This window comes from Rhinopithecus bieti, unplaced genomic scaffold (assembly GCF_001698545.2).
Source record: "Rhinopithecus bieti isolate Rb0 unplaced genomic scaffold, ASM169854v2 scaffold_11515, whole genome shotgun sequence".
Classification (NCBI taxonomy): Eukaryota; Metazoa; Chordata; class Mammalia; order Primates; family Cercopithecidae; genus Rhinopithecus; species Rhinopithecus bieti.
Window position 1 is genome coordinate 251,337 of NW_016806755.1, and position 61,200 is coordinate 312,536.

Sequence of the window (61,200 nt, forward strand, 5' to 3'; positions counted from 1 at the left end):
GTGGCAGTGCCAGCATTGCCCATTGGCGACGTCTCAATCATACTGCTGTGATCCTTGTGGCTCTTCCCGTCCCCACCCAGCCTGGGAACACTCTGGAAGAAAGGATGCCAAGCTGGCAGAAAGGCCTCGAAACTTCTAGGCAAGTCTGCCCTGTACAGGTGAAGAGATGGAGGAGCAATTGCCCTTCCATTGCCCAATGCGGGCTCGAGACATGAAGCACGTACTCTGGTCATGGCTTCCTGTCTTAGCTATTTCCTCATTAGCAGGTCTCCATTTGTTTGATGCATGCTATGCGGATGTGCTTTGGTATTTGGACAATGCCAGACCAGTGCCCAGGGGCCCACACAGAAGGAGAGCGGACTGACCCTGTATCATTCCCTTGGGGAGCCAATGGCCTTCCCAGTCCCCAGGGCCCCAGGTTCCTGGAAATTCATTGCCCATTCATTCCTTCAGCAGAGGTTGACCCTCTGGCCAGTTCAAGTCATTCTGAGGACCTCCAGGATGCACTAGCTTAGGGAGAAGAGGCAGCAGCCCACTGTGGTTAAGAACAAAACCTCTGGACCCAGACAGCCTGGGTTCAACCCCTTGCTGCGGAATCGCTCATGGTGTGACTTTGGAAAGTTGCCCAACCTCTATGCTTCTGTTTCCCCATCATAAAGTGAGCACAATAAGTGTGGTCACCTCATAGGGCTGTGGTAAAGACAAAGGGAGTTAAGTGATATTAGGCATTCGTAACCAGCTGAGTGACCGACACTCTGGCTGTCATTTGATAATTTCTTGGAACATCTCTCCAGTCATCTTGGGTTCTTGTAGCCCCTTACTGATTTCACTTATTCGTGGTAAATATTTACCCTGTATATGCAAAGCTCTGGGCACTGTCTAGGTGCTGGGGATGATGGTGACCCCCTGAGAGTCTCATGGAGGGGAAAAGAGATACATATCCGAACATAAATGACCCTTGTGGTATGTGCCACCAAGAAGAGAACTGCGAGCCATGGGAACACATGACAGGGCCCTGACTGAGTGTGGGGATTTCAGGAGGAAGGTGTCCCCGAGTCAGGGACTTCCCTGGAACTGTAGATCCACATGCTTGGTTCTCTAAAGTGCTAGCATGAGACTCCTGTGTTTTTCCTTATGGGAAAAAGAGACTTACGGGTTGATGCCAGACCTCAGTGCCTCAGTACCCCCCAGAGCCATGACCTTTTGTAGCAGGGAAGAGGGGGGTGGGAATCACTTTAGCTTCTGGATAGGAATGCTTCCTTTAAGGATTTTTCTATCTCAAATCTAAGGCTCCAACCCCAGAAGCCAAAACCAATTCTTGCCGTGATAAACTTTGCCAAGATGTAACCAACCCCCAGGAAGATATAATTACACTGTACTTAAGTAATTGCTGTTATTACCATCTCAGTTTGAAGCAGCTGCAATTGAATTACTTCCTTTGTTCATTTTTATTTTCTAATTTTTTTTTTTTTCTTTTACAACTATAGTGGATATCCTGCCAGGTCAATCATAGTAGTTTTACCTTCTTTTTCTTTTTTAAAGAGCTATAGTGGCTCCAGATTGATGATCCTTCATAATTTAGTTATTCTCCGTATAGGTGAAACTTTGGATTGTTTCCAGGTTTGCTTGTTTGTTTGCTAACATAAACAACTGTACAAGGAGCATACTCGTATACATCTATTTTTAAGTATGGTACAGTCTTATTGGTTACTGTGGTCAGTGTCTGTTCTGATCAAGGCATGCTTGTGATGTAAGAGTAACTTAATGTTTTGATTATGACCCCTGGACTTTCCCAGAAGTGGCATCTAAGGGCATCCAGATTAAAATGTCAGCAGTAACTGCCAGGTTATTTCTCAAAATCATTGTAGCAATTTATAGTGTCACCAACATTAGACTATTGGTACCAACATTTTAAACGTTTGCCAAACTGATGAATTTTAATTTACATTATCCCAATACTGTTGTCTTGTAGCATGCTATTGTTCATTTGCATAATCTCTTCTGTTAATTGTCCTTTGTGTCCTTTATCTGTTTTACAGTTGTCTTTTTATTATTAATTTCATAAACTCTTTTCATATCAGGGATATAAACCTTTTGTCTATTTTATATGTTGCAATTATTTTCTTCGAGTCTATTAAAAAACTTTTAATGGCTTAAAAAATCAGGCGTTTAAAAGTTTATGTAATCAAATTTATCAAGTTAGTTTTTCTCTTTATGGGTTCTAGAGTTCCTGTTTTTTGTTCTTTTGTTTTTGTTTGTTTGTCTTTTGAGACAAGGTCTGGCTCTAGTGCCCAGGCTGGAGTGCAGTGGCGGGATCTTGGCTCACTGCAAACTTCACCTCCTGGGCTCAAGCCATCTCCCACCTCAGCCTCCCGAATAGCTGATACTACAGGTGCACACCACCATGTCTGGCTAAATTTTTTTTTTTTTGAGATGGAGTTTTGCCACATTGCCTAGACTGGTCTCAAACTTGTGAGCTTAAGCGATGCTGGGATAACAGGCATGAGCCACTACACCTGGCCTAGGTTTCCTGTTTTATTTAAATAGAAATCCTCATTGTAAGGTTACACAACATTTTCTTATAATACTATATATATGTGTGTGTGTTTATTTACATTTAGATATTTAATCTATCTGGAAATTTTGTACATGGTATGTGATAGGAATTTAACTTTATTTTCTTTAAAAATGGATAACCAGATGTCTCAATGTGTTTTTTAGGGAACTCATCCTTTCCTCACTGACTTATAATATGACTTTACCATATAATAGATGTATACATATGCTTGAATATGTTCCTGTGCTTTAATTGTCTGGTCCTTGGCTAAGTGAATGACTCAGTCTCATACTGACCAGAGATAGAGATAGGAAGGAGAGCCTTGGAGGGCCCTTCCTCCTGCTGGGGGCTTGATCTCTGCCTCCTGGAAGACCACTACCCCACCCCGCCGGCATGTGCCTGCTCTACCCAAGTCAATCTTAAGATCCATGTCATATGTCATTGGGAAGCCATTGTTTCTTTTGTTGGTGGGATTCAGGGAGATTGTCCAAACTGGCTGCCATTCTTAATTAGGGGATTCTCTCTCCTCAAGCACCAGAACCCCTTCCCTGAGCTTACGCTATAGAATCCGCAGGGTATGAGATCACAGTTAGGCAGAGATTCAGGGTTAAGCCATCCTCTCTCTCCAAATGGTAAGCTCCTGATGCTTGTCTATGAAGAAGATGATCTGCTCTGAGTATTGAGGACTACTGACTCACTAAAATTTACCCCCAGGCCCTGGTCTTCCTTAGCAGTGACCTTGGCACCCCATTCTCTAGTCTGAAGTTACTGAAAGAGAGAGAGAGAGAGAGAGAGGGAGAGAGAGAGAGCGCAAAGGACACCCAGAGCACTGAGAAGAAAGGCAAATGGCTTCCAACGGCAATGCAGGGTCTCAGTTTGTGACTGGATAAGAGGAAGAGTCTGGGTTCAGCTCCATCTCTGTCACCTACCAGCTGCATGATCGTGGGTAAGGTATTTCACCTTTTGGAGTCTCATTCCCTCAATAAGTTGACTAGAATTAAATACAGCATCCCATGCAAGGTACCCAGTCCAGCATCTGGTGCCAAGAAGATCCTCAATAGGAGTCAGCTCCCGCCTTCCTTCCAGAGTTTGAAGTTAGAGGTCTGGCCATAGCTTTTCCAGATGGAAATTAGTGTCCCTTCCACTGCTTGCCCCATAGGGTCTCCAAGGAACAGTTTCTGTTGAATAATGTCAGTTGCCAAATGTGCTCCTTCCCTCCCTCTCCTTATCTTCTCTCTTGGGAGAGCAGAGGTGAATTCTACAATTCCTGTTCCTGGTGTGGTCCTGTGAAGGCAGATGCACTTCCACAAGGATTCCTCCACCTTCCAATGATGGGAACAGCAAATCCGATCTTCGGACCTCAGGCCCTGAGAGGGATGCTTGAGTAAACCAGATACCTTCATTCCACGCTATGACCTGATGGAGATTCAGAGCGATCACAAGCATGTTCTGCTGGTGCCCTTCTTGAGAAGTGCTATGGCTTGAACATTGCCTCCAAAACTCACGTTGTAATTTTTTTTTTTTTTTTTTTTGAGACGGAGTCTCGCTCTGTCACCCAGGCTGGAGTGCAGTGGCCGGATCTCAGCTCACGGCAAGCTCCGCCTCCCGGGTTCACGCCATTCTCCTGCCTCAGCCTCCCGAGTAGCTGGGACTACAGGCGCCTGCCACCTCGCCCGGCTAGTTTTTTGTATTGTTTAGTAGAGACGAGGTTTCACCATGTTTGCCAGGATGGTCTCTATCTCCTGACCTCGTGATCCACCCGTCTCGGCCTCCCAAAGTGCTGGGATTACAGGCTTGAGCCACCGCGCCCGGCCTCACGTTGTAATTTAATGCCATTGTGATGGTATTAAGAGGAGGGTGCTTTGAGGGGTGACTAGGTCATGAGGGCTTCGCCTGCATGAATGGATTAATGCTGTTATTGTAGGAGTGGGTTTCTGATAAAAGGATCAGATTTGGCCCCCTCCCTTCTCTGTTTCGTGTGCTTGCTTGCCCTTCCACCTTCTATTATGGGATGATGCAACATGAAAGCAGAGATGCTGGTGCCATGCTCTTGGACTTCACAGCCTCCATAATTGTGAGCCAAATAAATTTCTTTTCTTTATAAATTACCCAGGGTATGGCATTCTGTTATAGCAACACAAAACAGACTAAGACAGGAGGACTCAAGAAAAAGGAGAACAATTCCCAGGTAGAGTTAGCATCCACAGGAGCACTGTGGACTAAAGCCCTGATAGAATGACTATCTGAAAAGTACTGGCAGTATCAAGTAGGCTCTGCTGATGACCTGTGATATCCTGAGCAAGCAACTCAAACTTTCTGACCTTCAGTGTCAGACAGCATACTTTACAGAGTACACTCTGTATGAGGATTAAATAGGTGCATAGTCCATAGGATACAATCAATGAGAATTGAAACAATAATAAACATATTTGCTGTGAATACTATAGTTTGGTAAATGGCAACAGGGTGGTACAAGAGAAAAGCCAAAGTTTAGAGTGTGTTTAGGTTGCAAATATTCCTGACAAAAGGAACATATTAATTCAAATTTACCCACTCTAAGCTATAAAAGTTGATTTTCTTAAAACAAAGATTTAAAAAAATTTCAAAACATTATAAACCTTTTAGAAAATTTAGGAATATATGAATGAAGATAAATAACACACAGTCTTATTACTTGATCACAACCAGTCAACATTTTGCTTTATTCCTTTTCATTCAATTTCATATTATTTAAAAAAAAAAACCTTTAAATGTCTTTGAGATTTATACTGTATGTGAAATTCTGTAGGATCCATATTAAAATAAATTTACCACATGTATTTTACACTACAAAGTAAACATTTAGAATTTCGAACAGGCCAGTCACAGTGGCTCATGCCTGTAATTTCAGCATTTTGGGAGGCCAAGGCAGGCAGGTCTCTTGAGCTCAGGAGTTCAAGACCAGCCTGAGCAACATGCTGAAACCCCATCTCTGCAAATAAATAGAAAAAAAAAAAATAGACAGGATTGGTGGTGTATGCCTGTAGTCCCAGCTACTCAGAAGACTGAGGCAGGAGGATTGCCTGAGCCTGCAGAAGTCAAGACTGCAGTGAGCCATGATCATGCCACTGCACTGTAGCCTGGGCAACAGAGTCAGACCCTGTCTCAAAACAAAACAAAACAAATTCTGAATAAACACCATGTTAGAGTCTACCCAATGTTGTATTACATTGCTATATTCATTTCATACTACAAAATGAATGTTTAATATTCTGGTTAAACACTGTTTTAGAGCTGGTCTAATGTTGTATCACTTTGCTATATTTACTTAACCAGTTCCATATACTGTAAATTGAAATTGTTTTCAATTTTCCACTTTTGTAGCTAGCAAGGCGATATCATTTTCTTGCATTGAGCTTTGTGACTTTTGTATTTTAGATTTCTCTAGGATACATTGCTGAGACTGAATACCTGGGTCTGAGGGATGAACATTTTTAATGTTTTGATATAAATGGCCAAATTGCATTACCAAAAAAAGCATTTTCAATTTATATTCCTACTATCAACACTATGAAAGTACCCATCTCCTTGCATCTTATGTGCATTACATATTACTATATTTATACATGTATAGGGTTTTCATGATTTATTTTGCTAATTTGATTTAAGATGTACAGAGAGCAAGTTATAATGGAGAGAGGGTAGTAAGAAGGGACACAGGCTGAAGGCGAGATGGATACAGGAGAGAGCCTTGCTCTTCAGGTTTTCTTTTGCTTTTCTTGCCTGGGAGAGGGGTAGAAAAGGTTGACAAAACTCTGTTCCTTCCTCTTCTTTGGGTAGCGTGGGGGCGGTGAAAGCAGGAGGGAGGAACAAAGGGTTCACCTCCATGGGAGAAGGGCTAAGCTTTGTTGTATGCATAGGCTTCTGCATAGGCAAGCAAATCATGACTAGTGGCAGGTCCAACTAGGAAGAGTAGTGCCTGACCTGTCAGCATATGGTCAACAGAATATTATACTGCCTGAGCTGGGGAGCCCCAGCAGATTTTGTGAGCTGTGGGCCAGCAAGGGCTAGGCCATGGGATGGAACAGAAAGGTTTGGGCTACCCCTGTGGTCCAGCTAGTATCTGCTCTAAGAATCCTTAGATGGAGTTATGGATGATGGTTTTGCTTCCAGGCACAGGCCAGAGCAAAAGGCAGCTTCCCATGGACCCAGTGTCCTGGCATCCCCAGTTTTGTGGGGCCCCTCACCCTTCTGTGGTCACAATGTTGTCTTTTCCTATGCAGGTGGCAAGTGGGGTTCTTGGGTGGCACAGCTGAGCTGTGGCCATTCCCCAGTTTCCTGATACCAGGTGTGGCAGCCCTATTCCTCTGGGAGCAGCAGGTTGCTGGAAACTTCTCTGCTCCCTGTCTTGCTCTCCACAAATGCCCCACCTGTACCATGTCTTCCTCTTACGCCCAGTGAATAGCTCCTGCCCTTCCAGCTGTCCTACCAGGAAGTGACACCTTCCTCTGATTGGAGTCCCCTGGCTTGATAGATGGTAATTCTCTGAATTGTTGTCCTTTGGGGTGAAATGGGGGTTCTCTGTGCATAGGTGCTTGTGAGAAGGGCAGCTGGCCCTGATGCAGCTGCAGCACACGGGGTAAGGGTAGTAACAGTGTTCACCCAGTCCCGACCATGCAACTCTGAGTGGGGAATGTTGTACACTTCAGCCACTGGAATTCTCACAGCACCTTGCACAAGTATCTTCATTTCATGGAAAACGGACTGAGGCAGAGCTGGGATTTAAATCCAGGTGTACCCAATGCCAAGTCCACATCCTGTCTGTGAAGCCGTCCTTGTGGCCTTTGCATTGCCCCCATCTTTGCTATTCCAAGTGGTCTCCTCCAGTCAGTCCGAGGTGGTCCCTCAGAAGGGAGGCTAGCCGCTGAGTGGGAGAAGAGAGATCTCCTCTCTCATGTGTCCTGGCTCTAGTGCCAGGGTGCCACATCAGCCCCTTTAAAGCTGAAGTTTTATCATTGTTAAATAGGCTTTGTGCTCTTTAGAGATTGCTTCCTAAACTGCAAAGCACAAAGGATGAGGACTCCCAGTCTTGTGGTGGGGAGGAAAGATGGGCCCACAACTAACGCCCTTGGCTACAGGGCCCTGCCTGGTTTGTGGATTCCCCTCCCTACACCGTGCCCTGGCCCCACCCTGCAGCACCCTTTTGATTCCATTGGCACAGGGAGCTCCCGGCTCCTGACCCGGCCTCCTCCTTTGCTTGGCCTCCTCCTTTGCTTGGCTCGCCTACCTCACGCTGGAAGGCATAACTTCAAGGCCTACTCTGAGTAACGAGGGAGGCCTCCTGGCAGCATCTGCCATGACTACCAGGGTCCAGCAGATTTGCCTGATTCACCCTGATTCACCCGCATGGGCTCAGAGCCTCTCCCTCTCTTGGTGCCTGCTTTGAGGTGAGGAGAGTGGCTGATTGGAGAGCGCATCCAATGACTGTTCAGAGTTGCTCCTGCGGTCCCGCTTCCCAGCGCTCTGTCCTGGCTGGCACAACTCCTTTGAAATGGTTCCCAGGCGATTCTTGGAAATGGGGGTGCTCACTTTTTTGAAGTCAAAGGCCATATTGAACATATGTAACACCTAGTCATGGTGGGGCTCCGCTCAGCAGACTCCCCAGGGCAGGAAACACAGCCACCAGCTAAGGTGTCCTCACCTGTCCTGAAGAGAAAGGCTCAGGATACTTCAGGTTGAAGGATCTCTCCACTCAAACACACACACAACACACACACCACACACAGACGCCACGCACCACACACACACCACCCATTTCACCACACACATCACACACCACAGAATACACCACACACACCATACACACGCCAAACACTGCACCACACACTGGACCACACACACACTACACAGGCCACATACACCATATACACCCCACACACACCATAGAATACACCCCCTACACACACCACACATGCACATCACACAATGCACCACACACACACCAGACACATGCCACACACTGCACCACACACACACCACACACACCACAGAATATACATCACATACAGACACACATGCTAACACCCCATACAGTACACCCTATACACATACCACACAATACAGCACAAACACACCACATATACACACCACACATCACAGCACACCACACACACCACATACACATAACACACAGCATATACACACCCCACACAGTATACCACACTCGCAACACACGCCACTCACATACCCTACACAATACACCACACACACAATACACACACAGCATACACACATCACACACATCACATAACACAGCACGCACTACACATCTCACATACCACACATACCACACACACTACACATCACACATAACACAATAACACACATACATATCCACACCATATACCACATACACACAGCACATATACCATAGTCACATATGCCACACACATACCCCACATGATATGTCACATAAACACACACACACTTAATTTGGCATAGTCAGCAGGGTAAGTGAGTACCGTATCCGCACGTGGAATTGGCATTTGGAAGCCCTGCGATGCTCCTGGGGATGGAGGACTGCGGGAAGGAGACAATGAGACCAGGGAGCACCGGCCACTGGGGAGGAGATGGTGCAACAGGGGAGAACCAGGAGTGCTTGGAGGAACGCCCCAAGAAACGGGTTTCCATGCCCTGTATGACGGCAAAGGTGCTCCTTAGACCCATCCTATGCTCAATCTAGGACTGGAGTGCCAAAAACCAGACCTAAAAGCACTGGAAGGGAAATACAGAGACCCCAGCACAAGGAGTGAACAGTGAGGGGAAGAAGGAGCCTCCCAATAGGCCTGGAGACTGGAATTGCCAGCGTTACACATCTCTAAACTGTTTTTCTGATGCTCTCTCCAAGAGGGAGGCGCTATTGCTCCTGGATAGAGGCACAGTGTTACAATGTCCTTCTGATGGGACACTTGCCTGCCTTAGCTTTAACCTCACAGAAGGCGTGCTTCTGGCAATTGCTATGCCTTGACCAGCAGTCATAGTGAAGCTGATAACAAGGAGCTGTTTTCTTTGCCTCTGTCTGATTCCGTCTCAAAATTGCACCAAATATTTGCCACGGCTTCTGGGTAGAAGTAGGAATGTTGTTCTGAACAATATGATGGGGTGGCGGTGAGATGGACTTGAGAGGCATCCTGGACTCATGGCTCGTCTCTTTCCCTGCATCCCCAGAATCCTGTCACATTACCCTTAATGGTCCAGAAAATACAAGGACTCTTTGAAGGATGAAAGATGGGATTTGGTGAGCGGAGGAAACTCTAGCCCACACCGTGTGCAGTGGAGGACCGGTGAGAAAGTGGTGGGGGCTCATGGAGTGCTTCCAGCAGAGAGGAGGCAAGTAGAAAGAGCAGAGGGCGCTGGAGCCACAGCAGGCAAACCTCTTGGGAATGTGAGACAAAATACTACACATACGAAGCCACGTTTGCTCATTCTCCTTGCCAGCAGAATTTCACGAAGCCCCTGACTCAGTGGCTGAGTGCAGCCCTCCGGAAGAATGCCCTGAAGATGATGAGTAGAATAGAGCACAGGCTGCCATGCCTCTTGCCTAAATCACTACATTTTAAGAAAAATGTAAGTTCAATGATCCTAGCCTTTGCCTCTTGTTGTACATAAGACAATGTTCAAGAGAGAGATTATGCCCTATAATCTATAACCAGGTGTACCCAAACTTTGAGGAGATTCTACTCCAGGGTAGCTTATATAATTGGAGATTACATAATTACATAATGGAGAGATTATGCCTCTATAACCTATAACCAGGTGCACCCAAACATTGAGGAGATTCTGCTCTAATATAACTTCTGAGCATATGCAAAAACTCCACCGCCAGTATAGAAGCTGTGGGCTGCCACATTGCTTTGGAGCAGTCTAACAGAAATTCTGTGAAAGGCTCCCCTGGGTTACAATACTCAATGAGACTTCTGAATAAAACTAACTTTAATTATCAAAAAGCTTGATTTTTTTCTTTCTTTGACAGGAACCAGAGTTGAGATTGTTGACTCTGTCCTGCTTCACCCAGCAGCAGGCAACTTTGGGAGCGGGCACTTGAATAGGAGTGTGAGGGTAGCCCCAGAAGCATTGGGGACCTCCCATGGATAGAACACTAACTACTGGCACACACAGCACAGTAGTATTCTCTCCATCCCCCCAGCCCTGGAGACAGCCTTCACTGCTTACAGGTAACAAAGATAATGCTCACTGAAGGAGCTTAGAGAACCTTAAGTCAAAGATAGGTATTCAAACAAGACACAAACAATTGTGAAAAAAGTCACAATTGAATACTGGCACCAAGGAAATAGAGTTAATTGAATGAAGCGATTTTATTTATTTATTTATTTATTTTTACTTTTTGAGATGAAGTCTCGCTCTGGTGCCCAGGCTGGTGTGCAGTGGCGTGATCTCGGCTCACTGCAACCTCTGTCTCCCGGGTTCAAGTGATTCTGCTGCTCAGCCTCCTGAGTAGCTGGGATTATAGGCGCAGCACCACCATGCCCGGCTGATTTTTGTATTTGCAATAGAGACGGGGTTTCACCATATTGGCCAGGCTGGTCTCAAACTCCTGGTCTCAAGTGATCCACCCGACTCGGCCTCCCAAAGTGCTGGGATTATAGGTGTGAGCCACTGCTCCCAGCCTGAAGAAGAGATTTTAGAAGAAGGAAATATCTCAAGAGGAATGAAAGTATATCAAGAACAAGTGATTATAGAAATGAAATAATTAGATCACGGCAATGAAAGATATGATTGTCAAAATACACTAAACTTCATGATTAGGATTAGTATCATGATAACATACATAGAGAATTAGTGATGTAGAAGAACAAGGCAGGGGATACTCCAGAATTCAGTGCAAAAAGATAGAAAGGCTGCTAGTGGTCCACCAGATTCCAGTTTCCTCTTCTTTCAGAGCACAAGGCTGGACTACATGCAGGCTGACATGGCCACATGACTAAATTCTGTCCAGTGAATGTGAGTAGGGGGTCTGTGTGCTGCTGATGAACTAAGGGCATGCCTCCTCCCTGCTGTCCCGCTTCACAATGCCTATAGCCAGCTCTGCAAGCAGGTGAGGATGGCACACTAGACGTGTCAGAGAAATGGAATGGAGGGAACTTTCAGCTTGTCAATGTCAAATAAAAGATGAAATAAAAGATTAGAGATGAACCTCTGAATTTAAAACATTTTATTTGGAAGCAAGAATTGCAAATTGGGGCATACACACAGAGTGGGTAGTCTTAGGTCTGTCCAAAGAACAAAGAAAAGATGGGAGGTTTTACAGAAAGGATAAATGTTATGTATCATTTTGAAAGAAAGTTATTTTGCACTAGTAAAGTTTTGGAGAGTTGGTGGCTCTGATTAGTGAGGGATGGTGGTGGGTAGAATCACAGCAGATTGTTTCAGTAGCTGTTAGATAAAACTGGTTTCAGCAGTTGGGCTTGTGAAAAATGTAATTCTTGGAGCAGGTGTTATGTGCCCCAAGTAATTTTTTTCCCCCTGTGCCCTTCAATTTGGATTTAGTCGGGTATAACAGGAATGGCCCAATTTGCATAATCTTCTTTCTTGTGTCTTCCTTTTGATCAAGATCTTTCTTCAAAACCATTGCTGATCAACCATATTGAAGTTAGGCTTAATTGTCCAGTGGTGCTGGGATGGACCAGTTGCCATTGTCTCTGTCCTACATCAGGGGAAAGGTCAGGACCTGGACCACATTTGAGCAACAAAGAAGCCAGAAGTAAAAATTTTCTTATGGTAGGCTTTTCTGGACTCCAACATCAAGCTCCATCTTACTAGTTCCATAGTTACTATAAATCATCCTAAAGGGTTGTGCTAACATGATCCTGTTTGTAAAGCTAGCTTTACAAACGTTAGACAGGTAAAAAGGACAAAACTTAAAATTATAACACAAAAGTTATCAAGAACATAATAAATTTAGTTTGTACAATGGTTTTGAACTAAAAGCCCAAGCCTAAGGGCAACAAACTAGACAAATCAAATCAAATCAAATCAATGCAAAATCAAAAGACTATGGGGGAAGGTGGGTGAGACCTGTTGTAGCCATCAAGTAGCAATTTATGGCTAGACTGAATTAAAATGGAGAATGCCAACTCTACAAAAGGGACCACCAGTACAATTTGAACAAAAAGTTGTGTGAGGAATATTGTCAAAACTGCCCATTAGGTGGACTAAAAGAATTTCTTATGTCACATTTTGTTAAGTTACCTCAAATTGCTACCGATTGCAAAATTTTAATTGCAGCACTATTTTTTTCAAAGGAGAAAAGGTAACATTAAGGTAGTCTCATTTTGATATGAGATCTTGTTCTGATATCTTGAGAAAAGCTGTCTATCGCATGAATAACATCAATTTCTCATTCTGGTGTGCAGTTTGAATGCCTCTGGTTATGGCATCAGGCCGTTTGGTCAGCTATCTGTGTGGCACATATATCAGGCATGAGACATGTTCCTTAAAATTTGTCTACTTTCACCTTTAGGAATAGAACCGTTCGTGTTTTGGTAGTTTTATGAGGGAAAGCTGAATTAGAGAAGCCCAGAAGAATTTAGGTCTATACTAGTCTATAGGTAAACAACAAGAACTCAAACACAATGTACAAAGTTATCATTTATCAAGAGGCATATTATAACTTTACTTTAGAAACATAAGTTTTAAAAATTTTAACATTGATCACATAAGAACCTCAGATTTAAAACTTTGAGACTGGGAAGCCAAACTAAGGCAGACTTTAGATTTTGCTTACAGTTTTAAGGTTCCTGTGCCAGGAAATAACAATTTTAATGTACTCATTGTAAGGCTGGTAACTCTTGAAGTCAGGCATTTTATGCATTCTTCAAATATGACATTTTAGTTAAAGCCTTGGTAATATAATCAATTATATTCCGCTATAGAAAGAGAATGAATTTTTTTTTTTTTTTTTTTTTTTATAGATGTGGTCTCGCTCTGTCTCCCAGGCTAGAGTACAGTGGTGTGATCTTGGCTCGCTGCAATCTCTGCCTCTCAGGTTCAATCAATTCTTCTGCCTCAGCCTCCTGAATAGCTGGGATTACAAGTATGAGTCACCATGATCAGCTAATTTTTGTATTTTTTTTAGTAGAGATGGGGTTTTGCCATGTTGGCCAGGCAGGTCTTGAGCTCCTGACCTCAAGTGATCCTCCCGTCTTGGCCTCCCAAAGTGCTGGGATTATAGGCATGAGCCATTGTTCCCCGCTGAAGAGAATGGATTTTCATTGCACTTAGGCAAATAATCATACTGCCATAAGAATTCTCACAAATAGTTTTTGAATTCTGGAAGAATCAAGTAAGGAGAAAAAAACAAATGGTTTTATCTTTGTTTAAAAAGGTATACTTTATCAAATTGCTGTAAATTATAGATAAAGAGAAAAAATTTTCTTAAGTCTGGAGAACAAAACATTTAAGACAAGAATCAACAAAGTTTTAAATAAAAGTTATACAAATATTATTATTTTTTGGGGATGGAGTCTTGTTTGGTCACCCAGGCTGAAGTACGGTAGCATGATCTCAGCTCACTATAACTTCCACCTCCTGGGTTCAAACTATTCTCGTGCCTCAGCCTCCTGAGTAACTGGAATTACAGGTGCTCACCACCACACCTGGGTAATTTTATATACTTTTAGTAGAGATGCGGTTTCACCATGTTGGCTAGGCTGATCTTGAACTCCTGACCTCAAGTGATCTACCTGCCCCAGCCTTCCAAAGTGCTGGGATTACAAGTGTGAGCCACCTGGCCATTAAAGGCATCTTTTTTTTTTTTTTTTTTTTTTTGAGATGGAGTCTTGCTCTGTTGCCTAGGCTGGAGTACAGTGGCGCAATCTCAGCTCACTGCAAGCTCCGCCTCCTGGGTTCATGCCATTCTCCTGCCTCAGCCTCCTGAGTAGCTGGGACTACAGATGCCTGTCACCATGCCCAGCTATTTTTTTGTATTTTCAGTAGAGACAGGGTTTCACCATGTTAGCCAGGATGGTCTTGATCTTCTGACCTCATGACCTACTGGTCTTGGGATTACAGGCATAAGCCACCGTCCCTGGCCAAAAACATCTTTATCAATTACTTAATTCATGTAATTAATTTTGACCTGATTGATCTTGATTACTAGTTTCATGAACCCATCAATTTATTTATTAGAGATCTGGACATTTTTATTTAGTCCATTGATCTTAAAGTTAACAGAAACCTGTATTTAAGAGTATTTGTTAGAATCTTTTCCGTTAATTTGATTGTACATGTTTTTAGAGAAGAATTCAAAACTGTGGATGACAAAACTTAGAATAGCCATAGTTAAAATCTGATTAAAGTTTATAATCAACAAGGAAATTTAGTTATTTCTATTATATATAGCATTTAAGATAACCAGAATTATGACTAAGATATATTTCTATAAATTTGTTTATATTTTTTCTTTTTTTCTCATCTTTTATTTTAATAAATTTACAGAATTTTCAAAACTTTAATATCAACAACATACCAATAAATGCAGCTAAAAGAAGATCTAGTATCACTTACCATTTGACAATGTTTCTTGTATGATTTACCGAATAACAGTAATCATTTAATATCCCCATTTACAAGATGAGAGGTATATCTCTTGAGACTTTCCAGGGGCCCAGCTAGAAAATCCCAAGGTTAATTCTAGGTCATTAAGACTTAGGTTAGGATTTGATTTTGGGGAAGTTTGTCAACGATGTTAAAAAGCTTAAAATATTTTATTGGAATAGAATCACAGATCACTGAAAAATAATAGTCATTCACTTAACTAAAGTGATAGTCAAGGCTTCAGAAGCAATACAGAAAGTTACATGGATGTAAACACCTTAAACTTTTTCAGTATCAGTTTTCTAAGTAATCAAAACCTAATAAAGACAACACTATAAATTATCTTGATAATTTTTTTTTTTTTTTTTGGCTCAGTAACCAAAAAGTTGAAAATCTTCTGCAGAATGATTGTTTCTCCTTACCGGAATCTCACTAATATAACCTGGAAGCTGAACCTAATTAAAAATATACTTGATTTTAATCATACACAGAAAGAATATGTCCAAGATTGTGAGTGTACACTATATTATAGAAGAATGTAAACAAGAAAACTAGTACCTCGGCCAGGCGCGGTGGCTCACGCCTGTAATCCCAGCACTTTGGGAGGCCGAGGCGGGCGGATCACAAGGTCAGGAGATCGAGACCATCCTGGCTAACACGGTGAAACCCCGTCTCTACTAAAAAATACAAAAAAAAAACTAGCCGGGCGAGGTGGCGGGCGCCTGTAGTCCCAGCTACTCGGGAGGCTGAGGCAGGAGAATGGCGTGAACCCAGGAGGCGGAGCTTGCAGTGAGCTGAGATCTGGCCAGTGCACTCCAGCTTGGGTGACAGAGCGAGACTCTGTCTCAAAAAAAAAAAAAAAAAAAAAAAAAAAAAATAGTACCTCGAGAAGGAAAACACATGGCTCTTAGTAACAGCATGGAAGAGTTTCCTGGTTACACAGTACAGTTCAGAAATATTGAGAAAAGCCAACAGTATAGAATCAAATTATACTGGAGGAAAACATTGCTTTTCTAGGTTTTTAAGAGAAACACTTCAGCATCTGACCATAACAGCAGTTAGAACTGGCAGGAAAAAGAAAGATGTAAGGCGGGAAAAGGAAAGATGTAAGAGTTGACAAAAAAAAGGTTGAAGGAGAGAATTATCACCCCAGCCAAGCAAAAACATATACCTTTTCAAGGGGAGAAAGTTCAAAAGGCAAGGATCTTTTGCTGCAAGTCATGTGCTGCAAGGTACAGCAGAAGATGAACTTCTGAGACATAAATTTGAGAAATTTCAAAAGGAAAACTTTACCTCAAGGAATGAATTACCATTATAAATAAAGAGGACCATATTTTTAAGCCAAAACTAGGGAAATTAATTAGATCTCAGGAAATGTGGCAGATATAGACACTGGCTGCAGTTTAGAAGATTGTTGTTAAAAAAAAACAACAACAGATTTTAGAATTAAAAATAAAAACTTCTTGCAATTTTATTAAGAGCAGACCAATACTTCCAAAAAACCTTGTTGTTCTAAATAGAGGGCCACACTTTTTTTGGTTTAGTATTAGCGTATTTTTAGTATCAAATTTCAATCTTTAGAAACATTTATAAATAATTCCCTTCTAATTATAAACAACGTGATCATACACAAAATTTATTTCATAACTTCCCCTTTATGAACCTTTTATGACTTACTTGGACCATAGTTGACGTACTTGTACTTTTTGCTTTTTTCTATACTTTCTGTTTCTTAAATAACTAGTCATTTTGCTTGAGGACAACAATTTACCACATAAGATTCTTTCTCAAATAAAATTTTTTCATATTATTTATATTTTGATTAATAGACCTAAATATATTTAGTATTATTACAAAATTGAAGAAGGCAAGAATAAACTTATATTTATTTAGCAATTTGTTTGTTTTTTCTTATTTGGATATGAACCAGACATTTAATGAGTACCTATTATTTAATTTACCATAACTTTAAGATTTTAGATTACATGAAAAGTTTATTTGTAAACATTTATTCTATTTATAATCACCTAATGTTTAAAAATAATTATATCTAGAGTTTATATGTATAATCACCTTTTTTTTTTTAACAATTATATCTAGAGTTTACTATGAAAATTGAGGTATTAGAGCTAGTCATTAAGTTCTTTTATTAACCAACTTGGTAGCCTGTAATATCAAGTGTTTACCTAAGTAAGAGCCTTAATGTTAAATAAATGGGTATTTGGTTGATAACTCACAAGCTATAGCTGTTTTTATTGAATCAACAATATTAAAATAATCTTACTTATCAAAGAATTGCACAAAAATCATTCTGTTTTAGGCTGGGTTCACAGCTTTATGACCTTAAAGGATCTAACAGAGGCAAATAAAAAACTGTCTAATCAGTAAACCCAGGCAAAAAATATATGTTGACAATTTTGAAGACATTTCTAATTTTATGTTATCAACAATTTTGAAGCCAATTAATATATCCAATATTTACTTAAGTCATGTGAACGAAAACAATTTTCATTAATTACTGTATATTTTATAGGAGTGCTCATTTATCTAAATAGAATTCTTTAAGGAATTTTTGGCCAGCTATGCCCGATTTTGCCATGTAGACACAACAGAAAACATAATACATGTACATATGTGTAAACACATCTAAACACATATACACACACCAAGATCTTACAGCATCAGCAGTAAGCAAATAACTGTGGAAATGACTTTACACAGGCATAGTTTAAAACAGGATTGACAAGAAAATTTGGTTATTTCTGTGGTTTACAATAACTTAACATAACCATAATTATGACTGATAGCATATACTCAGACATATTAGAATTTCAGAAATCCCATACAATTTTGGAACATATATTAGTATCATTCACTAAAATACAGCCTGAAGAAGGTTAAACATTAGTTTTTATTTTGACAATGCTTCTCATGTAACTTAACATGTCAAATAATCCTGTTAACCTCTCTTTTGGATGCTTCAGGGGCTCTCTGTAGCACCTCAAAGTTAGAGGTCAGAAAAGACAATTTTGAAGCTGAAATTTGATTTTGGGAAGCTTATCAAATATGTTAAGGTTGAAAACACTTGATATTATGAAATAGAATCTCAAGGTCATCTTAAGTCATTCATTTAGCCAAAATGATGACTCAAAAATATAGAAGGCATAAACCTTTACTCATTGATGGAGGGAAGACTTAGATTTCCAGATAATCTGTCTCCTGTCTTTCCCTTCATTTTTTGGTAGTTTATTCAAAAGGCAAACAAAATGTTTCATTTTAAAATATAGCATAGAAATCTTGTTCAAGAGAGAAAGCTAATTTTACCATTGCATTAGTGCATTATTGAGTCAAACTTCATTCTTAATAAAACCTTATAGACACATATGTTCAATTTTAATGTCTGACCATAAGATAAGATTCTCATGCCTTTTTTATAACCCTTTACAATTTTTGTTAAACAGCAGATCAGTGCTCTAAGGAAACTGTTGTGCTTTTATTCCAATGTTCAGCTTACAGAAAAACAGAATAATACCCCTTTAAATTTAGCCAATATGCTCATACACAGAATCTGTTACAATTAATTTTTCACAAATGTTTCACAACTTGTTCAAACCTTTAGCTTTATCCTATCTAATTTAAAACAATACTTTAGCTCTCTAAACTAGGCAAAAATTTACATGCCTTGTGATAATCTTTTGGTAAAAGCACATTTTACTTTCCTTACACAGTTTGCATGTAAAACTTTTTTTAAGTAGTCTTAATTACATGTTACAATGTTAATTCTTAGCAATTTTAATTTTTGGTGAAAACTCTGTTAAGTAAGTGATTTTAATTATGTACTAGGTTTGGAGCCTAGGACACCAGACAGAAATACAGATAAGGTCTGACTCTTGTCAGTATAGCTAGCGGTGTCATTAATTCCACATGTCCCTGGGTCTGACCTAGCTGTGAAGCAGGCAAGTTGAACAATTTTCAAATGCCAAAGAAGCAGTTTATGACCTTAAAGCATTTAATAAACCTAACATCTGGCCTACCTAATTTATTCACTTATTTTATTATTATTATTATTATTATTTGAGATGGAGTCTTGCTCTGTCACCCAGGCTGGAGTGCAGCGGTGCCATCTCGGCTCACTGCAACCTCCACCTCCCAGGCTCAAGCAATTCTCCTGCCTCAGCCTCCTGAGTAGCTGGGATTACAGCCACATGCCACCATGCCTGGCTAATTTTTGTATTTTTAGTAGAGATGGGGCTTTACCATGTTGGCCAGGCTGGTCTTGAACTCCTGACTCAAGGGATCCACCTGCCTTGGCCTCCCAAAGTGCTGGGATTACAAGCATGAGCCACTGCACCCAGCCTGACCTTCCTAATTTAGACCAAATGTCTTCATTTTACCAATAATCTTTAAAATGTTTTTATTTCTCAAAGATTACTTAAAGTCACATGAACTACAAGGCATTACAGTTTTTTCTTTCAAAATATTTTATTTAAACCTTATTTTTCTTTAAGCCAATTACTTAGAGTCCATTTATATAAACATCACACACATAACACATATATAACTACACAGACAGAAAAAGATCCAGTAGTTGTAAGATTTTTCATTTGCCAGTTTTTAAGTTTCTTAATTGGATTACTGGCTTCAGGGTGGAGTCCTTCAAGGAGCAGGGCCAGGAAAAGATGCAGTTTCTAGGACCTAATAAGGAGGCACAACTGGATGACAAAAACAGACCTCCAAAATCATGGGTCCCATTTTTATATCACATCCCGGATCCCCAAAAAGAGGAAAATGCTATGAGAAGACAGTGCAATGCTTTACCATGCATTTAATTGCGTGGCAACCCAAAACCAATCAGCTCATTTTGCAATCAGCCTGTCCCCCATGGGAGTCAATTAATTTGACTCCTAGTAGTGGGTGGGGATTTTTCTGTACCTTCTAGGTGGCCAAGAGCATGCTTCTCTGATTCAAGCATGAGAAGTATCCCCCAATAGCTGCTATTAACCATCTCTAAAAGTATATTTCCTACCTAGTTATTACACACAAAAGTTCTCTCACAATGCAAGTAATTTTGATACCCCAAAACTGAAAACCATCAGATAACACAATGCAAAATCTATTTACTTTCAATTCCTGGGGTTTCATGAGGAAAACCGAGGTTTTTTCCCAAAACCGGGTCTATGGCACTTCCTCTGTTTTTCCTAAGAAGTCCCAGACTATTGGAAGTTACTTAGGTCTTCTCATGCGTGCATTAAGAGTGGCAAGAAGACAAAATGGAGAAAAACAGTTCAGTTGGCTAAGAAGAAAAAACAAACAAACCTTTTTTCTTCAGAAAAATAAGATCCAAGAAGAGAATAAAACCCATAAAGGCCATTTAAATATACATATAGCTTGGATATACGTATCCAAGTCAGCTTTAATTAAACTGACTGTCTAACAAAAATGTCCTTTTAATTTCTCATTACTCTTCTTTAGCCAGGCCAAACAGCCAATATACTTGACTTTTAAACTTTACCAAAAGTAACCCTACAAGTGAAACCAACAAACCTCAACTAAGGTTATGACTTAACCATGGGTGTAGGAGGTATTTTCAATTTTTACAAAATTAAGAATCTTCAAAGGTAGCTCAGAGAAAGGAAAATTTAAGAAGGGAAGCCAGAAGTTGTTAATGGAGGGGAAGAGAATCAACAAATGGTACAGGTCACAGAGATGTCCACCGGAATGTACTCATTCTCTAAGCTGGGATTGAACCCAGGCTGCCATTATAAAATGGCAAAGTCTTAGCTGCTGAGCTAAAACATTGGGCAGTTTCCATTCCTCTTCCCACAAAGAGTCTAGAGCAGTCAATTTTGAGCTTGCAATGGCTTTTAACTACTCTAAATAATTTTTAGAGCTAACTGTGATATGAACCCCCATATTCCTCTTCCCTAGAATGGCAGAAACCAAGAGAAAGTACTGCCATATGGTTAGAAGGTCAAGCTCCCAAGGACATAAAACAAGATGGAGACCTCATCCAGTTTTTTGTTTCAGGAACCTGCAGCAAAGTTTGTAACCATAGGCAAAATCCTCTCAATTTTGCAAGTTGCCACCCAAGTAGCTGCATGGAGGACCCAAATTAACGTTTTCCATTCTGGCCAGAGCAAAATACATGTGACAAAACATAGACATTAACCACTCTGCTTAGCACTCACTATCGAAGTTTAAGTGAGGCTCAAACTTGCCCCCAGTTGGTACCTGTCATCTTTAATACATTTAAAGTGGATTAAAGGAGTTTCAACATGTGATATTTGGGCAAGATGGCCACCCTGAGTAACAGAAAAGAAACAGAAAGAAGAGAAAGGGAGAAAAGCGTTGCCTGTGGCAGAGTGGGGAAGATGAGGAGCTCAGGGAGGCCAGAGAAAGACCCACCCATTGCAGGGATACTGAATCAAAAGTTCAGGCGGCTGATTGTTGGTCATGAAGGGATCTTTTCCAGCAGTCCCATCAGCTCTCAAATTTTCCCCTTTGGGGAGAAAAAGTTCCCCACGTTCTATGGCCTGGTACACGCCTAATCCTATCACCCACTGGTGTTAGCAAGGAGTGCAAGGCAGATCACTCCAAAGAGAATAGTGGTTACCCCTCTAGTGCCAAATCCATGTTTAACCAAGAGGGACTTTACTGATGGGGAAGGCCTCTAACCCAATCCCATCCTTTACCAGGTAAAATGAACCTACTACTCACCCAAAGTCAGCCGACTGGTGCTGCGGTCTATTTCCTTTGGATCGGGATCATAACTAAGCTAAAAGGTTAGCAGATTTAATTTTTTAAGTCAATGAGTTGCATAAGCTTTCTATTTGCCTTTTGTAAAGTCTTCAAATAAAAATACTGAAATCTTTTTAGAAGCTTCTGAATATCAATAGACATCCTTAGATGAGACTAATTTGGGAGCCCTCATTTTCAAATGCACTTCAGTGCAGTTTTATTCATTTGGAACATTCCACTCTAAGTTATCTTTAGTAAGATTTCACCATTTCTGTAAGACTTTGCTGCTTCCGGGGCTTAACACTTATGCATGTATTAGCCAGAAGGAACTTAGTACTTCAGAAATTAAGGATCCAATTTTTATCTCAGATTTTGGCTTTGCTCTCAAGTTCCTTTGATCAACTTAGCCAGTGATTTTTCTCCTACCAAAATGTGTAAGAAAAATTAAACAAGGCTGGGTGTAGTGGCTCATGCTTGTAATCCCAGCACTTTGGGAGGCCGAGGTGGGTGGATCACCCAAGGTCAGGAGTTCAAGACCCGCCTGGCCAACATGGCGAAACCCCATCTCTACTAAAAATACAAAAAATTAGCAGGGAGTGGTGGCAGACGCCTGTAATCCTAGCTACTTAGGAGGTTGAGGCAGGAGAATCATTTGAACCTGGGCAGAAGTTGCAGTGAACTGAGATTGAGCCACTGCACTCCAACCTGGGCAACAAGGTGAGACTCTGTCTCAAAAAAAAAAAAAAAAACAAAAAAAAAGGGGAAAAAAAAAAACAGAAATAAAGGGGTAAAACACAAAACACAAAATCCCTGCGAATTTTCAATAGCCAAATTTTACACCCCCTGCAGTATTACCATTTACTACCAGTTTCTTTCTGACCCAGTCAGATGTAAGAGGCCTCTTACTGAATCCAAGCCAGTTAATTACTGGATCAAATCCATTCCTCGAACCAGCCCAGTTTCTGTCATGACTTCCAAACCGAGTTTGGAACAGAAATTTGCTCAAAGAAACTCAGAGAGCTCAAAACACAAATCTGTGGAGCTCTGACATTGGAGAGAAAACTCACTATGACCTCCAACTGCTCTGAGAGATCAATAGATACAAATGGGTCCTGCAGGTACCTGGCTTCGGTCACTCAGCACTCCTGGGGGGCATTAGAAACTCTACTTCAGATCCCGCTCTGACACCATCTGATGAAAGAAAAACTTCAGCTGAATTAAATTTAAAGGAGCTTAAGTGAGCAAGCAATGAATGATTCGCAAAGACTCCAGCACAGCCACATGGTGGAGGAAGATTTATGGACAGAGAAAGGAAAGTGAGGTACAGAAAACGGAAGTGAGGTACAGAAATAGCTGATTGGTTACAGCTCGGTGTTCGCCTTATTTGAACAGGGTTTGAACAGTTGGCTACATTTGACTGGCCAAAACTCAGTGATTAGCACAAGTGTAGACTACAATCTGTTTACACCTCCACTTGTTATAGTTCATGATGTACAGAAAAATCTTTAGGCTGAAGTTAAAGTACGTAAGGAGGCAGCTTTAGGCTAAACTTGATTTATTTTTTTTTATATTTTTGAGATGGAGTCTCGCTTGGTTGCCCAGGCTGGAGTGCAGTGGTGTGATCTCGGCTCACTGCAACCTCCATCTCCTGGGTTTAAGCGATACTCCTGCCTTAGTCTCCCAAGTAGCTGGGACTACAGGTGTGTGCCACCATTCCTGGCTATTTTTTGTATTTTTAGTAGAGATGGGGTTTCACCATATTGTCCAGGCTGGTCTCGAGCTCCTGGCCTCAGGTAATCCACCCACCTTGGCCTCCCAAAGTGCTGGGATTACTGCACCAGGCCGGCTAAACTTGATTTAACAGTACCTTTCGGGAGAAAGATTTTTTGTGTAATGGAATAGTTACTCTAATTATAAGATGCTATGATAACCTCATTTGGATCTGGGAATTTGCTCATGTGATGTATGTACACACGCACACACACTCTCAAACACATACACACGGATACACACACACGACTAATATTGCAATATTCTTTTTTGTCTATATTTGTGTGTCCTTGCAGAACTTTATATAGCCTAGTCTGGAAGTGTAGAGAAACTGTATCTGTTTCAGAGTGAAACTACTCTAGGGGATGGGAAATTCTGAGTTTATTATTTCCATGAGAAAATGGAATGGGGCTTCTTTTGGGGGAAGATTTAAAATTATCTGTGGAAAAAATGAGTTGGACTTGATAATGTAAGATGGGAAAATTTTCGTTATTATATTCAATGAGATAGATACAAATACTGGTTTCCTTAATATTTCTGAAATTGTATTATTGTATTATTGACTGTGATAGATGAGATTACTGTTCAAACATATTCACTCTTCCACCTCTCCATTTCATTGGAAGAGTGTAGTTACTGGTTCTATTAATGTTGGGCATGGCTCTGACTTGCTTTGGCCTCAGGGTAGATAGGGGACAGTTCTTTGCGTCTCGGCTGTGCTCAGCCATGAAGCTTGCTTTGGTCAATGGATGTTAGCAGATGTGACTCATGGAGGAATGAAAATGACTTTGCATAGCTGGGCTTGTCCTCTTGAACTGCTGTCATCTCCAAGCATAACACTTCCTTTGAACTTCTCCTTCAGCCTGAGCCCCAGATGGAACACCAGTGGAGAAGCTTAAATCTCAGGGAGGAGCCAAGTCCAATTGGACTCATAGCTTGAAACAGAGCTGCCCCACTGAGCTCAGCCTAGGTCAGCTAGCCCCAGCTGACCTGCAGTCATGTCAATTGTATGTCACTGAGATTTTGTGGCTCTTTCTTACTCAGCTTTAGCTAACTGATATACCACCATATCAGGGAAATTTGGTAGGACAACATAGCTAAGCACAATCTGAGATGGGGAATAGAATAGAATCCTCTGTTCAAAGCATATGGTAATCTGGTGCATATTTTACTTAATATCCCATTGTGCCCTTTTTTTATAACGTGTCTTTGGAAGTGAAACTGTACATCCAGTGTCTATGTAACACTGAGTCTATTGTCCATGTAACAGTCAGTCTACTGAACTGTTTTAAAATATTAGTTGAAAGACAGTAGACTGAACGAACCTCTGTAGTTCCAGAAGGCAGGGAGAAGGATTGGGAGAGTCAATACAAAGTGTGCAGGCAGGGCTGCGTTGGTATTTTTCCTCTGATGTGCTCCACAGAAGGGCAGCTGACCCACTGTGGGTTGATAATTTCACTGGTTCACAGAAGACAGGGAATATAGGCCTTTAGGGAAATAATGTGCCTTTGTCTTTAGGGAAATAATGTACCTTTAGGGAAATAATGTGAAATTCTCTATCAAGAGGGAAAATGCTGTTCTGAGCTGGTCAGATTCAAGGTCATGGATTGGACCATGGGATAAAGCTTTAGTGGCAGATGGCAACTTCCTTGAAATAGAGTGGAGAACAAGGGTGGCAACATTGGTGAGAAGGGGCAGGGAGGAGGCAGTAGGAAAGTCCAGCTTTACCCTGGAGAGATGAAGAGGTGGGGGTGGGCAGGGCAGGGTCAGCTGTTTGGGGTGGGAGGCAGGGAAGGTGTTGGCTGCCCAGCTGACATCTCTTATCTCTTTCCTGGGTTCAGAGTAGGTTATTTTACAGCCCAGCCTCTTTATGGCCTCAGCAGAGAAGCAAAGGCAAACAAAGAACAGGTGATCCCTCAGGCCCAAGGAGACACCTTCTACAGCAGGTGTGCCCACTTCAGCAGCCCTGCTGGTCAGAATCTCTACTTAGAAGGCTTCTTGGAAGACCAGGCCCTTATCGGCTTCCGACTCTGAAGTCCTAGGAACCCTCCCTCACACCTCCCTTCTACGTGGCTTTGAAAAGACTTTGATATTCTATCCCTATCCCTTAATTATTTGAATCCTCACCAGTTTGCAATGAGCCTGAACCCATCTTTGCTCCATTTTACAGATAACGAAACTGAGGCTGGAATGGTTGTTGCCAAGCTTCTTTGCCCTTTGTACTATGGGATTTAATTACATACATTTTATGGATTCTTTCCTTTATAAAGTTGTAATCACTCACTCTTTTTTAATAGAGAGAGATTTAGAAAAGGAAACAAAGCAAAAAATGACCTAAAATCCTATGGGTAAGATAACTCCTGTTAATATTCTTTCCTTCTTTCCCCAGTTCTATTTCCAGAGGTTACCACTTTCAATTTTATTTCTGTTTCATTCTATAAAGAGGAAGAAAATTTTGACACCTTTAAAATATAATTTAAATCATCTTAAATGTATAGAAAAGTTAAAGTGAGAATAAAGAACATTAATTTTTCTGCCCCATTTGAGAGCATGATCCCGGCAATATGCATGAACACCTTGCTACTGCCTTATCTGCAGGCTCCTCTGAAGTTTCATCAGCTGTCCCAAGATACACAGGTTTCATTATCCTGTCTGTGGTCTCCTTCAATCTGGAATGGTTCTCTCTTCTTTCCTTGACTTCCATGGCCTTATGTGTCCCGATGACAGGCCAGTTATTCTGTAGCACGTCCCTCACCTGGGGCGAGTCTGATGCTTCTTCAGGGTTGGATTCACTTGCACGCACCTTCAGCAGGAAGATCACAGAAGCTGTGCTGCATTCTCCTTGCATCCTGTCATGTGGTAAGTAATTTCACTCTACGATTAGTGATGGTGTTTACTATGATCATTTGATTACAGAGGTGACTGCCAGCTTCTCCACTGTAAGGTGACTCCTCTCTTTGTAATAAACAAGTATTTTGTGACAAGGCACACTGAAACCATGAAAATATTCCATTTCTCATCAAACTTTCACTTTACTCCATCATTTAGTTATATTGAAATGGATTCAGATTTTTATTTTATTCAGTGGGTTATTATCCATCATCATTATTCTTTACTTAGATGCTCACATGGTCCAAGATTTGGCCATCAAGGTCCCCTTCAAGCCAGATTCTGGGCTTTTCTGGCCTGCACCCATCATTCTTAGAGTACTTCATTACTTTCTAGCTCCCAAGATCTTTCGGGTTTATCTTGGGCTTTCCCAGCCCCCACCCTAGAATCAGTCATTTTCCGAAGGAGCCTTGGATTCTTTTAATGGAGAATGGCATTTAGAAGTCAATATATGGGTGCTAGGTGTGTTCATTGCCATTGGGGTATCACTGCTCCCAGACTCTCTAAGTGGACAGAGCAAGGATATATATGCACACACACTATTACATCAATATTCATCTCTCTATATAGAAAACCATGAGCTCACATCAATACTTTCAATTCTAATCAAAACCACAGGGCTCATTCTGGGTTTCTCTCCTTCCATATTCATGACTGCCTTCTCCATGAGTGAGAAAACTGGCTGCCAGCTTTGCTCAGTTGGTCCCCCTGCATGTACCCAATCTTCCACAGCAGAACTCCACCCCTCCACTCATTCTGCATGGCTCTGGCATCCACACTTGGTTGTCCCCTTCTGCCGTGTGGGCTTTCACTTGACAGTACTTGGACTCTAACACCCTATGCTAGGCCACCGTGCCCCTGCCTCCCTGCATGGCCACTCTTTATCCTATTCTGACTCTGACGTGCCATGCCAGGCTCCCCCACTCCAGATGAGTGCCATCTGGTACACATCCAGTGTGCTCAGCTTAGACTGCCCGGGCTATGATGGCTACTGTCCCACCCATGCCCATGTGCTGCATGCATCTTTTGAAGGTGTCTGGTTTATTTTACCTGCTCATCAGTTCAGTCAACATGTGCTACCAGTGTAGTGCACTAGCATATCACCTGTGGATCTGTGGGATGTTCAGAAGATTAAGGTCTCTGTAGACCACACTATAACAGAAAGCTGGAGAATGAATATGATCTGGGAGGAGACACTGACTTTGTACTTCTATCCTTGCCAGGTGAAAGCAAACTGCTGATTCTTACTGATATAGATAAGGAGAAAGCACAGGCTGCGTCAATAGCTACATACTACGTGCTAGGAGTGGTTAAGTTGTTCTATGTTGCATTTAGAAAAGCAACTAAAATTGGAGTTACTGCCTGATTAAGTTTATGGTGACATACAGTCATTCCCCCAAATTCAGCAACTTCCTACACAGGCTAAAGACCTAAAGAGGTGAGCCAAGTGGGCAGAAATGTGACAGGCATCCCTGTCCCTGCATCTTTCAAGTCTTTAATCACGGCGCTGATCCCTGTAATTCCCCTAGAAGTACAGTAATGCCGGTTTACTATTTGGGTAGGAAAAGAAAATCCCATGCTCCTGGGTCAGTTCAACCATTTCTTTGACCTCATCTCTCCTTGCTTGATTTGAGTACCAGTTGTGCTGGAGTACCTTCTAATATGGTTTGGCTCTGTATCCCCACCCAAATCTCAGCTCTAATTGTCATCTCCACATGCTGAGGGGGGGACCTGGTGGGAGGTAATTGGATTATGGGGGCAGTTTACCCCATGCTGTTCTTGTGATGGTAAGTTTCCATGAGATCTGATGGTTTAAAAGTGTTTGGCAGTCCCCAGCCTCTCTCCTGCCGCCATGTAAGCTGTACCTTGCTTCCCCTTCTGCCATGGTTGTAAGTTTTCTGAGGCCTCCCTAGCCATGTGGAACTGCGAGTCAATTTAACCTGTTTTGTTTATAAATTACCCAGTCTTAGGTAGCTCTTTACAGCAGTGTGAAAATGGACTAATATACTTTCTTAATGAATTTCCTCAGAAAGGATTCAGGAAATGTAAGCTTGCAAGTTTAGAAATATCCTTATTCTACCCTTAGACTTATTTATTTATTTATTATTTTTTTTGAGACGGAGTCTCGCTCTGTCGCCCAGGCTGGAGTGCGGTGGCCGGATCTCAGCTCACTGCAAGCTCCGCCTCCCAGGTTCCCGCCATTCTCCTGCCTCAGCCTCCTGAGTAGCTGGGACTACAGGCGCCCGCCACCTCGCCCGGCTAGTTTTTTATATTTTAGTAGAGACGGGGTTTCACTGTGTTAGCCAGGATGGTCTCGATCTCCTGACCTCGTGATCCACCCGTCTCGGCCTCCCAAAGTGCTGGGATTACAGGCTTGAGCCACCGCGCCCGGCCTCTACCCTTACACTTGATATTATGGCTGAGATGAGAGTTTTAGGTTCAAAATATATTTCCAGGAGTCCTAAAAATATAGTTCCATCTTTTCGTAGTCTTCCACCATCCTATGTTGTTGACAAGATTGAGAATGGTCTCTGTCTGTCCTTTGTAGGCAACCTTTCTCTTCCTGCTCCCACCTGTGGAACATGTTAGAATATATATATATATATATAATTTGGTGTTTTGAAATTTTGCAGTACCTGTCGAGGTGTGGAGCAGTTCCCCAGGCTTCCTTTTAATCTGTAGCTCTGGAATACTCTTGCTATTGGTGATTCTATATGTTGACTATTTTGCTCACACCCCACCCAGATGCATTCTCTACTGTGGTTCTCTGCTCTTCCCTGTGCCTGGGGAGGCTGATGGCTCCTTTGCTGGCAGGGCTCCAGCTGGGTTTGATCAATGGGAGGGACCGACAGGAGACTGGAAGTGGAAGGAGAGAGAGGTTGGTATAATTCTTTTCTGCTTCCCCTTGCTTCGATGCTGTCTAGAGGCGGTGGCATGCCGCCGTACTACAGAAGCTCCCACTGGGGGCCCTTCCTCCACAGTCCTCTGGCTCTGGTAACGTGGTTTTCTCCTTTTGTTCTTTTAGTTGTAGGGTGGTAACTGCTTCTCTCTCCTGCCAGTCTCTGGGCGCCTCACCATTTCTTGTTTTTTTCCTTTAACCCTTCCCACACCTCTGTAAGTTACCTTTTTACTAAAGTCCCTTTGTTTGACAATCTAGGGGTGAATTATGTGTCCTGTGCAGACTGTGACTGATATGCTGCCTTTCATTGTCTTGATTTTTCCTTCCTGGAAATTTTAGTAATTGGATGATGGATCATTAGTGTTAATCATCCATGTCTCTTATTTTAGCTCTGAAGTTTTCCATCTTTTTGTGTTTTTGCTCTACATTATGGGATATTTCCTTAGCTTGTTCTCCCATCCCTTCTAATGATGTGTTTTCAAATTTCAGTAGTCGTGGTTAGTTTTCAATGGTTCTTTCTTGCTTTCTTGGTCTCTCTTATTTCATGGCAATCTGCTCTTGTTATATGGATTCAGTAATTTCTCTAATTTAGGCATTAAAGGAAGGTTTTTTAATCTCTTAAAGTTATTTTCTATTCTCTAAGTTATTTCAGCTTCTTTTGGAGTCAATTATTTTGTTTATTCATCTTGACCTATCTCCTTTGTGCTGTTGATTTTCTAAATGTGTGAGGATATTTGGTTCTCGGTTATAAGAACCAGAAAATAAACTGATTTCCACGGATAGCTGATGTGCCTTCCCTCTGCTATAGCCTTCCATGAAAAAAGTAGGACAGCTTCTGGGAGCTATAGGTGTGTGGGCCATGCTTTGCAGCTGCCCTTCAGAATGCACAGGTTGGGGGCAGGGATGGTCAAGGACATTTCTCAGGGAGCTGTGTGTATGGGATGGGTCTCTGAGAATGGAGAGCTTGATGAGTTCAGGCCATGGAAGCAACATCTACACAAGCCTGGATCTGAGAAACTCAACTATACTCCCTGAAAATGAAGAGTTTACATGCAGAGTGAGTCTGGGGGAGGCAGCACTAGAAGGGCTGAAAGAGGAATAGAGTCAGACTGATTTCAGAGGGACCCATTCTAGAGGGACCACTGCCATGACTCCAAGGGGACATTTCCAAGGGGAGTCACAGGAGGTTTCACTGGAGAGTTGTATATGTCTGTCCAGTGTCTAGGAAGTGCTCACCATGGCTGAGCTTGCAGGGCCTCTTAGGACTGTCCAGGTGAGATGTATGGGTCGTGATGTGGGTTTGGAGAGGTTTCCAGCTAGAACTGGTCAGGATGGCCCATTAGCTCTGGGGCAGAGGCTCAGGGAGATGGGCAGGCATGCAGGACACAGGAATACTAATAGCAGCCACAGCTCTGCAGGGCGTTTCCCACCCGCCCGTCACTGTATGGAGATCCATTCTCATCTCAACTCATTTCTTGCCACAACAGCTCCCAAGGCAAACCTCGTTATTAGCTCTGCTTTGCAGGTGAGAATCTGGGGCAATGTGAGATGGCTTCTGTGCCCAGCTTGTGACTAGTTGCCACACTGACTCTCAACGTGGTGAAAGCAACTGTGAATGGGCCCGATTCCAAATCCCAGCAAATTTACACTAAGGAGGGTGGCTGGGGTCTATCCATCCCCTGACTAGCTGATCTTCAGCTTCCTTATAGGACCAGGGGGAATACTGAGCATGCAGTGGACTGAGGGTCAGAGAGGTCATGTGGAGCGCTGCACACACCTGAGGGACTTGTGTGCCTGTGTGACTTCCGGGTGATTCATGAGGAACATTCCTAATGGGGTGGGAAGGAAACCTATCACTAAGCTATTTAGGAAGACCAGTCTCCAGTAGGTCACACCAGCCAGCCACTTTTATGGCAGAAGGAAAATCCTACCCAGCTCCTTCCCCAGAGATGGCGGAATGTAGCCTGGCTGACTGGCAGAGCCTCTCAGGCTATGATTCGGACCCTGGACTCCAGCAAGGGGGAAGGACAGCAGCTCCCAGTTCTTTCTTATAGACTGCTTTCTTGAGGAGCTTCAAGTGCTCTGGCTATGATTGGTGCAGGGCTCTGCTGCCTCCAGGGGGTGCTATCTCCTTTCCCTAGCAGAGGCAAAGGGTCTGGCAGCCAGCTCTGGGAGTATTGGTTTAACCTGAAATGTCTGCTAGGAAGAGCTACCTATCCCTCTCCTGGGCATTATGGTCCTGAAGGTAGAGCTTGGACTTTGGATTGAAAGTCCAGCCCTGCCATCTACAAGTTGGTTGGCTGAGACAAGACACTCTACTTCTTCGAGGCTCAGTTTTCTCGCCTGTGAAATGGGATGATCACACCACACCAGTTAGGCATGAGGATGGAGTAAGGGCCGTTTCACGTGCTTCTACCTGGTATGGGAGCTGTTTGCTGCTTTTACTACCATTTCAGGTCTTCTGTTGTTCTCTGACCCACAAGAGCTAGGGCTCAGGCCACATGCCTTGGGCAGTAGTTCTCAAATGTGTCTATGTGGAAGCTTGCCTCCAAGGACTCACCAGCAAATCCAGACCCCACACAGCTTCCCTGCAAGAAGGAGGTGACAGTGGCTGAGTTCTTGCCTACACAGAGGACAGGTGTCCATAGAGTTCCCAGCTGGAGTTGAGCAGTTTCTGGTCAAGCAGTGTTCTCTGATTTTACACGTCTGGAAGCTACCATTACAATCAGGTCTCCTTAAATGTCTTCCTTCCTTTTCCTTCCCTCCCCTCCTCTCCCTCCTCTCCCCTCCCCTCCCCTCCCCTTCCCTTCCCTTCCCTTCCCTTCCTTCCTTTGTCAGATGCTGCATGTGGACCTGTGCTGGGATCTGGAGGCAGAGACAAGAACTATGACCTAGAAATAGGGGAGTGGGGAGACAAGGGTACTCAGGCAGACAACCAACTAGACTTCTACATCGGCCTCTGCAGCAGAGCATGGGAGGGTGGCAGGAATTTGTCATGGCAGCAGGGACATAGGAGCTGGGGTGCAATGGAGGAGCAGCAGCTTTCCAGGTAGTCAAGGCAGGAAGGAGCACGGTCCAGAAAGAAGAGATGACAGGGGCCAGTCTACAGCGACAGTGAGCAGAGGCCTGGGTGCTTGGCAGATGGGTGTGCATCCTGGATCTGGCTGTTTCTTAGCTGAGTGACTTTGGGCAAGTTGCTCAAGTACTGAGTGTCACTTTGCTTCATCAGCACAACAGGAATAAAAATGCCCACCTCTCAGAGCTGTTGTGATGATTAACTAAGGTAATGTCTGTAGAGTCTATGAGCTACAAACGGCAGCTGCCATTCTAGAGGGACCACTGCCGTGACTTCATGGGGACATTTCCATGGGAGCCACAGGAGGTTCACTGGACAGGTGTGTATGTCCAGTGTTTAGGAGGTGCTCTTGAAGCAAACTGTTACTCTCAGAAGGTCCTCTAAGCACACATGTGACTTTGCCATGTGGGGGTGAGGGGCAGGGAATTATAAGCTAGTGTATTCAAAACAGGAGTAGCCCTTGTAAGCAAAGCTGTTCCATTACAGCCAAATCATGTGCATCTCAGCTCCAAAGGAGAAAGTGACCATTCTCATTGAATTCTCATCACCACAACCTTGGGACTGGCTGAGATAAGATACTCCACTTCCAGGGCCCACCCTGAGTTTTCACTCAGACCCTGGATGCCCACCTCCTTCCCTCACCCTGGCTGACATTCTCAGCAACACTGCCCTCCCTTGGTCTCCAGGGGCTGAATGCTCTCAGCCTCAGGGCTTTTGCCGTGGCTGTGCCATCTCTCTGGCCTGTTGAACTCATTTACTCACAGCATCTCACTCTCTGTAATAATTTATTTCCCTCTTTCCTTGTACCCTGTCTGTCTTCTCCCCCAGGGCTGAGAGCTCCAGAAGGAACCAAGGACAGGAAGCCTGTCTTGTCCACCTCTGGTGCCCAGCAGGAGAGCCAGGTTCGTAGGAGGTCTGCAAGTAATGTTTCTGAACGAACTTATGAAAGGCAGTTCTTTTTATACCCATTTCATGGATGAGGAAACTGAGGGGGGGGAGAGAGAGAGGGAGAGAGAGAGGCAGGCAGATGCACACACCCCTAGAGAGAGAGAGAGAGACACTCCTAAAGAAAGAGAAAGGGAGGGAGAGAGGGAGGGGGGGTGGGGGGAGAGAGAGAGAGAGACAGGGAGAGAGAGAGAGAGAGAGAGAGAGAGAGACAGCGCAGCTCCAGTCTGCCTGTATGCAGGGTTGAGGTGGGCATGAGAGACACACGCAGGCAGGGCTGCAGCTCCAGGCAGGCCTTGGAGGCTCAAGATGCGGCTCCTCAGGGCGAGTGCTGGGGTCCCAGGGACAGCGGGCGGCTGGAGCGCTCTCGTGGGCGGGCACAAGGGGCAGGCTGGGCGGGCGCAGGCGGGAGCCTGGCAGGCGCTCCGCTCCTCAGGCAGGCAGCATCGGCACAGCAGGAGCAGGTGAAGCAGGCGCGGCTCTGCACCGCGCCCAATGCCTCCTGGGCGCAGGAGTGCAGCCGGGGGCGGGGCCGAGTAAGCCCCCATATGAACTCTCCGGGAAGCCGGGCGCCCTGCCTGCCCTTGGCCCAGGGCGCAGAGCGTCACACTGGATCTGGGGAGCATCCTGCCCCCACTGTGGACCTCAGTCTCCTCACCTAAGACATGGGCTGTCCCATCCTCACCCTGTAAGCTGCGAGCCGAGGAGGTAAGGGGTGCATCTGAAGTGTCTGGGCGCTATCGGTGTTAGGATATAGTAGCTTTTGCTGAGATTTCAGGAGACAAAGCAAAGGGCCTTCCCTACTCTAACCCGACTGGGAAATTAGCATTGTGTGTATGATTCATTAGTTTTCCTCTGACTGACTGGGAAGGCAGGCTGCAGGGGGTCCCTGCTGGGGCTTGCAGCTGGTTCTAGTTTTTGATCTGGAGAGCTGCCTGGGGACAAAATGCAGAGACACCATTTTACTGACCTTGTGTAATAATTCACCCTGTCCCTCCTACACTCGCCACCCCCTTGGGTGTGCCTGAGGGATTTGAGTCCCCTGGTCCTCACTGGTCAGTGTACCCTAAGCCCAGCAGCATCAGGCAGATGCCCAACACCACCTTTTCAATGCTTCTCCTCCTCCTGTCTTGGCCTTCTCCTCCAATCCATTTTCTATATCCAAGTGATCTTACTGGAATGGACCTGGCCTTGCTGGTCTGGCCCACCACTCCAGCTTCATCATCTGCCACCCTGAAGCCTGTTATTCTGGTTACTTTTCCCAGCAGGCTCTGCTCCTTCCTGCCTCTGTGCCTTTGCACATGCCATTCCTTGCACCTCGAGTTCCCTCCTCTCCCTGTCCCTTTGGCTGGTGGACTCCTCTTCAGCCATCGAGCCCTGTACCATTGCCACCTCTTCTCCCATCTCCCTGCTCCTTCTCTGATCTCTCAACTCACAGGCCTCTCTTTCATATTGGTGTTGGCAATGGCAGTGAGTTCTATCTGCATTTGTGCTGGTCAGCCCCTCTGTTCTGGGAGGGCCATGGCTGTATAAGTCATATTTGTAGCCTTTGTTTCTAGCCCAGGGCTTGACACACACTTATTGAGTGGGTGAATGAAGCAGTGAGCATTTTCTGGAGCCCTCCCAGCCCAGTCCTTCCACTCTGATCCTGCTGTAGGTGGTCAGTTCAGGATGAATGGTGTTTCTCCACACTCCAGGCCGAGCCCTGCTGATGGTCACCCAGAGCCTTGGGTTCTGGCCCATTTGCTGCTTCTGAGTGCAGTGCCTCTGCCACAGGTTCATGCAGCTGGGGCTGCTCTTTATCTTATATTGGGCCTTGTGTTTGCCTCTAGAATAGTTTATTTTGTCATGTTCAGCCCCAAATGGCCCTTTTTACCGGAAGACCATAGTGCCGGAGAAATCTTCCTGCCTTCGAGATCTGGTTCCTAAATAACCAGACTGTAAACTATCAGGTGAATTCACAGCTTGATCTTTTAAATGACTAAATGAGACTCATCTTTTTTTTTTTTTTTTTTTTTTTTTGAGACAGTCTTACTCTGTTGCCCAGGTTGGAGTACAGTGGTGCACTCTCTGCTGACTGCAACCTCCGCCTCCCAGGTTCGAGTGATTCTCCTGCTTCAGCCTCCCATGTAGCTAGGACTACAGGCATGTGCCACCACACTTGGCTAATTTTAGTATTTTCAGTGGAGACGGGGTTTCACCATGTTGGCAAGGCAGGTGTTGAACTCCAGACCTCAGAGACTCATCATTATAATTAGATCAAATGCACAGTGAGTGACATTGATGACAGCCGACAAACAGAATTTACTGAACTCTGGTTGATTTTGGCCTTGTACTCTGCAAAAACTGCCTTAACGTACCAATTGATCATGAAGAAAATATGTATGTTCAAAAATACATATGGCCATTATATGAGACTTAAAGAATATCTCAAATAGGGTTTTCTGCTATAAATAGTGTTTTACAAGATGGGGTCGAAGGGCCATGTGTGTCAGAATCACATAGTCTACTTGTTAAATACAGATTCCTGGCCCCCATCCTGGACTCACTTAACTACATCTCCTGGTGGAATGGCCCTGGGATCTGCACTTTCAACATGCTTCTAAAATGATTCTGATGTTTACTGAAGGTTGAGAACTGTGGGATTAATAATGACTAGAGAATCTGAGAGGTGAGTCACAATGATGTATGTAGTGGTATGGTGCTTCCCATGCAAAACATCCATCATTGGCACTACCATGGGGGAGCTCTGGAGTCTAAATTCCAACCCAGTCTTGGCAGGGGGTCCGTTGTGCTGAGGAGGTCTCGGGGAAGGGACAGCCTGTACCAGGGCATAGAGATGTGGAACAGTCTGGTGTGCTTGTGAGCTGCACACTGCATCAGGTGACTTGAACACAGTCATGGAGTGGGTTCTGGGGAGGACACTGGGCACCTGTGACTTTGGCCAGGTATGTGTGTGCACATAGTGGGTGGTAGGAGGAAGCTGGTGTGCTGATGAGCCAGGCTTTTCATACTGGGCAGTCTTCAACTTTGCCAGGTATTGCTTAAAAAACAAGGCTGGCAGGGCAGGGAGGGGCTGAGACCAGGAGGGTGCACTGAGTGTGGATCCCCGAGGCTTTAGCTCTATCTTGAAGGGAATGGGGTGCCGTGGAAGGACACAAGCAATCCTGTGCAGAGTGGCATTTATTGCTGTCTCCGTTTAGATAAAATGTGACAAGGGGCATTCTACCCATCCTCCCTGAACAATTCTGTCACTAAACTCTGCATACAGCACTCCAACTTCTTCATCATCAGAACAGCCTCAAATCCTGAAGCCAGAGGGAATTGGTAGAACAAGTTCTGGCATTAGACGACCTGAGTTTGTAACGGGGCCCTGTTACTGATTAACTGTGTGACTATGGGCAAGTTGCTTTCCATCTCGGGGTCTTAGATTCCTCATCTATGAAATGGATTGATAAACTAGGAATAAACTAGCTAATAGACGAAAGTGCTGAGCACAGTAGCCAGCATTCAACAAGTGCTTCTAACAGGGTAGCAATCATTGGATGCCAGTGTCTTACCATGAGCCTAAGGTAATAGCCCCTCCAGGTACCAGCCTTGGGATGGAAGCAGCTGAGAGCCTTTGTACCCAGCCCTGCTCCTCCCTGGATTCTACCCTGGGCTTGATCCCTGAGTATTGTTTGTCTGTTTGCCTTGCAGGCATCATCCCTGAAGTGTATCACTTAGTTCGAGTGTCCTGGAATCTTTTCACATCCACCATGAACACCTCTCACCTCCTGGCCTTGCAGCTGCCAAAATCCCCACAGGGTGAAAACAGAAGCAAGCCCCTGGGCATCCCATACAACTTCTCTGACCATTGCCAGGATTCTGTGGACATGATGGTCTTCATCGTCACTTCCTACAGCATTGAGACTGTTGTGGGGGTCCTGGGTAACCTCTGCCTGATGTGTGTGACTGTGAGGCAGAAGGAGAAAACCAACGTGACCAACCTGCTTATCACCAACCTGGCCTTCTCTGACTTCCTCATGTGCCTCCTCTGCCAGCCGCTGACCGCCATCTATACCATCATGGATTACTGGATCTTCGGAGAGACCCTCTGCAAGGTGTCGGCCTTCATCCAGTGCGTGTCGGTGACGGTCTCCATCCTCTCGCTCGTCCTTGTGGCCCTGGAGAGGCATCAGCTCATCATCAACCCAACAGGCTGGAAGCCCAGCATCTCTCAGGCTTACCTGGGGATTGTGCTCATCTGGGTAATTGCCTGTGTCCTCTCCCTGCCCTTCCTGGCCAATAGCATCCTGGAGAATGTCTTTCACAAGAACCACTCCAAGGCTCTGGAGTTCCTGGCGGATAAGGTGGTCTGTACTGAGTCCTGGCCACTGGCTCACCACCGCACCATCTATACCACCTTCCTCCTCCTCTTCCAGTACTGCCTCCCACTGGGCTTCATCCTGGTCTGTTATGCACGTATCTACCGGCGCCTGCAGAGGCAGGGGCGTATGTTCCACAAGGGCACCTACAGCTTGCGAGCTGGGCAGATGAAGCAGGTCAATGTGGTGCTGGTGGCGATGGTGGTGGCCTTCGCTGTGCTCTGGCTGCCTCTGCATGTGTTCAACAGCCTGGAGGACTGGCACCATGAGGCCATCCCCATCTGCCATGGGAACCTCATCTTCTTGGTGTGCCACTTGCTTGCCATGGCCTCCACCTGTGTCAACCCATTCATCTACGGCTTTCTCAACACCAACTTCAAGAAGGAGATCAAGGCCCTGGTGCTGACTTGCCAGCAAAGTACCCCCCTGGAGGAAATGGAGCATCTACCCCTGTCCACAGTACACACAGAAGTCTCCAAAGTGTCCCTGAGGCTAAATGGCAGGTCCAATCCCATTTAATCAGGTCTAGGGCTTTTCCCTGTCATGTCCCTTGCCAGGCTCTTTCACTTAGCTAAGTGGGCACACTGCAAGCTGGGGTGGCACCCCAGCATTCCTGGCTTTCTGGGGCACAGATAGGCTGGCAAGAGCCGTTTTTGCATCTGTTTGCATTGTGAAAACTGGCATTCTGATACTTCAGCTGTTTGTTCCTGGGAGAATTCTGAGCACAGATTCCAGAGGTCACAGTAAGCCTTGCAGCTTGAGCTGAAAGATGCCAGAGCCGGAGATGTCTGCTGGCAGCAGTCAGGGTTCATTCTGGTGACACAGCAACAGATGCCTGGCCTGGGAACCCAGGGATTTCACCTCCATCAGTGAGATCATGGGGTCACTGTAGGGTGAGGGAAGGAGCGCTTGGAGTCAGAACTCCAGACCTTGGTCAGCTCCTCACCTCTGGAGAGATGGTGTATGGAGGCGCTTCAGAAGTAAAGAATTCCGTGAATGCAAAGCAGTGGGATTACTGTTATATCATTAGTGCATCCAGCTGAAGAGAATAGATCCAGTAGTCTTGGTTCACAGCCCTCTGCAGCAGGAATTCCAGGACTTACTTCCCACTCCATCCCTTTTCTCTATCACTGTGTCTTCCACCTTACATGGAAATCAGCCTGCAAGTTCCTCTCCTCGATGAGATGGTGAGCGTCCTGCAGGTGAAATCCATATATCATCATGGGGCTTGTGTCTTACATGCCATGGACAGGCCGTGGCCCAAGGAGAGAGCTCCAGGGAAGTTTTCCATGGTGGGTTGATGGTAAAGGTGCCACTCACTGCTGAATGTTTGGCGCTGGATAGGAGTCCAGTATGGGAAGTGCCAGGACTCAGGCTGCTGCAGCCACAGTCTCCTGCCTGCCCTTCCTTGCCTCCAAGGACCTCATCTGATACAGCAGCTGGACTGAGACTCTGTGGCTTTCCCCACTGTTGACCCACTACAGAGGCCTCCAGAAGTCAAGGCCATGGCTGCAGCCTCCTTCACTCCGTGCTCTGACCACTGAGCTGACTTGCCCCAGATAATGTGCCACAAATCTTTCAAAGCTTCCTCAGGGTATTGGGCATCCTGGGCATCCCAGTGGCCTTCAGTAGGATCAGGGGCAGGGAGTCCTGGGAGTCTAACTTCATGGGGCACTGGCTGAAAAAAGCAGGGGTCCCCTTCCTCCAGCCAGCCAGGGAAAAAGGAGAAAGGGCTCCAATGAGTGTGAATATCTTACCTTGGGGGTTATGGCCTAGTTCTCTGGATGCTGAACCAGGACCAAGGCTTCATTTATGTGTGGACCAGACAGCCTGTCCTTGCAGGGAAAGAAATGTCAGGGCTGCTTCTGGGCTGCATTGGATGGGATGTCTCTGCACGGCTCTGTTGGCTCAGACCAACCCTCCAGCAGAGTGGACAGTGACTGGCCTACTACAGCCTCCCAGGGCAGGGTATTCATGTGCTGGAGCCCTGGAAGAGCCTCATCATAAACCAGCATCGGTTCTGCACAGGGGGTCTGGCACAGGGCTCTCACGCTAACCAAGAACCCGTGGAACTGACACCCAAGACAAGTGCTCTTCGAGCCAGCAGCTCTCTTCCTGGAGCTGTTTATCTTATCGCTTCTTTTGGTCACATCTCCCATTCAGTTCCTTTGTTCATTTTTGTGTTGGATTTTGGGCAGATTTCTTGGGCCACTCTCTTGGACACAGCTTGTGCTTGTCCTGTGGTGCCATCTACTGCTGGCTGCTCCAGGTGACCACCTGCCAGCAAAGCCCAGGCTCCGGGACCCATCTATTTTGTGAAAAGGCCACATGCACAAAGCAACCCCCAAATGCCAAAGGAGCCAAGAGACCAAAGAAGGAGGCAGACAAATCCAGTTTGTTGGTATTGAGTGTTTTATTGAGGGAACTTATAGGCAGAAGGGTGGTCTTGGGTGGCCACAAGACAGGCAGATCTCTGCACTGTTACTCACAGACCCAAGGCTTATATACCATAGAAAATGGATGTACGTGCTCCAGCAAGACAATGAAAGGCAGTGCACCAGAGCAGGCAAGAATGCCATGTGCATCATAGCCCAGAATTTGCACAATAGCATCAAGCTTGCTTTGATCTAAAAGCAGGAGTACATATTCTTACACTTGGGACAGTAAATAAAGTAGGAGTCAGGAGGCGTTCATGGGACTGGGGCTAATCAGAAGTCAACATGGCAAATTAGCATCCAAGGTGGAGTCACTTTTGTCTTCACATCACCCCAGAAAGATGTCATTGTCCAAACTTCCCAAGGAATTGGGGGCCTCAGGCCCCCCTGGACCCTGTGCAAGTGCCTGAAGTTGCTTCTCATTATTAGTCTTGATGGTGCCAAAATGCTGGGGACACAGATGACTTCAGGTGCAGACATGCTTGAGGACGGAGGGCCAGGCCAGGCATCTGGGGAAGGTGCTTGGTGCTAAGAATTGGGATAGTGGGTAGAAGCCTCAATGAGTGTGTTCTGTGCGCCAGTATCACCTGAAGCTTGTAGATAATGCAGAGTCCTTGCTGCCAGCCCAGCTCAATTGGATCCAAATCCATGTTTTATCGAGATCCCAAGTTAATTGTGTGCACATTAAAGTTTGAGAAGCTCTGCTCTAAGAAACAGGTTGCCTTGGAGCCTAGAGTCACTGGGTAAGCAACTGTAGACACCCATCCTAGTTCCGGGAATGTCTCTAAAATTGTTATTGCTGAAAAGGTGCATTTGGTTTTGGTTATCTGTCTCATCTCTGGCAGCATGTAGTCATATTTTTTGTGAGGCTTTTTCATTCTTTTGATAAGTATTTGCCATATGTATAGTTTGCAAAGATATGTTCATAGTGAACATGGCTTTTTGTATTCTGGTCTATTTCACTTAAAACTGTATCATCAATAGTTTTTCATCTTGCTGGATATCTTTTCTTTTCTTTCTTTTTTTATTTGAGACGGACTTTCACTCATGCTGCCCAGGCTGGAGTGCAATGGCGCAATCTTGGCTCACTGCAACTTCCACCTCCTGGATTCAAGCAATTCTCCTGCCTCAGCCTCCCATGTAACTGGGATTACAGGTGCCTGCCACCACACCCAGCTAATTTTTTTTTTTTTTTGTGTATTTTTAGTAGAGACAGGGTTTCACTATATTGGCCAGGCTGGTCTCGAACTCCTGACCTCAGGTGATCCACCCTGCTCTGTCTTCCAAAGTGCTGGGATTACAGGCATGAGCCACTACCTGGCCTAGATATCATTTTTGATGGCTGCTTATGAGTGTAGAAACTGCCCCAATGAAAGCCAGCACCTCTCAGTATCTCTACTCTAGCTCCTCGGGGGTGGTGGGGAGTGGGTGCTTGGGGGGGCCATCTGCTAGGCCAGCCCAAGGTGCGCACCCTCTTGGGCCACCCATTGTGGGAGGAACCCATCTTACAGAGGAGCATCATGGCTGCGAATTAGAGAACTCATACCACAAAGACTGACTTGGCAACCCTCGGAGAATGGTCAAAACTTTATCACGCTCCTGGCTGAGCTGCTTAAAAACCCTGCCTAATGCTATCGCTTTCTTTATTAAAGCATTGATGTGGCTTTTTTTTTTTTCCATTACAAATAGTAATCATATTCATATGAGAAGATATCAATATATACAAAAATTAAAATTAAAAAAAAAAGGAAATTATCAGGAGTTCCACCACAAAACATAAATCACTGTTTACCATTTTGGGAGCTCATTTAAAAGTTTCATATGCATAGTTCATATACGTATGTCTTTTTTTTAAAAAATGATTGAGGATCGTAGTGTGCTCCATATGGTAACTGCGGTTATATAATCATATTTAAGGATTGTTTTATATCTTTTTTGTTTTTAACTTGATACAAAATTTTATTCACTTGTCTATTCATAAACAGAATATGTCAGACCACTTATGTTAGCTGTGGGGCATACAGGGTGCCGTTAAAGTAATCGACATGTGTCCCTTTCTATGGAACTTAGGAGCTCCATTTTGATAGATATATCCTATGTCCTCAATATCATCTGTTGCTGCGATTTCGTATGCCGGTCTCTAGACCTGTCTGCATAGAGTTTATGGATGAACGTCTATGCAAAGAACTTTTTCCTATATTCTGGATTTATTTCCGCTAGGGGAGAGATTTCCAGAAGGTGGAATAACAAAGGGCACTAGGGCCGGGCGCAGCGCTGGCTCAAGGCCTGCTAATCCAGCACTTTGCGGACGGCCCGAGACGGGGGGATCACGAGGTCAGGAAAGCGAGACCATCCTGGCTAACACGGTGAAACCCCGTCTCTACTAAAAATACAAAAAAAAAACTAGCCGGGCGAGGTGGCGGGCGCCTGTAGTCCCAGCTACTCCGGAGGCTGAGGCAGGAGAATGGCGTAAACCCGGGAGGCGGAGCTTGCAGTGAGCTGAGATCCGGCCACTGCACTCCAGCCTGGGTGACAGAGCGAGACTCCGTCTCAAAAAAAAACAAACAAAAAAAAAAAAAAACAAAGGGCATAGACATTTTTCAAGGCTCTTGAAGTGTGCTGCAAAATTGATTTCCAAAAAAGGTCTGGAACAATTTGCACTCCCCGAAGAGTGCCCATTTCACCGTATCCTGGCTACTGTTGGTGATTTACCATTAACCAAAAGATTTTGACTTGAATCGCCCAGACTGGAGGGTGTCCCAGCTCCTGCCTCCAGGTCCAGCAAGCATTGTGGGCACTGACCTTTCAAAGCTAGTCTAACCCTGTCCCTCTGTGAAACTTTTGGGTGTTCCACAAAGCCTTTAGGACTGCAGGACCACATAACTTATCCAAACAGGGATACTCGAGCATGAAAGGGGCCGCCATGAGTAATCACACTGGGACAACAGGCAAAACTACCCTGGGAAATGGGAACATGAGATCATCCTACTGTAGATAAATCTGATCCCTTTAACATAGCTTGAATTCAACCCTCTCCACTATCTGGCCCCAACTTACCTGTTCAGCCTCTTTGCATCCTGACATATCACACGATTCAGTCACACTGGTCCTGCAATTGCCAACCATGCCTTGGGTGTCACTGTCTCTGTACAACTGCTCCAGCCATTCCCTCCTCCTGCCTCTAGCCACCCCACCTCCTGCCAGTCTGCAATGCCCCCCTCACCCATCTGTGTAGGTCCAAATCCCACCCTTGCTTCAAAACACAAAGTAAATGGTACCATTCAATACTGCTTTCATTCAACAAACATGTACTGACTGCTTAGGATGTGTCAGGCACATAGAGTACAAGACTGAAAACATCCCACCTCCTGTGACTTTAATTTCTGTGCACAACTGTGACAACTGGTCCTAAAGATGAACACAGTGATGTGCCAGACAGTCTGCCCTGTTACGGTTTTGAATAGACACACCCACCACCCCACAAGGTTGTGAGCTCTTTGAGGGCAAAATCTAAGAGGCTCATCCTCCATCCTTGCAGAACCTGACACACCCTTGGATAGAGCAGGCACTCAAGCATTTGCCAAGTGAAGAATTAATACTAAATAAGCTTACCTATTCACTCTGCAAGAGTTTTCTAATAACCAGTTCTGGGTTCTCCATGAATCTGAGATCAAAGTGGAGACTAAATTTCCCCATACCTTAGAGAAACACCCCCAGGTCCTACCACTGTGACTCTCTGTCCACCCTGATGCTGGAAGAAACTGAAGTCACCAGATTCACTGATTGCTGCTTCTCATGAGGTTAAGTGACTCATCCAAGGTCACACAGCTAGATAGGGACTGAGCCACTGGAGGGGTCAGGAGGTGATACAGGAAAGACTCAGAATGCACAAGTGGATAAGTCACCTAAGGAGTCACTGGAGTGGAGGGGCCTGGAGGGGAAGGTTACACTGAGAGCTGGAATGGCCACAGAAGAACAAACAAGCTAATAGCCCCAAAGATCTCCATTGTCCCCAGATCCCATTCGCTGTCATCTCCTGAAGAACATCACTCTTGTACCATCTGCTCCTTTTTGCACAAAACTCCTCCAAAGCCTTGTCTAACCTCTTTCTCTCTCTCTCTCTCTCTCTTTCTTTTTGTGTGTGTTCTTTTAGAGACAGGGTCTTGCTCTGTCACCCAGGCTGGAATGCAGTGGCATGATCATAGCTCACTGCAACCTCGAACTCCTGGGCTTAAGTGATCCGCTCACCTCAGCCTCCCGAATAGCTAGGACCACAGGTGCACACCACCATGTTCAGCTAATTAAAAAATTAAATTGTTTTTTGGTAGAAACTGGGTCTCCCTATGCTGCCCAGGCTGGTTTTTCTTTTTTTCTTTTTCCTTCTTTGTAGAGACGAGGGCTCTCTCTGTTGCCCAGGCTGGTCTTGAACTCCTGGCCTCAAGTGATCCTCCTGTCTTGGCCTCCCAAAGTGCTGGGATTGGCATGGGATACTGTGCCTGGCCCCCTGTCTAATCCTGAAGCTTCCACTTCCTCTCCTCTTATGTGCTCACCAGTCCATTCATATAGCTCTTGCCAAGGTCATCAATGACCTCCATGTTGTCAAATCCTGTGGCCAGTTCTCAGTCTTGTCTGATATGGTTGTCAGCTGTACTAGGCAGTTGGTCACTCCCTTCTCCTTGAGACTCCTGCATGTGGCTTTTTCAGGGCATAATGGTCATGGCTCTCTCTGCCTTCCCCATCTTCTTTCCTGGACTCTTGTTGCCCTGACTTTGGGACATTGGAGCATCCCCAAGGAGCCATGGAGGTCCTCTCATTCCCTTAGTGAGCTCACCCAGTTTTCCAGTGCTAAATGCCACAAATACAATAATGTTCCCCAATGTGTCTCCAGTCTGAACTTCTCCCTGACCTCCGGAATTTGGGTGTCCAGGCATGCTTTGTGTTTCCTGGACACCAGTCGGCATCTCAAACTTGGCAAAACTCCAGATTTGTCCCTGCTATCTCCTTCCTCCGTGTCCTTTTCATGAAAGGGCAAGTCCTGCTTTTCATTTGCTTGGGCCACAGTCTTTGGGATCACCTCCTATTCACATCCCTCATCCAATCTATCAGTGAGTTCTGTAAGCTCTGCCTTCAAAATGTTCTCAGAATGACCACTTCTCACTGCCTCCAGGCTCTGCCTTCGGGTTCAAGCCACCGTTCTCCCTACTGCAATCATGGCAGAGGCCTCCTTTCTGGATTCATTCAGCCAGAGTGATCCATTGAAACTAGTCAGGTGCCTCTACAACTTTGTTCAAAACCCTCCAGTGGCTTTCCATCATACTCAGGGCAAATTTCACAGTCACAGTCTGCACCTGTGTCTGCAGACCATCCATCCGCTCTCTGACCTCACTTCCTACTGCCCTTCCCCTCACCCACTCCTCTTCAGCAGTGCTTGCTTCTCTGCTATCTTTTGAACAGGCTAAGACTGCTCCCGCCTCAGGCCTTTCTACTTCCTACTCTTGCTGCTTGGAATGCCACCCCTTGATATCAACTTTCTCCCTTGCTCCCTTCACCTTAAGTGAACCTTTATTCGATTAATTTCCTGGCTGGGCATGGTGGTTTGTGCCTGTAATCTCAGCACTTTGGGAGGCCAAAGCAGGCAGATCACTTGAGCCCAGGAATTCAAGACCAGTCCAGACAACATAGTGAAACCTCATCTCTACAAAAATTACAAAAATCAGCTGGGCATGGTGGCACAAGCCTGTGTTCTCAGCTACTTGGGAGGCTGAGGTGGGAGGATTGACTGAGCACAGGTCAAGGCTGCAGTGAGCCATGATCACACCATTGCACACCAGCCTGGGCAACAGAGTGAAAGCCTGTCTCAAAAAAAAAAGAAGACTAATTTTTTAACCATCCTGTAAAAATATAACCATCCTCCCTCTCTCTTCCCTTTCCTGCCCAGTTTCTGCCACGGAACTTAGCACATTGACTGGTTCCTTGTTGAGGGTCTCTACTCCCTCATTAGAACATGAACCCCATGGAAGCAGGCACTGTAGATGTTTTATTTACTGTCCAGCTCTCAGCAAGCACAGCCTGTTCATGAGAGGTGCAGAAGAAATATCAACAGTACAAGTGAATTTCCAACTGTTATAATTCATCAGTGGAGAGCTGCACTCAAGCCTCTTATTTGTGGAGAGCGGGCATCTGGTATTGTAGCTGTTTGGTCCCAAGTTTGACAGTCGTTGTCTGCGGACTGTGTGACCTAAAGCAGCTCCCTTTGCATCCTGGTTTCCTGGTTTGTAATAATAAACACTGGCTGCCCTGTATTTAGTGCCCCAACCACTGTGCCAGATGCTTTATACACATTGCCTCCCCTCAATCCTGAGATCAGATAGATGAAGAAACTGAAGCTTATAGAGGTGAAATAATCTTTTCCACATTTTCAGTAAGAGTCAAAGTTGAAACCCAATCAGTTGTCTTCCAAAGTCTAAGACTTAGACTGTTGTAGCAGGAAAGACAGTCGGTCAGCTGACCTCCAAGTGGCCTTGAAGCTCATAGCTAGAGAGTATGAGCTTTATGGGCAACGGAGAGGCACTGAAAGATTTTAAGCAGGGGCATGGCATGGTCAGGTTACATGGAGGGAGAGTAGTGTGGCTGGATTGGCCTGCATTCCCCAGAAAGCAGAAGCTGGGGTTGAGGTCTATGAGCTTTTCCTTTACTAGGGAGAAAGATCCCAGGGAACAGAATGAAGAATATGGGGAAGGAGACAGGGAAGGAGGGAGAGTCAAACTGAAGATGTGCTACGGAGCTGGCAGCTGATTACTCGATGTCTCTTAAAACCATCTCAGGACAGTTTGTCTGGATGAAAAAAGAGGTAAGAACTCATCCATCGGCTCCCGTATTCCCTTGGCAAAGGTTTATACATGGAGCATTACCTCCCCACACTCTGGGGACACACAGGAATGCTGAACATACCTGGACATGAACAGAGCAGTTCCTGCGGAGGTGAGAAGGATGTTTGGGGTGTGAGGTGAGGAGCCATCAGGTCACACCTGTGTGAAGCTGGTGAGCTCTCTCAGAGCTGGTGCCTTAGTGGGTGCTGGACCAAGAGGCCAGTGAGGACAAGAGGATCAGAAGCAGAGCATAAACAGCATCCAATTCAGGATCAGAGGAGGTGGTGTGGGCTGAACTGTGTCCCCCCAAACTCATATATTGAATTCCTAACCCACAGCACCTCATCATGTGACCTTCTTTGGAAGCAGTGTCATTGCAGATATAATTGGTTAAGATGAGGTCGCACTGGAGTATAGTGTGTCCCTGATCCAATCCCTTGGCAAAGGTTCTACATGGAGCATTGTCCATACAAGACTAGTGTCCTTATAAGAAGAGGAAATTTGGACACAGAAACACACACAGGGAGGATGTGTTGTGACCATGAAGGCAGAGTTCAGGGTAGTCCTTCTACAAGCCAAGGCATGCTGAAGATGGATGTAAACCACTAGAAGCTGGGGGAGAGGCACCCAACAGGCGCCTGCACAGCCTTCCGAAGGAGCCAACCCTGCTGACACCTTGACCTTGAACTTGCAGCCTCCAGAACTGTGAGACCATAAGTTTCTGTCATTTTAGCCATTCTGTCTGTGACGCTTTGTTGTGGCAACCCCAGGAAACTAACAGAGGAGGTAAGATTGGGGGCAGGGAGGCCCATCTGTTCGGGGGCATCATGTCAGTCAGGCACTCAGTAGCTGGGGGAAAATCCCAAACTCAAGTGGGTCGTGGCAAAATGGGGAACTTATCAGCTCATGGAATGGGGCTCTCCAAAGGAAGTTCTTTGACTTCAGACTTGATTCAGGGGTTTGAACGAGGATGGTAGGGCTCTCTAGTCCTTGCCCCCTTGTCTCCACATGTTTTGAACTGCACATTTGTGTGCCTCCAGAATTCCTATGTTGAAACCATAACCCACAATGGGATGGTATGTGGAGATGCAGCCTTTGAGAAGTGATTAGATTTAGTTGAGGTTATGGGGATTCTTCCTGATGGGCTTAGGCCCTTACAAGAAGAGACCAAAGAGCATGCTCTCTCTCTCTCTTTCTGCCATGTGAAGATACATCAGGGAGATGTCTGTCTGCAACCCAGGAAGAGAGCCCTCACTAGGAAACAAGCAGACCAGTACCCCAGTCTGTAGGACTCCCCAGGCTCTAGAACTGTGAGAAATAAATTTCTGTTGTTTATAAGTCACCCAGCTTAAGGCATTTTGTCACAGCAGCCAGAACAGACCAAGAGAGGTACCTGTGTCTTGATCTCTAGACAGAGCATTGGCTGAGGCCGACCCAGCCATGACAGAGAGAGAGAGAGAGAGAGAGAGAGAGAGAGAGAGAGAGAGGCAGGGCTGGGCCGTGGCTGGCTGGGGTGTGGACTGATCCAGAGCTGGCGGTGGGCCAGAAGAAGTTCAGCTCCCCAGGGCTGGATCTGGTGAGAGAATATGGAAGTCAGCAAACAAAGTTAGGGTCCTGAGGCACAGAGTGGGGGTGGGGTTCAGCAAGGAGGTCTTGGTGGACAGGATGGGGCAGCTGGCAGAGGAGCTAGTTCTCCAGAGCTGAGACCAGAGATGACACCAGGTCAGTGGCCCTTCACCTGTGTTCTGTGGCCTCACTTCTGTAGAGAATCGAGGCCAGCTTCAGGGTCAAGCTTCTTGGCTGGAAGCTGGGAGTTGTTGCTGTGGTTCACTGTGTTGCAGGGATACAGTGATGACTGAGAAAATGCCGAAGAGACCTGGAAGTCCCCCAGAGAAGACATCTGATTCTTACAGCCCTGCGGAGAGGCAGTCTGGGAAGGCCTTTCTTCCTAGAGGACCTCTTCAAGGTTCTGATACACCTCACAACCCCTGCAAATACAGACAGACCGACTGGGGCTCCCAGGTCCAGAGGAGATATTGGGAAAGGGTCCGCGGTGCACAGCAAGATGTCTGCTTAGCCGGCGGTAGCTGGCGCTCCTGGCCTGGGCAGCTGAGCAGGCATCTGCAAGGGGACTTGACAGCGATCGGTGGAGCAGGAGGGTGCTTGAGAGTACGGCTGCATAATCGTGGCCTTGAGGTTTCTTATTGTTTAAATGTCACCACTTATTTGAAACTAATTCCTGTCAGACTGCAAAACGTTTATCAGTGTAACTGGGCGCTGGCACAAAGCTTTCTTAAAATACATATCCTTTCATTCATAAAGCTATTCATGGGGCATTCGATTAGGCATCTTTTTTGACTGCCAAGGAAACCATACTGAAAGCAGGGCATGCATTCAGAACAAAGAACTCCAGCTTGCGGGCGAAAACTCTGCGATAGCCATATCTCCCCCGCCAGATAGTGTGCTTTGGGTTGGCTGGCAGCCTGTGCCCCTTGGAAATGTCATTTGCAGGCCCTTCTGGGTTTGTGACTAAGGTGTGGGTGGTGGATCTACAAAGGATTTCCCAAAAAGAAGGCCTCCTTTACATACCTTTTGTTCTGTGGACTGATCCACTTGTCCCACCCACATACCTGCGGCAGGTGGGAGACTTGTGCCTTAACTGGGCAGCTGTGAGCACCAGTTTTTTCCCCAAATTCCTGGGCGCTGTCCAAGCATGCTGCCATTTGGCAGTGGGGCCTCAATCACATCCTGATGGAGAAAATGTGGAGGTTTCTCATCCGCTTATATAACGATTCAGACGCTGGAGTCTGTTCCACTTTTTGTCCAGTATGTAGCTTTAAAATAGTTACATATAACATGAAACAGTACGACGTGAAAAGAGAGAGGTTTACAGAGGGAGATGGGAAGCGTGACAGTCCTTGCTTGTGGAGTTAGCCTCTCCAGTCCTGAATTCTTCTGTGTCCCCGCATCCTGCTTGTCTGGAAAACAGCTGCAGCTTGCTACTTTGATTCTTGGCCTTCCAGAAACTGGACTCCTGGCCCTTCTTTTCATCTCTTTGGAGAAACAAACAGCAAACAGTAAGCTTGTCATAATTAAAATTCACTGCTATACAAAGTTGCTCTAAAAGTAGTACAATTAAAATTAAAATTTATTTCATTTCTTGAGCTGACATTTCAGACAGCCCCGTGGCCTCCCACTAAACTCAAAGGTGATGAGTGTCTGCTCAGTCTCACCTCCTGGGTTTCTGTTCCAGCGTGAGTCTGAGCTCCATTCAACTCTTCCCAGGCCTTTTCAGCTCTAGGTGTAAAGGTTCAGAGAAAGAAGACACGCTTTTCAGTCAACAGATCTGAATTCTTATAAGGATTGTCTTATAGTCGTTGGTCTCAGTTTCCATATTTGTACAGTGAGGATCATGGTACAGTGTTAGGGCTGGACAGAAAGCCCTCAGACTGGCTTAGGACAGACGGAGTGGTCATTTGGGTTCCAAGGCGGGGTTGGACAATGAAACCAGAGCTGTCCAGTGTGGTAGCCATGGGCCACATGTGACTCCTGAGCACGTGAAATGGGACTGGCACAAATTGAGATGTGCCAAGTATAAATTACACATTACATTTCAAAGACAGCCCCAACAAAGAATGTGAAGTGTCTCATTAATAATTTTGTATATTGATTATATGTTGAAATAGTAATATTTTAGATATATTGGGTTAAAGTATGAAAATCAACATCATCCTTTTCGTTTTACTTTCACTACTTTTTAGAACAGCTTTATAGTCACAGCAAAATGGAGCAGAAAGCATAGTGACTTCCCGTATCCTTCCTGGGCCCCAAACACGCACAGCCTCCCCGTTAGCTATACCGTCCACTAGAGTGGTGCGTTTGTTTCAGTTGATGCCAGACTCCATGGTTTTCGTCAGGGTTCGCTCTTGGTGTTGTACGTTCTATGGGTTTGGACAAATGCATCATGACATGTATCCACCATTATAGTATCACACAGAACAGCTTCATGACCCTAAAAATCTCTATGTTTTACCTATTTATCCCCTCCTTTCCTGTTAAACCCTGGCAACCACCGATCTTTTTACTGTCTCCATAATTTTGTCTTTTTCAGAATGCCATGTAGTTGGAATAATACAGTGTGTTGTCTTTTCAGATTGGCTTTTTTCACTTAGTAATAAGCATTTAAAGTTCCTCCACTTCTTTTCATGGCTTGACAGCTCATTTCTTTTTATAGCTGAGTGATATTCCATTGTCTGGATGTGCCAAGTTTATTTATCCTTTCACCTACTCAGGGACATCTTGGTTGCTTCCAAGTTTTGGCAATGATGAATAAAGCTACTGTAAACATCCATGTGCAGGTTTTTATGTGAACATAGGCTTTCAACTCCTTTGGGTAAATATCAAGGAGTGCTTTTGCTGGATTGTATGGCAACGGTGTGTTTAGTTTTGTAAGCCACTGCCAAACTTCAGCCAATTGCTGGTTTCCCTATTCTCTACAGGCTGGCCTCACAAAGTTGGTCTCCTGCAGAGCTCCAAGGAAGCTGGTTTTGGCTGAATCTGAAGGTGACCAACACTGGTAGGATGCTGCTGTGTCATAGGCTGGAACCCCAGCTCCTGATCTTGCTGGAGTGTCTGCAACCCCACCTGCCTCCCCCGTGAGCTGGAAGAGCAGGGCTGACAGCCAGAGTTCTGCCATACCGCGCTACGATTGGATCCCAGGCTCTGACTCCACTAGGCCAGGGGCTGTGCTTCCCTGATCATATAAGCCCAAGGTCCAGGGTCGCTCTCCTGGAGTCTGATATCAGCCCAGCCGGGTTCCAGTGCGCTGCCCTGGAGCAGGTCAGAATGCTTGTTCCTGAGCTTATCTCTGTGAATTTCCCCTGATGAACTCTGATTTGGCAGGCAGTGTGTGGGCTGCTCAGTACTTTTCCCTTGTTTACTCAAGTTTGGGGCACCAAGATCATTCCCACAGCCTTTTGTTTCAGCTTGCTAAAGGGAAGCTGCTCTCACTCTCTTCAGCTTGCTAAAGGGAGATGGAGTTCTGAGGAAGGCAGGAACTTTGGGGGAATGTTGAAAGTTGCCTCTGTTAGCTGTGCCTACCACCTCCTTCTAATCCTCCTCTCGCCACCCAGATCCCCCCCTACAATGCATTACCCAGACCTGCCCCCTACCACCCAGAAGCTATGAGGGGCTCTGATCCAAGCCCCACACTTGTCCGAAAGAGGTGCTTGGGCCCCACAGAAGCCTTGTCAAATGATGGCAGCTGTTTTCTGATAGTTCAATGGATCTGCCACCTACTCAGAGAAGTCTGGAAGTTGCTAACTCTCTCTGAGTCTCAGATTCCCTAGTAGTCAAATGAAGGGTTTGAACCAGAATATTTTCAAGAATTTGTGCTCTTCTAAGAGTCCATGTTTTTTTTTTTTTAAGCTAATTTAAGTTTTAAAATTTATTTTTTATTTTATTTAAAAATGTTTATTTATTTAAAAAAATCTTTTATTTTAGGTTTCGGGGTACATGTGCAGGTTTGTTACATAGATAAACTCGTGTCATGGGGATTTGTTGCACAGATTATTTAATCACTCAGGTACTGAGCCTAGTACCCAATAGTTATTTTTCTGATCCTCTCCCTCATCCTACTCTCCACACTCAAGTAGGCCTCAGTGTCTGTTGTTCCCCTCTTTGTGCCCGTGGGTTCTCATCATTTAGCTCCCATTTATAAGTGAGAACATATGGTATTTTGTTTTCTGTTCCTGTGCTAATTTGCTAAGGATAATGGCCTCCAGCTCTATCCTACACTATGGAATACTATGGAATGAGACCATGGAATGAGACCATGTTCCTGTAAAGGACATGGACATTTAGGTTGATTCCATGTCTTTGCTATTGTGAATAGTGATGCAATGAACATATGCATGCACGTGTCTTTATGGTAGAACGATTTATATTCCTTTGCATATATACCCAGTAATAGGATTTCTGGGTTGAACGGTAGTTCTGTTTTTAGGTCTTTGGGGAATTACCTCACTGTTTTCCACAACGATTGAACTAATTTACACTCCCAACAACAGTGTATAAGCATTCCTTTTTCTCTACAACCTTACCAGCATCTTTATTTTTTGAGTCTATGATTTATCTTTGTGGGAAATAGAGTAATTTTGTGGCCCTCCAACCTCTCCATGGAATGAAGTAGAGATCTTCCAGCAAAGCCAGTATCAGGACCGAGTGGAATATTCAGTACATGGCAGATGCTGTGTGATTTTTGTTAAAATCATAGTCTCATTTTAAGAGGACTGCCCTGATTCTTCTGGCCCTGCACATACAGGCCAAGCTTGATTCCATGGCTCTTCCAGCTAATTTCCTCATCTAAGTTAGTATTAGCCATGTCCAAGTCTGAGCTGTGCTATTAAAAACCAGAACAACAGCCTCATCACTCCCATCGACGGGCATGTGGTACTAGATAACAAGCCATAAATGTCCAAACTGTTGAGAAAAAATGTGAGATGAGTTGAGGGGGACACAGGTTGCCAGCCTGCCACTCCAGGTCCTGTGCTGGCCTGGGTGCAGCCCTGTGTTCTGTGATGCTGCCCTGTCTCCCAGTGTCAGACTTGAGCCTTCCCAGGAAAATTTTCCATGGGGCTCTGAGCCTCCTCCTCCCTCCTGCCTCGCCTGAACTGGCCCCACACTCAGGACTGGGAAGTGTCAAAGTATCTGAGCCTGGGGGAAGGAACAAATGCAAAGCACGTGAGGATTCCTTCTCTGGGGAGAGTTTATCCCATAAGTAATGATTTCACAGTTCCCCAGCCTTCCAAGATGGCATCCTCAAGGTCATCTTCATCCTCTCTTCCTCTACAGGCTCTGCCACTGCAGCTACAAACTTGGCGAAGTCCCCATTAGGAAAGATACTCCCCACGACTTTGCCAGCCCCTGTTCTGGACCTTCTTCCCCTCAGAGCCAAGCCCCACAAGAGTGTTCTACACACCTAGCCACCACACTCTCTCTTTCTCTTTGCTTCTCAGCTGACAGGCATTCTCACCTCCATCAGTGCTGAAACTGCTCTGCAAAAAGCCCGTCTCTACTAAAGATAAAAAAAATTAGCTGGGCGTGGTGGCGGGCACCTGTAATCCCAGCTACTTGGGAGGCTGAGGCAGGAGAATCACTTGAACCCAGGAGGCGGAGGTTGCAGTGAGCTGAGATCGCGCCATTGCACTCCACCCTGGGCAAGTAAGAGCAAAACTCTGTCTCAAAATAATAATAAAAAAAAGCACAAGTGGCATATTCTTGCCATGCGATTTTGGTTCTTGCAATACTTGATCTTTGCAGCTTCATTCTTGACATCACCTCCCTGAAATCTCTTCCCTTAGCTCCCATGGCATGACTCCAGCTAGGTCCTCTGTCCCTCACATGCCAGGCTTTCCTGGTTCTGTGTAGCTTTTGTGTCCTGCGTCGTCCCCGCCACACTCCATGAGCAATTACAACTGTGCCCCGTTCCCAGACTCACACCTTCTCTAGTCTCTGTCTACCTGCAGGCTGGATGCCTCCACGGGGTGTTCCACACATATCTCAAGTGCAAGTCCAAAGCAAAATGTGGGTCCTTCTCAGATTCCAGCTGGATTTTCCGTCACAGTTTTTCCTATTGTGAACCACTGAACTTCCCAGTTAGGGGCATCTGATTCAGTCTTGTTCCTTTAGCTTGGACTATCTCAAGAACCTCCCTCAATGACATATCTGCCTCCAGGCCTTTTGTCCAGTGATCCTTTCTCTGGGCAAGGTCACACATCTGACCTTGACTCTCCCACTCAGCAGTTCCTGCCCTCTGGAGGATGGGGTCTCCGTGCTTTCATATGGCCCCTGGCCATCCACAGCATCCCCCTGGCTGGCCTTCCTCTCCTGCTTGCTCTGGCGCCCCCTCACTCCCACCCCATGTTTGAATCCACAGACTCCTTATTTTTAGGTCATCACATATGCCACACTGTGCCCAACTCAATGCCTACCGAATCTCATGCTTTCCAATTCCAAGTTTACCTTCTCTGAAAGTTTTTCCTGGCTCCCTTGTTTCTTGTCTGCATCCCTGGATTTTGCACTTTGCCATGTTCCTGTTGGGCACTTAGGGAATCTTAGAGCTGGAAGGATGCAAGAGAGTCTCCATCTTTCCACCTGGCTGTAACCCCTGCAAGCAAAGGGTTTAGGCTGTTATCTCCTGGGCAGCCTGCACAGTACCTGGCCCAGAATAATGCTCCCTGAGAGAACAGTAACTTGGTTTCCACCTTGAAGAACAGATGTTGGAGCTTGAAGGTGCGCTGGCCTCCAAGAGGGGACCAGGGAGGTGCAAGGCCAGCGAGCCCATCTTCCCCATGACGCAGCCAATCAAGACTCCAGAGGGCTCCAGCAACAGCATGAAAAAAATAGCTCTCCATACAAAGCATGGAAACTGGACTTCGGAGCCTAGGGGAATGGGGCTTGTCTGCCTCTATTTAAGAAAGCGGGACAGGCTGGGCGCGGTAATCCCAGCACTTTGGGAGGCCAAGGCGGGTGGATCACGAGGTCAGGAGTTCAAGACCCATCTGGCCAACATGGTGAATCCCCGTCTCTACTAAAAATACAAAAAATTAGCCAGGCTTGGTGGCGGGCATGTGTAATCCCAGCTACTCTGGAGGCTGAGGCAGAGAATTGCTTGAATTTGGAAGGTGGAGTTTGCAGTGAGTCGAGATCATGCCATTGCACTCCAGCTTGGGTGACAGAGCGAAACCTTGTCTCAAAAAAAAAAAAAAGAAAGAAAGAAAGCAGGACAGTATATTGCAAATTAAGCTCAATAAAAAAAGAGAAGGAGAGGGAGAGAGAGAAAGAGGGAGGGAGGAAGGGAGGGAGAGTGGGAAGGAAGTGGGCAGGCAAGCAGACCATGGTCCCCTACCAATTCTCAGGGCACCGGTGGAAGCAAGTTCTGCATCTCAGGAACAGTACTTTATCACCTGATTGTACTTCCTCCACCTTTCCCCAGGCAGAACTATTGACCCAGGGATCTACAACATTTGTATATGTCAACACAGAAAACAATTAACAAATGCTTATATTCCTGTGCAAATATGCAAACTTCCTTCTGCAGACAGGAGTAAGCAGACACCTGGCAGTATTTTTAGAAATATTTAAGAAACACAGTCCAGATAAGAAGCAGGCTGCTGTGCCCTCCTCTGGGAGGGCCAGTACCTGGAAGCATCTATTTTTCTCTGTCTTCCCTGCTGTGCTCTGAGCATGGGGATGGTTCTTGTCCTTGTCCTTCAATCTCTATTAAAGCTGGCATTTTCAGCTGGGCATGGTGGCTCACGTCTGTAATCCCAGCACTTTGGGAGGCCGAGGTAGATGGATCACTGGAGGTCAGGAGTTTGAGATCAGCCTGGCCAATATGGTGAAACCCCGCCTCTGCTAAAAATACAAAAATTACCTGAGCGTGGTAGCGTGTGCCCCAAGTCCCAGCTACTCAGGAGGCTGAGGCACCAGGATCGCTTGAACCCGGGAGGCAGAGGTTGCAGGGAGCCAAGATTGTGCCACAGCACTCCAGCGTGGGGGACAGAGACTCCATCTCAAAAAAAGAAAAAAAAAAAAAAAAAGCTGGCATTTTCTTCAGTGCTTATGCTGTACCAGATACATGCATTTACTGACTTCACAATGAGAGAGAAGCCACTATGTATGTCATCAGTGAAGGAGGGTCATTTGGCAAGTATTATCAAACGCCACCTACTATGAGCCAGGCCCGTGGCAACGGGAAGCAGCACTACACAGAAGGAAAAGGCATGTGGAGAAGCTCAGAGCTGACAGGGGAGTCTACATTTGATTGTAAGATTTCTGTACAAAATGCCTTTCTGTGTGCTGTATCATATAGTGAAAGATAAGAAACAATAGAATGTCCAGCAATCAGAGAAGGCTGGACATGACAGGCTGCTTTTTAACAGCACTGGGAAAAGCTCGTGATCTGTTAAATATTTTAAAATCAGGATACCAAGCCGTGGACTATGTGTCTCATTATTTGGAAGTGCACTTATACATTCACAGAAATACCCCGGAAGGAAATATCCCAGTGATAATGGGATTGTAGTAACATTTTTGTTTGTACTTTTATATATCTTAAATTAAAATTCCTTGTGCATAGGTGAAAAGTCTGTCCAGGAAACTTTGTAGGGTCCCCTGAGTTCTTGGTGTTTTGTCAGCGGAGGCTGGTTTGAGTCATTGCTGTAGGAGAGCTACCTAAAGCAAAATGAAGGGGAAGCAGGAAATGCAAGTTTCTAAGCTTCTCACAACTTTCGCAAAATTGCTTTCCTGCAAGGCTGTGCTGCTTCACCTGCTCCCCCACCAGCTGGTGTGAGAGGCACAGGGTTTGGAGCAGACAGCTGTGTCCTGAAGGGATGGTGTTCTGTCTGGTGACACTTAGTGGCGGTCCACTTTTCTCCCACAGGATGCTGGCTGATCTAGTTGCCAAGGCTCCTGCCTAGGTCTTATCTCCAAACACGCAGGCATGGTTAAGAGATGAGAAATACACACATCTGGACAAGAGACTGGAGCACAGTTCAGTCAGCCTCAGCAGCATTATCTCCAAGAGCAAATGCATGTTGCTGTTGCCGGAGACCTTACTCCTCTGCCTTGGCTGAAAGTGTTTGAGTCTGTCTGAACCATCTGTTGTCTCCAGGGCAGCAGGAAGTTTGCAGGAGGCCTGTTCACTCCAGGTGTTATGGCTGTCACTGAGATGGTGCCAAACCTACAGGCAGCAGGAGGCCAATTGCTATGGCAGAGAGAGCCTTAAGTGGGGAGCCAGGCAGCCTGGGGACCCTGGGCCACAGCTTCCTTCCCTGTGATGTGCACTGTCATGCCCTTCCCGCTCAAACATCCATTCACTCTGCATGTCCTGGTAGAGGGAGATGCCAGGCGAACCCTCGGGGTAACCTCAGCACCTGGAAAAACTCCTCAGTGGGTTTGCTCAGTGTCATTTGAGGATCCCAACCTTGAAGGTTTTGAACTTGGGATCACACATTGTTTCAATCAGTGTTAGGATGGGGATCTGTCTAGTTCAGGCATCTCACGTTAGAGATGAGAAACCAGACTCAGAAGTCTGACGGTCCTTGGAGGCTGGCCGAGAGGAAGACCTGAGGCTCCCCGTCTCCCTGCATGGGCACCTCATACCACTTTGCTTTTCCCTGCCCCATGTCAAGAGCAAGCTGGAGCTGAATTTGGGGCTCCCCATTGGACTCCGAGCGTGATTTCCTCCACACTCGATGACCAGGAGGCCATTTGTAGGAGGCTGGGATGAGCAAAGTGGGGCAAAGTGCCCCCTGCCTCCAAGTGCTCGCATGGAGATTGGGCAGTCAGAAGCCATAGGGGAGAAACCCCAGGACTTTATCAGAACAGAGAGAACAGCACCCCCCCTTCCTGGGCCCTGCCAGACTCTTGGCAGAAGACCAGGGCTACTCATGGGGCGGGGAATGGGAGAAGGAGGGAGGGGCAGGGACAGTCTGTTCCAGCCCTCCTGTGTTCTTCCTGAGCCGAGTCACTGAGGCCTGCAGCACAGCTGTGACACAGCTTTTGGAGTGTCCTGGTAGGAGGGCTTTGGACTACAAGTGGGCATTGGAAGCAGATTTCTTTCTATACTAAGGCAGTAGATCCCCTGGCCTTGCGATCTGTTCCTGAAAATGTGAGTTGTACCTTGAACCACAAAATGGGCTGTGGGGTGCAGCTTGGTGTGTTGGAAGGAGGGCTTTGGATGTGGGTTGCAACTGCATCATCCTTGCTCAGTTCCCATGTGGCAGGGGTGCTCCTGCCTGGTCTGGGGCAGTCTGGCAGGCTGCTTCGTAGCCCCAAGCCTGGATCTGCCAAAACTGGCAAGGAGTGGAAGCCTCCCCATGGAGCAGTGCCTGAACCTGTAGCCCTCGGGGCAGACACTCCTGGCTCCTGGGCACCTCACTCATCATGGCTTCTCACTTCCTTAGTCATCTCGGGCCGCTATTGCAGAATGCCACACACTAGGTGGCATGTGGACAACATGAGTTTATTTCTTACAGTTCTGGAGGCTGGGAAGTCCAGGATCAAGGAGCTGACTTATTTGGTTTCTAGTGAGGACCTCTTCCTCTTTCATAGACAGTGTCTTCTTGCTGTGTCCTCACATGGCAGAAGGGGTGAGGGACCTCTCCAGGGTCTTTTATAAGGGACCTAATCACCCCCAACAACCCAGCCTCCTAATAGCATCACCTTGAGGTTTAGGATTTCAGCACATGCACTTTGGGTAAACACAGTCGGTCTAGAGCATCCTCCCTCCCCACCATGGGCTCTGCTCCCAGGTGAATGTCCACACCCAAGGGGGGCCCCAAGTCTTCCTTAAGTCTCTTTGCCCAGGACAGACTGTGCTGAAAGGGCTCACCTAATCTTCTGATATGGTTTGGCTGTGTCTCCACCCAAATCTCATCTTGAAAGATAGCTCCCATAATTCCCATGTGTCATGGGAGGGACCTGGTGGGAGGTAATTGTGTCATGTGGGCGGGTCTTTCCCATGCTGTTCTCATGATGCTGATAAGTCTCACGAGATCTGATGGTTTTATAAAGGGGAGTTCCCCTGCACATGCTCTCTTTTGCCTGCCTCCATGTAGGATATGACTTTGCTCCTCATACACCCTCCACCATGATTGAGAGGTCTCTCCAGCCATGTGGAACTGTGAGTCAATTAAACCTTTTTCTTTTACCCAGTCTTGGATATGTCTTTATTAGCAGTGTGAGAATGAGTTAATATATCTCCTGACAGCCTGGGACCCTCTCACCCCTCACCCCTCTTCAGTCTCTCCTTGTACAGGTTCCCTCTCCTCCAGCCCCATCTTGCTCCTTGTGACTTCTTTCTTCCTTAAACTCTCTGTACTCCCTCCTGCTCCCAAGATTTTGTATCTGCTGTTTCCTCTGCCTGGAATGTACTCCTCCTGGCCTACAGTTCCCAGCTAGCCTGGAGTGGAGAGCTTCTATGTCACTCCCTCTGGGATGCTCTTGCTGACCCCCAAGACTGGCTCAGGCCCTGAGTTCGACCCTCTTGTGGTTCAGAGAATTGCTGGGCGTAGCCATGCCCTCACTTGTGCTTCCACTACCACATGGGGTTGCTGGGCTGTTGTCCACCTCCTCAGGGGTATCTGCTTCCTCAGAACAGGGCCTGGGCCTTTTGTCCCCTAGGATTCCAGTGCCAGCACAGAGAGCACCATTTAGAAATAAGTTTCTCTAGCAAATATTCGCTGCCTTAGGATTAGGTTAGGAGCTCCACCTCCATTACCTAGGCCCGTTGTACTGAGGACCTACATTTTAACTACTGATTTTCTTGACTGATCGCTACACCAGCCTGAAAACTCCAAGAAAGCAGTAAATTTGTCTTGTTCACCTTTGTATCCCCAAAGTCTTTGTATCCCCTAGGACAGCATGAATTCAACAAAACTAGCAGGAGACTTGGCATACTGTACATACTGAAGACATGTTTGTTAAATAAATGAATTAACTAATTAATTAATTGATAGATGAATGGTGGAATAGATGAAGGAATAACGGTTCTCTCCCTGGTCAGTATTTGCCTTATTTAGATTTGTTAATGTTTATTGCTGAGTTCAACTATGGAAGGGATACAGATTCTGGAAAACTGTGCTAAAAACATTCAAGTTGTGGACTGCAGGTGGAAAAATGGCTACTTTTTTCAAAACATACCTCATAGACCAACTGAGTCAGTATTAAATGAGGTGATTGCTTAAAATGCAGATTTGGCCTGGCGCGGTTGCTCAGGCCTGTAATCCCAGCACTTTGGGAGGCCGAGGCGGGCGGATCACGAGGTCAAGAGATAGAGATTATCCTAGCTCACACAGTGAAACCCCGTTTCTACTAAAAATTCAAAATATAAGCCAGGGGTGGTGGCAGGCGCCTGTAGTCCCAGCTACTCGGGAGGCTGAGGCATGAGAATGGCAGAAAACTGGGAGGCAGAGTTTGCAGTCAGCGAGATTGCGCCACTGCACTCTAGCCTGGGAGACAGAGCGAGACTCCGTCTCAAGAAAAAAAAAAGAAAAG

The 61,200-nt window shown here is 45.5% G+C and overlaps 1 protein-coding gene and 1 long non-coding RNA gene across 3 annotated transcripts; one reads left to right on the top strand and one right to left on the bottom strand.

Moving 5' to 3' along the window:
- Positions 1–26,457: 26,457 nt before the first annotated feature.
- Positions 26,458–41,319, top strand: LOC108533126 (neuropeptide Y receptor type 4). 2 transcript variants are annotated; one of them, XM_017877533.1, is made up of 2 exons: positions 26,458–26,518; positions 37,168–41,319. In XM_017877533.1, exon 2 carries the CDS (start codon positions 37,227–37,229, stop codon positions 38,352–38,354), a length of 1,128 nt encoding a protein of 375 aa, XP_017733022.1. In that variant the 5' UTR covers positions 26,458–26,518; positions 37,168–37,226; the 3' UTR covers positions 38,355–41,319. The 2 variants fall into 2 exon arrangements, with proteins under 2 accessions (XP_017733022.1, XP_017733021.1); XM_017877532.1 differs by lacking the exon at positions 26,458–26,518 and adding an exon at positions 33,950–34,176.
- Positions 41,320–50,054: 8,735 nt separating this feature from the next.
- On the bottom strand, positions 50,055–56,465 carry LOC108533128 (uncharacterized). Its single transcript, XR_001886665.1, has 4 exons — positions 56,341–56,465; positions 55,162–55,306; positions 50,373–50,436; positions 50,055–50,192 (listed from the first exon to the last, which is right to left on the bottom strand). It is a non-coding gene; the product is annotated as an uncharacterized LOC108533128 (long non-coding RNA).
- Positions 56,466–61,200: the final 4,735 nt, after the last annotated feature.

Excerpts from the sequence above, each read along its gene's own strand:
- LOC108533126 (XM_017877533.1), top strand. The coding sequence starts at position 37,227 with ATGAACACCTCTCACCTCCTGGCCTTGCAGCTGCCAAAATCCCCACAG.